The sequence below is a fragment of the Capra hircus genome, chromosome 15 (assembly GCF_001704415.2).
Source record: "Capra hircus breed San Clemente chromosome 15, ASM170441v1, whole genome shotgun sequence".
In the NCBI taxonomy this organism is placed as follows: Eukaryota; Metazoa; Chordata; class Mammalia; order Artiodactyla; family Bovidae; genus Capra; species Capra hircus.
Window position 1 is genome coordinate 34,645,114 of NC_030822.1, and position 72,089 is coordinate 34,717,202.

Below are 72,089 nucleotides of genomic sequence, written 5' to 3' on the forward strand. Positions count from 1 at the left end.
ACAATGCCTTCCCATTCTGTAAGTTTCAATTGCGGCTTGCTGAGACAGTCAGGATCCCTGATTTTTCAAGAGGTAGAAAATCCCTTCTAACACCAGTAGGAACAAAGGCCAAGGGGTCTTTGAGTTCTGCTATCTTAATTTGTATCAGTGTATCACTTAGTAGTATTTCTGCATGACTGTATCAACAAATTCTCACAGCCTCTGCCTGTCTGTGCTCAGAGGCCTGATGATGTGACAGCTGGCAGACTCTCCTCTGTGGTATTCAATGGTCCAGACACAGGGAACTGCTGCACTTACGTCCCTAACCTGCTCATGCTTCTCTTTGAGCCGGCTCTGCCACCCAGAACCAGCTCAGCGGAGAGATCAGGGCAAGAGGAACACCTGCGAAGAATTTCTAGAAGTGACATGTGAGATCTAAATTTAACTTTTAAATTTTTCTTACTTGATTGGTATTCATGATATTAAAAGATGTCAGAGAAGCATGATTTTTTTTAATTTTAATTGGAGGCTAATTACTTTACAATATTGTGGTGGTTTGAGAAACATGATTATAACCACATCATGAGAACCCAAATGGAAGTAAGTTAGAGGAGCCTCTGTGTTTATTCCCCTTCTTCCTTATAGAAAGTCCAGCTATACCCACTGTACTCAGGAACAGAGACACAAGTCAACTCTCCTTCCTCACCAGGACTTCCCCTTTTCTGACCAAATCTTACTTCATCAAGGTTGACTTTAGAGATTATCATCTCTGCTACATATTTCTTTTTCCCTCTCACCGTTAGTCAGTGTTAGACCCTTGTTTTCTGAGCTCATGCATCTCACCTCTGTGAGACCAGTTACTACAAGGTGTCAGAACTGATTTGTTAATTTACTGCTTCAGGTTTTATTATACTAGTATTGCAATGAGTTTATGTTAAATAATAGCAGATGAATGCCTGGGAAATAATACAAAGTACAATTTCACTTTCCAATTCTATTTAGGAAAAAATTACTCTTTTCATACAATATCCATAATTTGTGGTTTTATTGTACTTAAGAGAAACAGTTTCACTGCAATCACAAAAGAAGAAAGTTCTGTCTATAAATTTCCTGTTTGAACTTTTACATAATTATTGTTCGAGTTAACGAATATAGATTATAACCCCTAAGATACTGTGACTTTGTATTCTCATGAGCTCAGATGTCAAATGACTAACTTGTAAGGTGCAAACATTTGAAATATTATCTAAAATACGCAGATGCCACTCATGTTCCCACATCTGTCTCTCTGATTGTGGGTGTGTCCTTGGGTCACTGTTTAGTGAGTGGTGGGGTCATTCTTCACATGTAAAGACTAGTTCCTTCCATGTCTGTCATGCTTCAGCAGCTTTGACATTCAGTTCAGTTCAGTTCAGTCGCTCAGTCGTGTCCCACTCTTTGCGACCCCATGAATCGCAGCACGCCAGGTCTCCCTGTCCATCACCATCTCCCGGAGTCACTCAGACTCACGTCCATTGAGTCAGTGATGCCATCCAGCCATCTCATCCTCTATCGTCCCCTTCTTCTCCTGCCCCCAATCCCTCCCAGCATCAGAGTCTTTTCCAATGAGTCAACTCTTCGCATGTGCTGGCCAAAGTACTGGAGTTTCAGCTTTAGCATCATTCCTTCCAAAGAAATCCCAGGGCTGATCTCCTTCAGAATGGACTGGTTGGATCTCCTTGCAGTCCAAGGGACTCTCAAGAGTCTTTTCCAACACCACAGTTCAAACGCATCAATTCTTTGGCGCTCAGCCTTCTTCACAGTCCAATTATCACATCCATACATGATCACTGGAAAAACCAAAGCCTTGACTAGACAGACCTTAGTTGGCAAAGTAATGTCTCGGCTTTTGAATATGCTATCTAGGTTGGTCTTAACTTTCCTTCCAAGGAGTAAGCGTCTTTTAATTTCATGGCTGCAGTCAGCATCTGCAGTGATTTTGGAGCCCCCCCCAAAATAAAGTCTGACACTGTTTCCACTGTTTCCCCATCTATTTCCCATGAAGTGATGGGACCGGATGCCATGATCTTCGTTTTCTGAATGTTGAGCTTTAGGCCAACTTTTTCACTCTCCTGTTTCACCTTCATCAAGAGGCTTTTAGCTCCTCTTCACTTTCTGCCATAAGGGTGGTGTCATCTGCATATCTGAGGTTATTGATATTTCTCCCGGTGATCTTGATTCCAGCTTGTGTTTCTTCTAGTCCAGCGTTTCTCATGATGTATTCTGCATAGAAGTTAAATAAGCAGGGTGACAATATACAGCCTTGATGTACTCCTTTTCCTATTTGGAACCAGTCTGTTGTTTCATGTCCACTTCTAACTGCTGCTTCCTGACCTGCATACAGATTTCTCAAGAGGCAGGTCAGATGGTCTGGTATTCCCATCTCTCTCAGAATTTTCCACAGTTTTTTATGATCCACACAGGCAAAGGCTTTGGCATAGTCAATAAAGCAGAAAGAGATGTTTTTCTGGAACTCTCTTGCTTTTTCCATGATCCAGCAGATGTTGGCAATTTGATCTCTGGTTCCTCTGCCTTTTCTAAAACCAGCTTGAACATCAGGAAGTTCATGGTTCATGTATTGTTGAAGCCTGGCTTGGAGAATTTTGAGCATTACTTTAGTAGCGTGTGAGATGAGTGCAATTGGGCGGTAGTTTGAGCGTTCTTTGGCATTGCCTTTCTTTGGGATTGGAATGAAAACTGACCTTTTCCAGTCCTGTGGCCACTGCTGAGTTTTCCAAATTTGCTGGCATATTGAGTGCAGCACTTTCACAGCATCATCTTTCAGGATCTGAAATAGCTCCACTGGAATTCCATCACCTCCACTAGCTTTGTTCATAGTGATGTTTTCTAAGGCCCACTTGAATTCACATTCCAGGATGTCTGGCTCTAGATGAGTGATCACACCATCGTGACTCTCTTGGTCATGAAGATCCTTTTTGTGCAGTTCTTTTGTGTATTCTTTCAACCTCTTCTTAATATTTTCTGCTTCTGTTAGGTCCAGACCGTTTCTGTCCTTTATTGAGCCCATGTTTGCATGAAATGTTCCCTTGGTATCTCTAATTTTCTTGAAGAGATCTCTCGTCTTTCCCATTCTGTTCTTTTCCTCTGTTTCTTTGCATTGATCACTGAAGAAGGCTTTCTTATCTCTTCTTGCTATTCTTTGGAACTCTGCATTCAGATGCTCATATCTTTCCTTTTCTCCTTTGCTTTTTGCTTCTCTTCTTTTCACAGCTATTTGTAAGGCCTCCCCAGACGGCCATCTTTTTTTTTTTTTTTTTTCATTTCTTTTCCATGGGAATGGTCTTGATCCCTGTCTCCTGTACAATGTCACGAACCTCATTCCATAGTTCATCAGGCACTCTATCTATCAGATCTAGGCCCTTAAATCTATTTCTCACTTCCACTGTATAATCATAAGGGATTTGATTTAGATCATACCTGAATGGTCTAGCGGTTTTCCCTACTTTCTTCAATTTAAGTCTGAATTTGGCAAGAAGGAGTTCATGATCTGAGCCACAGTCAGCTCCCGGTCTTGTTTTGTTGGCTGTATAGAGCTTCTCCATTTTTGGCTGCAAAGAATATAATCAATCTGATTTCGGTGTTGACCATCTGGTGAAGTCCATGTGTAGAGTCTTCTCTTGTGTTGTTGGAAGAGGGTGTTTGCTATGACCAGTGCATTTTCTTGGCAAAATTCTATTAGTTTTTGCCCTGCTTCATTCCACATTCCAAGGCCAAATTTGCCTGTTACTCCAGGTGTTTCTTGACTTCCTACTTTTGCATTCCAGTCCCCTATAATGAGGAGGACATCTTTTTTGGTGTTAGTTCCACAAGGTCTTGTCGGTCTTCATAGCACCTTTCAACTTCAGCTTCCTCAGCATTACTGCTTGGGGCATAGACTTGGATAACTGTGATATTGAATGGTTTGCCTTGGAGACGAACAGAGATCATTCTGCCTTTTTGAGATTGTATCTAAGTACTGCATTTTGGACTCTTTTGTTGACCATGATGGCTACTCCATTTCTTCTGAGGGATTCCTGCCCACAGTAGTAGATATAATGGTCATCTGAGTTAAATTCACCCATTCCAGTCCATTTTAGTTCACTGATTCCTAGAATGTCGACATTCACTCTTGCCATCTCTTGTTTGACCACTTCCAATTTGCCTTGATTCATGGACCTAACATTCCAGGTTCCTATGCAATATTGCTCTTTACAGCATCAGACCTTTTTTCTATCACCAGTCACATCCACAGCTGGGTATTGTTTTTGCTTTGGTTCCATCCCTTCATTCTTTCTGGAGTTATTTCTCCACTGATCTCCAGCACCTACTGACCTGGGGAGTTCCTTGTTCAGTATCCTATTATTTTGCCTTTTCATACTGCTCATGGTGTTCTCAAGGCAAGAATACTGAAGTGGTTTGCCATTCCCTTCTCCAGTGGACCACATTCTGTCAGACATTTGACATTTTGACCTTAGGGCCTTAGAGTGCTGCAGGTAAAATAAATACTGTGACTATGTGGAAGGATGCATGCTCCGATCCACCCTTCTCTATCAGTTCTTGGTACATTCATCTCAAAATTAGTTGGATCTTGAATGGGATGAGAAATATTTGGAGGTCCCACAACCATGTTTGGATCACAGCTTCAGTAATAAAATGATATAATGATTACCTCTGAATTTGTCATTCATCAGAGCTCCATCTGGACCATAGAATTTGCAGCCAGAGGTAAGCTATACATGACTTCTAGGCTGTTTTTTGTATCTCTACCTTTGTTGTTGTTGTTTAGTCACTGAGTTGTGTCTGACTCTTCGTGACCTAATGGACTGCAGCATTCCAAGCTCATCAGTTCTTTACTAACTTCCAGAGTTTGTTCAAATTCATGTCCATTGAGTCAGTGATGCTATCTAGTCATCTCATCCTCTGCTGCCCTCTTCTCCTTTTGTCTTCAATCTTTCCCAGCATCCGGGTTTTTTCCAGTGAGTTGGCTCTTCATATCAGGTGGCCAAAGTATTGGAGCTTCAGCTTCAGCTTCATCATCAGCCCTTCCAGTGAATATTCAAGGTTGATTTCCTTTAGTATTGACTGGTTTGATTTCCTTGCTGTCTAAGGAAGGTCCAAGGGACTTGCAGTCCAAGAGACTCTCAAGAGTCTTCTCCAGCCCCACAGTTCAAAAGCATAAGTTCTTCGGTGCTCAGCCTTCTTTATGATCCAACTCTCACATCCATACATGACTACTGGCAAAACCATAGCTTTGACTATACCTTTGTCAGCAGACCTTTCTCAGCAAAGTGATGTATCTGCTTTTTAATACACTGTCTAGGTTTGTCATAGTTCATCTTCCAAGGAGCAAGCGTCTTTTAATTTTGTGACTGCAGTCACCATCTGCAGTGATTTTGGAGCCCAAGAAAATGAAATGTGTCACTGTTTCCATTTTTCCCCTATCTATTTGCCATGAAGTGATTGGACAAGATGCCATGATCTTAGTTTTTTCAATGCTGAATTTTAAGCCACTTCTTCCACTCTCCTTTTTAACCCTCATCAAAAGGCTCTTTAGTTCCTCTTCATTTTCTTCCATTAGAGCGGTATCATCTGCATATCTGAGATCATTACTATCTCTCCTAGAAATCTTGATTTCAGTTTGTAATTCATCCAGCTTGGCATTTCACATGATTTACTCTGCATGCAAGTTAAATAAGCAGAGTGACAATATACAGCCTTGACATACTCCTTTCCCAATTTTGAACCAGTCCATTTTTCCATGTTCTAACTGTTGCTTCTTGACCCACAACAGGTTTCTTAGGAGGCAGGTAAGGTGGTCTGGTATTCCCATCTCTTTAAGAATTCTCCACAGCTTGTTGTGATCCACACAGTCAATGGCTTTAGTGTAGTCAGTGAAGCAGTAGTAGATATTTTTCTGGAATTCTCTTGCTTTTTCTATGATCCAATAAATATTGGCAATTTGATCTTTGGTTCTTCTGCCTTTTCTAAACCTGCACATCTGGAAGTACATCTGGAAGTTCTCGAATGATGTACTGCTGAAGCCTAGCTTGAAGGATTTGGAGCATAACCTTGCTAGCATGTGAAATGAATGCAATTGTAAGATAGTTTGAAAATTCTTTGGCATTGTCCTTCTTTGAGATTAGAAGGAAAACTGAGCTTTCCAGTCTTGTGGCCAGTGTTGTATTTTCCAAATTTGTTGACATACTACTGTAGACTTTAACAGCATCATCTTTTAGGATTTTAAATAGCTCAACTGGAATTCCATTACTTCCGCTAGCTTTGTTTGTGGTAATGCTTCCTAAGGCCCACTTAACTTCACATTCCAGGATTTCTGGCTCTAGGTGAGTGACCACACCATCAAGGTTGTCCTGACCCTTTTTGTACAGTTCTTCTGTGTATTTTTGCCACCACTTCTTAATCTCTTTTGCCTCTGTTAGGTCCTTACCATTTCTGTCCTTTATCATGCCCATCTTTGCATGAAATTTTCCCTTGATATCTCCAATTTTCTTGAAGAGATCTCTCATCTTTCCCATTCTATTGTTTTCCTCTACTTTTTTGCCTTTTTTATTAAGGAAGGCCTTCTTATCTCTCCATGTTATTCTCTGGAACTCTGCATTCAGTTGGGTATATCTTTTCCTTTCCTTATTGCTTTTCACTTCTCTTCTTTCCTCAGCTATTTGTAAAGCCTCCTCAGACAACTTCTTTGCCTTCTTGCATTTCTTTTTTTGGGGGTGGTTTTGGCCACTGCCTCCTCTACAATGTTGTGAACTTCTGTCCATAGTTCTTCAGGCACTCTGCCTACCATATGTAATTCCTTGAATCTATTTGTCACTTCCATTGTATAATTATAAGAGATTTTATTTAAGTCATACCCAAATGGCCTAGTGATTTTCCCTGCTTTCTTCCATTTATGTCTGAATTTCACAACAAAAAGATGTTGATCTGAGCCACAGTCAGCTCCATGTCTTGATTTGGCTGATTGTATAGAGCTTCTCCATCTTCAGCTGCAAGAAAATTCAGTTCAGTTCAGTTGCTCAGTCATGTCTGGCTCTTTGTGGCTCCATGGAATGCAGCATGCCAGGATTTCCTGTCCATCACCAACTCCTGGAGCTTACTCAAACTCATGTCCTTCGAATATAATCAATCTGATTTGGGCATTGACGATTTGGTGATGTGAATTTGTAGACTGTCTTTTGTGTTGCTGGAAAAGGATATGTGCTATGACCAGTGCATTCTGTTGACAAATCTTAGTCATTGTCCTGTTTCGTTTTGTACTCCAAAGTCAAACTTGCTTGTTATTCCAGGTATCTTTTGAGTTCCTACTGTTGAATTCCAGTCCCCTGTGATGAACAGAACATCTTTTGGCTGTTAGTTCTAGAAGGTCTTGGAAGTCTTCCTAGAACCAGTAAAACTTCAGTTTCTTCTGCATCTGTGGTGGGGAGCATAGACTTGGATTACTGTGATGTTGAATAGTTTGCCTTGGAAATGAACTGAGATCTTTTTGCCAATTTTGAGATTGCACCCAAGTACTGCATTTTAGACTCTTTTGTTGACTATGAGGGATACTACATTTCTTCTAAGTGATTCTTGCCCACAGTAGTAGGCATAATGGTCATCTGAATTAAATTTCCCCATGCTCTTCCATTTCAGTTCACTGATTCCTAAGGTGGTGATATTCACTCTTGCCTTCTCCTGCTTGACCATGTCCTGTTTCCCTTGATTCATAGACCTAACATTCCAGGTGGCTATGCCATATTGTTCTTTATAGCATCAGACTTTACTTTCACCACTAGACCCATCCACAGCTAAGTGTTGTTTCTTCTTTGGCCCAGCCACTTCATTCTTTCTAGAGCTATTAGTAATTGCCCTCCATTCTTCCCCAGTAGCATATTGGACACCTTCTGACCTGGGGGGCTCATCTTCCAGTGGCATATTTTTTGTTTTTTCATCCTGTTCATGGTCATGGAGTTCTTGTGGCAAGAATACTGGAATAGTTTGCCATTCCCTCCTCCAGTGGACCACATTTTGTCAGAACTCTCCACTATGAGCAGTTGGTCCTATACAGCAACTTATTGTTTCTCTTATATTGGAGAGCTTACATTTACCGTCAAACTTTGGCAACCATTAAGACATGGACTGTCTTTTGAGATTGTCTTTATTTTCCTTTATTGCTTCACAGCCCCATTTTCCTCAAGTCCTTGACAGAACTTTTGAGTCTAGACTATAATTACCGGCCATGTGAATCCAGGTTGAGGAATGAGATTGACTGCACTACCGCTCTGTGATACTCCATCTGACTGACCTCCACCAGTGGTTTCCAATCGGGATCACAAATTCCACCCGCTTAACCTCATAAGGCATAAAATATCAGGTTTGCTAAGCTTAGCTGAAGGTATTAAAAAATACATCACTGAGCATGAGTGTTTCAGGTAAGCTCTCAGAAATGGTCCTTATGGGAGGTATGACATCCCCATCATCTCAGCTTTGTAAGGAGCCAAACTAGATTGGATATATGTGACATTCCCATTGGTGGGATAAACCTAGTGCTACAAAGGACTGATTACCTTTCAAAAGACTGTGAACACCAGCTTCCAGGGACACAAAAGAGACATATTTGTTGATAAGAGTCACAATCCTCTTGTGAAAAATAAGGTGTGTGCTTACCAACTGACATTCAAGGTCTATATAAAGTCTTCCTAGCCCCAATGCACTTTACGTGCAAAGTTGCTTCAGTCATGTCTGACTCTATGTGACCCTATGGACTGTAGCCCACCAGGCTCCTCTGTCCATGGGATTCTCCAGGCAAGAATACTGGAGTGGGTTGCTGCACCCTCCTCTAGGAAATGCACTTTACCTGAGACTAATTTTGCTATCAATAATGTGGTCTTGACTGCTGACCTTCCACTTTGTTGTAGGTTTCCCAGAAAATAAAAGACACGTGCACACACTTAGGAGAGTAGCAGTTCAATATTGTCTTTGCAGGATGGAGTCCAAGACTGATGTTGACCCTGTTCCCACATATCTCATCCAACTCCCAATCTTGCCCTCTTACCTGCTCTTCTCTCTCACTTTTATCTGCTGCCCTGCCTTTCCTTCATTACCCTGTCCCTCCAGCTAAAATCATCTCTCTCCTGAGGAGTTGTGCCTGCATCCTACCTGATCTTCCCAATTTCACACTGTGTCTATCCAACATCTCACAGCCCAAGGGCATAGCTGGTCATGCCCCTACTCTTCTCTGATGGCAAAACATTATAACTTCTCCTGACTCATGGAGATGGGCTCCTAAATGTTACATATTTTAGGAAGTATCATATTTAATGGCACTTCAGCCTCTTGTGATACCAAGTGAAAGTGTTCATCGCTAAGTCATTTCCAACTCTTTGCATCCCCGTGGACTGTAGCCCACTAGGCTCCTCTGTCCATGGAATTCTCCAGGCAGGAATACTGGAGTGGGTTAAGGGATCTTCCCAACCCATGATTGAACTTGGGTCTCTTGCATTGCAGCTGATTCTTTACCAACTGAGCCACCACCAAGATCCTAACAGTTTTCTACCCACCAATCACACAGGCATTTAGTAATCTATGTTAGATGTTATGTCTTCTAGGAACAGAATTGTTTCCTCCATCTAAACATTTTTCCACTTTCTCATTGCATATTTCTTTCTTCTTCCTCAACTTTGAGTTCAACCCTTATGTTTCCTAGTGGAAATATTTGGATAATCCCTATTTACCCCATTATTTAAAATCTAACATGTATGTCTCTATACTAGTATATTTTACACCTGCTCTTTCATAAATATATAGATACATATGAAATATATATATAAACATATGACTAAAGTTTGATTTATTGTTACTTTCCAGGTGAATGTCAAGTGTACAGTGATTTAAGCCCTCTTTTTAGATTCATCTTACTTTGTATAGATATTAGTCCTGTTACCAGCACATAATTCTTCATCAGCAATAATTAGTTGAATGATCTGGCCTAATATTTTGAGGGTGTTTTCCTCAGGACTGATATTCATTTCATCAGTGTTTATATGCTTTTAAATATCTGACTTCTGTGATCCTCTGGATCTATTTATACTAGCTCCTTCCCCACCATCCTCATACAATACATAGTTAGATTTCTATCAATATCTTTGACATATTTTCAGGTCAAGGTGAAATCACTGTTTACATAGTCAAGACTTTGCAGAAGTTCCCAGTTGGTTTCCATATCTTCATTTCCATACTACCCATTGCTCTTAAGTATTAACTAGGTTCATGAAATCTCTTTTCTTTTCTTTTCTTTTCTTTTCTTTTCTTTAACTCAGTGGGGTAAGAGAAAGTTCTCTGTAGGTTCAACTTCATTTTGTGTATTGAAGTTACATGATCATTGTAAGTCATCATCTCCATTTATACATCAGATAAAGAATTTTCTCTTATGTATACAAACACATTGTCATATATTAGTCATGATGCAGTGGGAAATCATTGTGTGTGAAAGTTGCTCAGTCATGTTCTGGTCAGAACATTGGAGTGGGTAGCCATTCCCTTCTCCAAGGGAGTTTCCCAACCCAGGGATCGAACCCAGGTGTCCCATGTTGCAGGTGGATTCTTTACCAGCTGAGCCACTAGGGAAGCCCAAGAATACTGGAGTGGGTAGCCTATCCCTTCTCCAGGGGATCTTCCCTACCTAGGAATTGAATAGGGTGTCTTGCACTGCAGGTGAATTCTTTACCAGCTGAGCTGCCAGGGAAGCCCGGAAATCATTGTAAATGTACAGCAAATGATGGCAATGGTTACAATGTAAGTAATTTTGTTAGAGCAGGTCTTTGTGATGAGAGAATATGTGAGGAGAGAGTTTCAGTTCAGTTCAGTTCAGGTCAGGTCAGTCCCTCAGTTGTGTCTGACTTTGTGACCCCATGGACTGCAGCAGTCCAGGCTTCCCTGTCCATCACCAACTCCTGGAGCTTGCTCAAACTCATGGCCATAGAGTCCGTGATGCTGTCCAACCACCTCATCCTCTGCCATCCCCTTCTCCTCCTGCCTTCAATATTTCCCAGCATCAGAGTCTTTCCCAATCAGTCAGTTCGTCATGTCAGGTGGCCAAAGTATTGGAGCTTCAGCTTCAGCATCAGTCTTTCCAGTGAATATTTAGGACTGACTTCCTTTAGGATGGACTGGTGAGGAGAGAGTTTACCGAAATATCAGAGTCATACTAATATCAATGGCAGCATCCAATGCTGAGAGAAGAGTGGATATAAAAGCCCAAAGGCTTTAAGTATTTTCCACTTTTTGATATTGAGCATGCTTCTTGGGCATGGGAAAGAAAAAGATGGTGGGTCATAAAGTATCTTAGTAGGAAAGGTATTAGGACAACTTTTGTTTAGTAAAATTAAATAGCAAGAATCACTGCACCAGATATAGATGGAATTTGTCACATAATATGAACCATGAACTGATAGTAAAGTGTTTAACATTATTATACAATGATTTTTTGGCCCTGTCACTGGGATCCTTGTTTCTGAATGTTTCTTTTTATATCCTTCAATAACCTGACCTTGGCCTGTATTTGATTTACAAGCAGCAACTAGAGATGGGAATACCAGACCACCTGACCTGCCTCTTGAGAAACCTGTATGCAGGTCAGAAAGCAACAGTTCAAACTCGACATGGAAGAACAGACTGGTTCCAAGTAGGAAAAGGAGTACGTCAAGGCTGTATATTGTCACCCTGCTTATTTAACTTATATGCAGAGTACATCATGAGAAACACTGGGCTGGAAGAAGCACAAGCTGGAATCAAGATTGCCGGGAGAAATATCAAGAACCTCAGATATGCAGATGACACCACCCTTATGGCAGAAAGTGAAGAGGAACTAAAAAGCCTCTTGATGAAAGTGAAAGAGGAGAGTGAAAAAGTTGGCCTAAAGCTCAACATTCAGAAAATGAAGATCATGGCATCTGGTTCCATCACTTCATGGGAAATAGATGGGGAAACAGTGGAAACAGTGTCAGACTTTATCTTTTTGGGCTCCAAAATAACAGCAGATGGTGACTGCAGCCGTGAAATTAAAAGACACTTACTCCTTGGAAGGAAAGTTATGGCCAACTTAGATAGCATATTGAAAAGCAGAGACATTGCTTTGCCAACAAATGTCCATTTAGTCAAGGCTACGGTTTTTCCAGCAGTCATATATGGATGCGAGAGTTGGACTGTGAAGAAAGCTGAGTGCCGAAGAATTGATGCTTTTGAACTGTGGTGTTGGAGAAGACTCTTGAGAGTCCCTTGGACTGCAAGGAGATCCAACCAGTCCATTCTAATGGAGATCAGCCCTGGGTGTTCTTTTGAAGGAATGATGCTAAAGCTGAAACTCCAGTACTTTGGCCACCTCATGAGAAGACTTGACTCATTGGAAAAGACTCATGCTGGGAGGGATTGGGGACAGAAGGAAAAGGGGATAACAGAGGATGAGATGGCTGTATGGCATCACTGACTCGATGGACATGAGTTTGAGTGGACTCTGGGAGATGATGATGGACAGGGAGGCCTGGCATGCTGCAATTCATGGGGTCGCAAAGAGTCAGACACGACTGAGCAACTGAACTGAACTGAACTGAACAAAGTACCATGTATTTCTACTTTTCTTACTCTACTCCAGTTATCTTTCCCAATCATGCAAGGATCTGTATAAGAAAGCCCTCAGAAGTCAGGATAGGTAGGAGCAGGGGAAAAGTTACCATAGCTTCAGGAAAACTGGTGAACCTACAGGAGGAAATGACTTGCCCATTTGCCTGAAGCTTCTGACAGAACCCCTGAGCCTTAACTGTGGTCACACTTTGTGCCAAGCTTGCATCACTGTAAATAACAAGGGGTCCATGATCAGACAAAAGAGAGCGTGTAGCTGCCCTGTGTGTAGAACCAGTCACGAGCTTGGGAACCTGAGGCCTAATTGGCACCTGGCTAACATAAGTAGAGAGGTTCAGAGATTTCAAGGTGAGCCTGGGGTAGCAAAAGAGAAACTCCTGCTCTTCTGTGAGAAAAATGGGAAGGTCATTTGCTGGCTTTGTGAGCTGTTTCAAGTCACCACATATTCCTCATGGAGGAGGTTGTCCAAAAGTACCAGGTAAGAGACCATAACAGAGGGAAGACCAGTAAGAAACTGGTAATTAAGGGGAAATGTCTATTTTGCATTGGAGTTTAATTACCTGGACACCAAGAACCTGAGGCCTATGACCTCTTCTCTTCCTATGCCCACCTTCTGATGTCTGAGAAACATTTCTGTGCATTTCTCCAATTATAACATTATAACTCTATGTGCAGACTCTTAGCCAGAAGTAGATATTCATGTTCCTTGTGTTACTACATGGAGATCTGGTACCTAGGAGAAGCTCTCATTACCCCTTTGAACAGGAGGAATAACTAAGACTCTTGCTGGATTAATGTGTAAGATGTTTCCCTGCTGCAGGATCAGGTTTCTTCTTTTTTTTTTTTTTTTCTTCAAGGCAAAGTTTATTTTTTTTTTTTAATTTTAAAATCTTTAATTCTTACATGCGTTCCCAAACATGAACCCCCCTCCCACCTCCCTCCCCACAACATCTCTCTGGGTCATCCCCATGCACCTGCCCCAAGCAAGCTGCACCCTACGTCAGACATGGACTGGCGATTCAATTCTTACATGACAGTATATATGTTAGAATTCCCATTCTCCCAAATCATCCCACCCTCTCCCTCTCCCTCTGAGTCCAAAAGTCCGTTATACACATCTGTGTCTTTTTTCCTGTCTTGCATACAGGGTCGTCATTGCCATCTTCCTAAATTCCATATATATGTGTTAGTATACTGTATTGGTGTTTTTCTTTCTGGCTTACTTCACTCTGTATAATTGGCTCCAGTTTCATCCATCTCATCAGAACTGATTCAAATGAATTCTTTTTAACGGCTGAGTAATACTCCATTGTGTATAAGGAATCAATCTTCTCTTGGCAAGTATATAGTGACTTTTACTGTTTGAGTCATAAAGAACACATATCCTACCTCAATTTTTTCTTTCCAAATCACAGATTCTAAATGCTGCTCTCAGTTTCTGTAAAGTCTATTCTCCTTGGAAATCAGACTCATTTTTCCTCATTTATGCTCTACAGTGATGTGAGAAAGCCCATAGATTGACTCTAGTGTGATTTTTTTCTCACAGGGGAAACTCCAGGAATCTTTGGAGAGACTAAAGGGGGAACAGCAGAAAGTTGAGATGCTGGAAGATGAAATTCAAGAAGAGATTTCTACCTGGAAGGTGTGAGGAGATGCTTCTTGAAGGAGTTAGACATCTGGGCAAGACTTTGGATTGGTCACAAGGAACTGCCTTTCTCTTTGTTCCCTGATAGCTGTGTCATTTGACTTGTATTTTTCTTTGTCCTTTCCCTGATAGGAATGAGTGCTGAAAAGTGAATATATCACAAATGAACACAGATAGCGGAAGGGAGGTATTCATACAGAGGGACTCTCTTGTGAGGATGATTAGGGAATTGCATATCCATTCCTGTCCTGTCTATTAGTCTTGGGGAGACACCTGGCAATGGCTCTTGGTTCGTCCTCAGTGTCAACTCTTTGGCAGAGGGTGGAGGGAAGGGGTCAGGAGTAATCCAAGGAGGCACAAGTGTCCTGGACAGCTGTGTAATGTCCGAGTCATACCCTCAAGAATTTCATTTGGACTCAAAGTTTACCTCACTAATGCAGACTTGAGGCCATTATTTTGCAATGTGATGGAGAGAAAAAAAAACAGGAAAAGTCATGTTCCCCAAGAAATGTTCCTCCTCCTCTCTCTCTCTCTCTCTCATTCCTGTAGAATCAAATACAGCATGAAAGAGAAAATATTTAGACAGAGTTTAAAAAACTGAGAGAGATCCTGGACAGTGAGGAGCTGAAGTAACTGCAAAACCTGAAGACTGAGGAGGAAGCTGGTCTGGGTAACCTGGCCGACTCTGAGGATAAGCTAGTCCAGCAGAACCAGTTGGTGAGCAATCTCATCTCACATGTGGAGCATCAGTTGCAGAGGTCAACCACTGAGATGATGCAGGTAAGACTGGGGAAGAAGCCTCAGCATCTGAGACATGAGGAAAATGTCCTTCTCTTCTGTGTTGCTGTGTCTTTCTGCTGTTCTCACTAAGGTTGCTTTGGAACCTACAGTCCCCCTTCTCTGCATCTATTTCAGAGGCTGTAAGAATAAGTCAATGCAGGAATAACAAGGGAAATTTTTATTTTTTTTAAGAATAAAATATTCAGTGCAGAGCTTTGTGGAGAGAAGATTCATTGTGTTTGATGGTTTTCTAAAGGCTCCTGTTTGTTATCTGTGAGCTGGTATTAAGCATTTATCAGATCCCTCTACATGTTCCAGCTTTGCCGCAGACAAATTCATTTCAGATATCAAGAGGCTTTTTTTTCTCCTCAAGCTCTTGAGATTTTTTCCCACTTTCTCTGTTTCTGAAGAAAATTTTTGAAAGATTCTTATTTATTCTTTAAGTATTCAATGGAATTCACTAGAGAAATTATCTCACTCTGGTTATTTCTTATTTAAAGTGTTTAAAATGTTTTACTTGTTTTATAATTATTTAGATCTTTTACAATCCTGGAGTCAGTTTTTGCATCTCTTTGTGGGGATTTGTCTATTCTAAGTTGTATGGTTTGTAGGCATAAAATTAGTTACAGTAATTCTTTATTATCCCCTTAATTTCTATAATATTCACAGTAATGTCTCCTCTTTTATGCCTGATTTTGGTTATTTGCTTTTTCACTTTTTTCTTGATCAGTTTAGTTATGCTTTGTTAATTTATTGATTTAAAAAACATAACTGTTTCGCTATTTTGTCTATTTTAAAGCTTTTATGATTTATTTATTTCTACTCTTACATTTACTGTTTTCTCTCTGTGTGTGTAGATATATTTGTCCGTGTGTGTGTGTGAGTGCTAGTTTAATTTACTCTGCTTTCTTAGTTTCTTGAACTGGAAACTTAGATCACTGATTTGAGACCATTTCTTCTGATGTAGTGTTTAATGATATAAGTGCATTTAAGTAATTATATTTTATACATTTTGATTGTTTAGCTTTAATCGTTACTCAATTCAAGTTATTCACAAATTTTCTTTGCAGTTTTCTTTTTTGGTTTGTTTGTTAAACCTTGGATATTTTAAAGTGTGTTGTTAATGACAAAATACTTGGTCATTTTTTAATTTCACTTCTTCTCTGGATTTCAGCTGTAATTCTGTGGTAATCAGAGAAATATGCTTTTCATTAGTTCAAACTTTTAAGTTTATTGACATTTGTTTATGACCTAAGATACTGGATGTTCAGAAAAATTTTTGTTATGAATTTAAAAACAAGATGTGTTCCTCGTTCATTGGGTAATATGGTTGTAGTTGTTACTTAGGTCAGTTTAGTTGATAATATGGTGCATGTCTTGATGGTTTTCCATACAGGCTGTCCTCTCATTATTGAGATTGAACTATTGAAATCTGAAACTGTTACTATGGAATCATGTACTTCTCGTTTTATTTTTGCTTTGAATACTTTGAAGCTCTGCTGTTAGGTGCATTTACATTTATAACTGGTATATTTGTTTAATGTACTGAACTTTTTATCATAACATTTCCCTCTCATTCTCTCATAAGATTTATCTTAAAGTCTATCTTGTCTAATAATATAAATGTTTGACCTGTTTTTTATTACTGCTTGCATGTAATCTCTTTTACCTTTGCCCTTTTGTGCTTTGATTATGTCTCTTATAAGTAGCAGTATTTAAATTTTGCTTGTTATCCAGGTCAACAATTTCTAATTTCAATCGAGGCATTAATATATGACATTTAATGCAATTATTGATATGTTTATATTTAAATTTAGTATTTTGCTGTTTGCCTTCTATTGGGCTACTGTAGTTTTCATTTTTCTGTTTTCTCCTTAATTACCTTCTTTTGTGTTAAACAGATATTTATTGTATAAAATTTTGTTTTCCTATTTTCTCATTGTATTTCTTTAGCTTTTACTTGGTGGGTTGCTCCAGTAATTTCAATATATTTCCTGTCCTATCCTGTTCTACTTCAGAATAATTTCAACTTAGTTTCAGTAAAAATAGAAACTCCTGCAGCATGGCTTCATTTCCTTCCAGCAACTACACAGTGGTGCTTTTAATTTTGGCATCTGATCCTGTAGGCTAAGGGCTGAAGGCATTCAAATATTTTGCTATAACTGGATGAGAACTTCAAGAGTTTAATCAAGAGGTTTATGTTTCTTTCAGAAACTGAGGAAGAAAGTCAATATAGATTGAATAAGTAGAATTAGAGAAAGACACAAATCAGATTCTGAGGACAATATTTGAGTTTCAAATTAAACTAGAATTAAAATTGCAATCTCTCCCACCCCACCCTTTATCCTTTGTCTGTGCTGTGTGTGTGCTAAGTTATGCCGGTTCTTTGGGACCCCATGGATTGTAGCTCGCCAGACTCCTCTGTCCATGAAATTCTCCAGGGAGGAATACTGGAGTGGGTTACCAATTCTTCTCCAGGGGATCTTTGACCCTGGGATTGAACCCTAGCCTTCTGTGTCTCCTACATTGCAGGCAGATTCTTACCACTAATACCACCTGGGATTCTTTCTCTATTCTAGTTTAATTTAATTTTTGTCACATACACAAAATAGCCATAATGAGGAGGGAATTTTTTTTTTCTTTGAGACTGAGATGTTGTCCTAGTTTTTGGTGACAAAGAGGAAATAAATCTGAAGCAAAAGAGATTAAATACAGTGGTACATACCAGTTCAAAGAAATAAAACATTAAATGTGATAAGAAGGTTAGATGGCTAAAAAATAGTAAGGACCTGATTATACAGACTCAGTAGAGGCTAAAGTGCAGGTAAATGCTCTAGTTTTGGGGCAGTGAGTGCATACTGGTAACATTATGAACAAGGAGTAAAAAAGGAGACAGCTTGGTTGATGAATAATGTTACATATTAGACATTCAAAATTACTGATTCCTGTGGCTCATTTACTAATGAATATATTAATATGCATTTAAAAGACAAAGTTGAATAACAATAAAGAATTGGAAACCAACTGCTCATGTGTGTATGCTGAATTTAAGGGAGTGGAAGACATCGCTAATAGGTGGTGTGTAAAATAAGAAGAGAGAGACCTAAAAACACCTACATTAATACATTTGTTTGCTTGTACCCTGAACAAAAGCCATATAAATGACTTGAGGAATATTTGGATTATATTTTCATGTTTGATTCTCCAAAACCTAGTTTAATGCTTGGCCTATGATAGTATATCACTTCAGTTTTGTTGAATAAATGAAAGAACCACGATTTCTTCAAATCATCTCGTGGGTCACCAGAATCCCAGGTCTCTTGTTTTTCCCATAAATATGTCTAATTTCCAGATAACTAGAAGCCTGTTGCTTCCATCAGTGTTGGGGGTGTTTTATCTTTTTTGGAAACTTGACAATATCACATGAGTCTTCTGGAACAACTGGCTTCACTCTTGTTTTTACTTTTTGGCTGTTACATAGAGACCATCTCTATTCCCACAATCAGGACTGATGGGAATGAGAATAAGCTTTGTAAGTGGGGAACCTATTACTTCTTGACTCATGTTTTCTCTTTTCTCACTAGGATGTGAATGCCATCATGAAAAGGTGAGTATGGGAAACCAGAGATGATCATTTTGTACTGAGAACATTACGTAAAGCTACTAGAGTTATCTAATGGTTAATTAAGATAAAACCATGCTCAGGACACAAAAACGGAGCATAGATTTACTTTAAGCTTCTGTTCAGAAATCATGGCTAGATTATGCTATAAACACTGAGAATGGATCAGAAACTATAGTAGAGAAATTTGGTTGTAAGAAGTTTCAGGTCAGTGTCACTGTTAGGAATAAAGCATTGGAGTGTCAAGTCCCCATTACTTCATAAATTTAATTCACATTCTGTGTCACTGTGCAACTCAGGTTCCCATATTTAGTATGTGCTTGACTTATGGAAAGGTCGAATCTCTTTTATCTGCCAAACACCTAGAATTGGAGACAGTTTCTTTATATGTAAATTTTCCCCTGGGTATGGAAGAGATCAGATCCCTCTATAACTTTCTATATGGATTTCCAAAAACAAACATGAATCTTAAGGAATATTTTGCCTTGCTACAAATCATTGATCCATCTTGGTCACATACTCTAGAAGCCAGAATAGAAAGACAGTATCCTTGTCTTTGAATTTGCACACCTACATGGCAGCATCAAGATCTTTACAAACACATAAAATTCTGACCACTCTTCATTTAGTATTCATACTGTCTTCTTTCCCCAGGGTTTGTAATTATTTCCAGCGATCGTGAAATCTTAGGGCATTCTGAGGGCCTTCGTATTAGGGAGTCTCCTTTGAAGACATGAGGACTCTTTAGACAGTGTGTTCTCATACCTAATATATCTCAAACACCCAGGAGCCAGCTTCTGCAAACTCACTTTCTGAAATCTCCCTCAGAACACATATTTATGCAGTTACTTTTCCACAAGTTAAAATTTTTAGGTATGGATGATTTATTTTGATAAATGTATTATTTTGTGTAATTTCATATAATCTAATAGTGATAGGGACTAGTTAATGATTTCATTTTGGAAGGAAGAACCTTTCCTTCTGACAGTCAAGACTGCCAGAGTCCAACTCCAGCAGCCAGGGATTCAACCTGAAGACATGAATGGTGTCGGTGAATGAGACAGCCTCTCATTTTTCTATGGACTGCCTGTTTATTCCAAGTTTAAGATTCTCTTTTATACTTTGACAAAAACATTAGGCCAGAGGTTTGACATTTTCAGTTCCCTCTCTCACACATTTATTATCTCCATAAATCACTGTTGCTCCTCAGAGTTCCTGCTTCAGTGATTCTCTCAGAATCAACTTTATCATCTATTATCTACCTCCTCTAACGTGAGAGTTGGACTGTGAAGAAGGCTGAGCGCTGAAGAATTGATGCTTTTGAACTGTGGTGTTGGAGAAGACTCTTGAGAGTCCCTTGGACTGCAAGGAGATCCAACCAGTCCATTCTGAAGGAGATCAGCCCTGGGATTTCTTTAGAAGGAATGATGCTAAAGCTGAAACTCCAGTACTTTGGCCACCTCATGCGAGGAGTTCACTCATTGGAAAAGACTCTGATGCTGGGAGAGATTGGGGTCAGGAGGAGAAGGGGACGACAGAGGATGAGATGGCTGGATGGCATCACTGACTCCATGGGCATGAGTCTGAGTGAACTCCGGGAGTTGGTGATGGACAGGGAGGCCTGGCGTGCTGCGATTCATGGGGTCGCAAAGAGTCGGACACGACTGAGCGACTGAACTGAACTGAACTGAACGTGTCCTATAGTTAACTTGTGATTACACTGTAACTCATGCTACATTCCTCAGTTTACTACTTATCTTCCTAAGTCCTGTTTGCCCCTAACATCCTGAGCTCACTATCTCTTAAAAAGGCTTCTAGCTATAGTGTCTCTAAAAAATTCCTAACTTCTATAAGCTATAGTAAAATATGCTAACTTTACAACATTCCTTAAATCTTTAACTTCTAACTGTTTTAATTATTTCTAAGCCCTAAATTCAGTAAACTCCTTTGCCATAAACATTCTCCTCGCAAATAGGCTTCAAGCTGCGGCCTATGTGCTCATCCTGGAACACTCTTTTATAAAAGTCCTTGAACAAATGTCGATGATTAACTTGATGAATTATTTTCAGAGCAATGCTGCAGAAGGCTTTGTGCCTTCTCATGCTCCTCTCAAGAACAATAAGCACCTTAATATTCCTTTTCAGTCAACTCAGCTGCGGAGAGGAAAAGACAAGTCAGAATCACAAGGCCTTCCCATGGAAGACAGTGTAACTAAGAAGGTGGCCATGAGCACATTCAGTCATCCACTCTATCCTCTCCCAGGGTGTCCAGGGATGACCATTCTAGTGCACCAAAGGGGTGAAAACCTTGCAAGTTAGTGGTTTTAGAGGGATAAGTAGACGTGTGTGGGTCAATTTTTATTTTCTCCAGAACTTCATTGCGATGAAGCCAAAAACTTTTTCCAAGGAACAAAAGAGAGTTTCAAGCTCCTGATCTGAGAGAGATACTGCGAGCGTTTAATAGTAAGGAGTGCTACCCAACTGAATGTATGCGGTATTCTTGTGATGGAGGGAAAATGGCGAGAAGGCTCCAGTTTCTAGGTGTGGATAGAGTCAGTGAAGTCCAAATACTTTGTGCTGTTGATGTGGTCAAATTTATGGGGAGTGAGCAGGGACTTGGTTCATCCTCTCTTTCACTGGTTTACTATCTAAGCGTAATCCTTACCATAATCTGAAAGAAAGTACATTTCACTGCTGACCCCTTTGCTTATATTTAATATTATGCATTGTTATCATTTCAGAGGTGAGAGATATGCAACACTGCTGGGGTAAGGAGACATTACAGTGTCATCAAGCCACCTATTTTCATCATCTTTTAGAATTTTTTATTTTCTTGTAGATCTCAGTTTAAGCCTCATGTTTTTACTCCCAACACACACAAACATGTTTTTTCACGCAAGTTATTCTATAGATCCCTTTTACAATGTCACAAATCAAATGATATCATAGCCCTCACCTTATCCTGTAATTTTTCTACAGTTCAGGTGACCTTGAATTCTTTCACAAGTAATCCAAATGTTGCCATTTCTGAGGATCGGATGCAAGTGAGATGTGTCTGCAATTTGGAAGCAAGCAATGCATCTCAGAATGTTGACTTTGAAGATTATGGTGCCCTAGGATCCCCAGCGGAGAAGGCAATGGCACCCCACTCCAGTACTCTTGCCTGGAAAATCCCATGGATGGAGGAGCCTGGTAGGCTGCAGTCCATGGGGTCACTAAGAGTCAGACATGACAGAGTGACTTCACTTTCACTTTTCACTTTCATGAATTGGAGAAGGAAATAATAACCCACTCCAGTGTTCTTGCCTGGAGAATCCCAGGGATGAGGGAGCCTGATGGCCTGCCGTCTATGGGGTCGCACAGAGTCGGACACAACTGCAGTGACGCAGCAGCAGCAGCAGCAGCAGCAGCAGCAGCAGCAGCAGCAGCAGCAGGATCCCCAATTATCACATCAGGGAGATGTTACTGGGAGGTAAATGTATCAGAGAAACATACCTGGTCCTGAGGGCCTATGGTAGCAAAAGTTAGTCTATATTTAGTCCAGGTTCAACATATTTTACATGGGACATAGAGGCATATGGTAAAAACTTCCATAAAACTATCAATAACATAACATGTCCACCTAGAATCAGTGAACATTGTCAAAATGTTTACTCGAGATACCAGCCTAAAAATGACTACTAAAAATGGGTTAATTCATGATTCTATATATAATGCTTTTGATGAGTCTTCCTCCTCAGATCCCTTGATTTTAACCCTCTCCCTGAGTGTATCTGCCTGTCGTATTGTAGTTTTCCTAGTCTATAATGCTGGAACTCTTTTATTTCTAAACATCACAGACCATGGCTTCTCATCTATAAATTCTCTTCATCTGTCCCTTATTGGAATTACCCATATTTAAGTCCTCTGAAATGTGATGCCCCCATGACTCTGTGCTCACCAAACTCTTGAACCTTCTCACACTCACTTCTCTGTAGTGTCTCATACTATGGGTACATCTAATACATTGGAGCTTACCTGCACCATTCTTACCTTTTTCCATGCACCCTCTTGTCTTTCCTGTGTGATTGTTCATGATTCATCAATAGGGTTTATGATTTGCCTTTTATCATGTTTATCTTGATATTATGTTTGCATGCAGGGAACATCTTAATTCACCATTTTCAACCCCAAGAGAAATGATAGGTGCCCCCATAAATTACGATTTTATCAAGGGACCACCTCTGCCAAATTTTTACAATCATTTCTTAATAAGTGACTAAAAAGAGAAAGGAAAGCTTTTCAACAATTTTTGATATATTATCAAAGACATACCTAGTATAGGAGTCATTCACTAAAGCATGAGTACTGAGCAGTATCTCACTTTTCTCATTATGCCCCTTATTCGTCCAGCCCCGGTGGATCCAGGGTAATTCGAAGAGGGGATGGAGTTGGCGTCCTAGGAAAAAACTTATTTAATTACAGATATCTAGAGAGATTAGAAACGGATAGCATAGTAGGAAATATTAATGGAGAAAAAGAGGCTGAATAACTTGGTTTATGTGGGATACCAATAAAATTCCAAGACAAGGAATTTGCACCATCTACGTTGGGCCACCGGCGCCACTTGAATATCAGAAGGTGCCCCTCCCTGGGCTCCTTCTCTCCTGGAACTTAAAAGCCGGGGCAAGTAAGTAGACGTGGTGAGCATTCACGCTCCAGATGGGAATTCAGCCAGACAAACGGGGAGCAAGAAAGAAACAACACAGGGGAATCATTCTTTCCAGAAACTGATCCATTTTCTTTATTTTCAGGTTTGCTTATATACCTTTTTTTACACATAGAGACAAATGGAAATTTTTAAGTCACGTAGGGGTCAGCAGCCCTCACCTTTATCAAAATCAGGTGCTTCATATAAATGTATAAAAAAAGGTCTTAGGGGTTTTACATCATCTGGCCATGAGGCCTGCTGACATTTTATGATCCTTTCTTTCTGATAACCAAAAAACTTATTTTTTCCAAGGGTGTTTTTTCTTAAACCAGGCGCCACCCTCTGAAGGTAGCAGATAAAGTTGCATTCCTATAGAGTGGGGATGTAGTGGGTTATAACTAAGAAAGGAATTTATTTAACCTAAGGTTAACATGATTAATCTTAAAGGTTAATAGTTATTTCTCCTATATGCTAGTTATATCCATTATAAGGGCAGGGAATATGGAGATTTACCAGCAAACATCAGCCCAACAAATGAAAACCCTTCACCAATGTTCCCCTTAAGATCTATTTAGTCTTAAGATAGTGATAAAGTTGCATTTTTACATAGCAAGGACACAGTGATTTATAACAAAGTACAGTGATCTATAACAAAAGAGAAAACTCAAAAGTCTAGTATTGCTAACATCAAAAACTACTATATTTCCTTTTCTATATTCCAAATACATTAATATATTCCCAGGTGCCTAAGGATATGGAGGCCTGGCGGCAATCATTGACTCAACAATGAGAAAAGCCTTATGCTAATTAAGATTTTCAAAATACTCCAAACTCTCTGTGCTGTTTATGGTTGACAGGTAGTAAACAATCATGTGCATAGTGGCAGGAGTATGGATAATCCTGTCACACAAGCTAGTCTGCCAGCAGAGAGGTTTGACCTGAGACACCCTTGTCACGCCCAGGAATTTTTATTGACTGGAGCTGCAAGTTTACTCCTTCTCCGAGAGAACCGGTGGGGAACAGCCCCCCATAAAGTCAGAGGTGTAGGTGAAAGCATGAAACAGTAAAATAGGTAGACTCTGGTTTTGGGGGTAGATGCTCGGGAACAGGGGGTTTCCTGAGGCTCGATCCTGCCTTTGCATATGCCGAAGCCTCCTTCCTCATGGCCTTTGCCATGGGCGGAGTTCCTCACGCTGGCTCCCCGCAAGAAAACATCATAAATGATACGTGCTAAGAGTGGAAGTTTTATGCCCAGAGTATCTTATTTCAAGTCCTGTCGCTTCACATATTGGCAGTGTGACCTAGAATACATCACTAATTGCTGCGTTTAGTTTCTGAATGTAATCTTGATAGATATAAAAACTGTACAATACATAAATTATCAAAAGATAAATTATATTAAGTATAAAGCATCTTAAGTGTCTCAACTTAATAATAAATATTTGATCTATTAAATGCTAAAAAATATAACCTGTGTCAGTGTCTCATTAAACAGGTCTCTGCTTTCAGGGACACAAAGATTATTTTTACTGACACCACATTTTTGAGAGCCTAGATCACCATTGTGATGCTGTCAAGACTATTTCAACTCTGCGTGTCATAGAAAAGCATGCGGGCCTATGTGTGTGTCTGTCTGTGTTTGTGGGATTATAGTTATAGTTTTATTATAATTTCAGTATTGCTACATACTTGCTGTTATTAAGTAAACTAGATTCTATGAGATCTAGGATATTATTTCTACCAAAAAAAGTTATATGGAATTTACCTAATTAGTATTGCATATTAAACAATACAATGTTTGTTTCTGTAACTTTTAGCACAAAAGGTAATCTAATATAATGTTTACTCATTTTATTTTTCCTTCTCATTGTAACTGAAATAAGTTATTTTCAGAATATATATTAGCTTATTTTTAACATTATGATCCTTTCTCTGCTTTAGAAACAGAATGCATTGATAAAACAGAACTATGGATGGAGGTTCATGACATTGTACAGGAGGCAGTGATCAAGACCATCCCCAAGAAAAAGAAACACAAAAAGGCAAAATGGTTGCCTGAGGAGGCCTTACAAATAGCTGAGAAAAGAAGAGAAGCAAAAGGCAAAGGAGAAAAGGAAAGATACATCCATTTGAATGCAGAGTTCCAAAGAATAGCAAGGAGGGGTAAGAAAGCCTTCCTCAGTGATCAATGCAAAGAAATAGAGGAAAACAATAGAATGGGAAAGACGAGAGATCTCTTCAAGAAAATTAGAGATACCAAGGGAACACTTCATGCAAATATGGACACATGCAAATAAAGGACAGAAATGGTATGGACCTAACAGAAGCAGAAGATATTAAGAAGAAGTGGCAAGAATACACAGAAGAACTATGCAAAAAAGATCTTCATGACCCAGCTAAACATGGTGGTGTGATTGTTCACCTAAAGCCAAATCCTGGAATGCAAAGTCAAGTGGGCATTAGGAAGTATCACTGTGAACAAAGCTAGTGAAGGTGATAGAATTCCAGTTGAGCTATTTCAAATCCTAAAAGATGATGCTGTTAAAGTGCTGCACTCAAAAAGCCAACAAATTTGGAAAACTCAGCAGTGGCCACAGAATTGGAAAAGATCCGTTTTCATTCCAATCCCAAAGAAAGACAATGCCAAAGAATGTTCAAACTACCACACAATTGCACTCATCTCACACACTAGTAAAGTAATGCTCAAAATTCTCCAAGTCAGGCTTCAACAGTATGTGAATCGTGAATTTCCAGGTGTTCAAGTTGGATTTAAAACAGGCAGAGGAACCAGCGATCAAATTGCCAACATCCATTGGATCATTGAAAAAGCAAGAGAGTTCCAGAAAAACACCTATTTCTGCTTTATTGACTATGCCAAAGCCTTTGACTGTGTGGATCATCACAAAGTGTGGAAAATTCTTAAAGAGATGGGCATACCAGACTGCTGGACCTGCCTACTGAGAAATGTATATGTAGGTCAAAAATCAATAGTTAGAACTGGACATGGAACAATAGACTGGTTCCAAATTGGGAAATGAGTATATCAAGGCTGTATATTGTCACCCTGTTTATTTAACTTATATTCAGAGTACATCATGCGAAATGCCAGGCTGGATGAAGCACAAGCTGGAATCAAGATTGCCGGGAAAAATATCAATAATCTCAGATATGCAGATGATACCACCCTTATGGCAGAAAGTGAAGAAGAACTGAAAATCCTCTTGATGAAAGTGAAACAGGAGAGTGAAAAAGCTGGCTTAAAACTCAACATTCAGAAAATTAAAATCATGGCATCTGGTCCCATCACCTCATGGCAGATAGATGGGGAAACAGTGGAAACAGTGGCTGACTTTATTTTTTGGGACTCCAAAATCACTGCAGATGGTTATTGCAGCCATGAAAGTAAAAGACGGTTACTCTTTGGAAGGAAAGTTATGACCAATCTAGACAGCATATTAAAAAGCAGAGACATTGCTTTGTCAACAAAGCTCTGTCTAGTCAAGGCTATGGTTTTTCCAGTAGTCATGTATGCATGTGAGAGTTGGACTATAAAAAAAGCTGAGCACAGAAGAATTGATGCTTTTGAACTGTGGTGTTGGAGAAAACTCTTGACAGTCCCTTGGACTGCAAAGAGATCAACCCGGTCAATCCTAATGGCAATCAGTCTTGAATATTCATTGGAAGGACCAATGTTGAAGCTGAAACTCCAATATTTTGGCCACTTAATGTGAAGAGCTGACTCATTTGAAAAGACCCTAATGCTGGCAAAGATGAAGGAAAGAGGAGAAGGGGGCAACAGAGGATGAGATGGTTGGATGGAATCACTGACTCGATGGACATGAGTTTGAGTAAGTTTTTGGAATTTTGATGGACCTTGAACTGGCGTGCTGCAGTCCATGGGGTCTCAAAGAGTTGGACACAACTGAGCAACTGACTGAACTGAACTGAGTGTTCAAAATTTTTAAACAGTTCATACAACTCCATATCAGACACACACACACAAACCCGAAAAATAACACTCTTTGGCTCATGTGTTTTGAAATTGCTGTTGATCTGTATCATTATCATTATTACAGTTTGTCTCTCCGAAGAAAAAACACAGAATTATTTCTTCACTGTATTAGTCAGGGTACTTCAGAGAAGTAGAATATGTATCTATATATCTATCTATTTTCATCATAAATATTTATTTGAAAGTGCTTAATTATAAGGAATTGGCTCACATAATTATAGACTTTGAGAAATCCCAGTCCTGTCATCTGCAGACTGGAAATCTATGTAACTCAGTCCAAGTCTGAAGCTTGGGGCCACAGTACAGTCTAGTCTGAAGACCATGGAAAAGCTGCATCTCAGCTCAAGCATGCAGGCAGGAACAGGAAGAGCAAATTCTTCCTTCTTCCACATGTTTGTTCTTTTCAGGTCCCTCAACAAATTGAATGATAATATTCACCCACCCTGGGGAAGGTAGCCTACTGAGTCCACAGATCTAATTCTGTTCGCATCTGGAAATGACACCCACACAGACACACCCAGAAACAATGTCTGACACAAATGACCAGTCAGTGTTAACACACAAAATTAGCCATCAAACTAATTTGCCTGCTTCATTTTATAAGACTCTAAGGATTATATGATAAACAGCATTAGATGCCATTGTCCAACAAATAACCCTCCTACAGTTTCCTCTTTTTTCAACCTATTTAGGAAAAGTCTCATTTTAGCCATATGGCATCCAGCTTCTGAATGTCTGTGTCAATGAACCACCCACTCTGTGATCACCCCTCTGACTGACCACCCTGAGTGATTTCAGATTTGTTGAGCCATTTTCTCCAACGTGACCTAATAAGACAGACTGTCCACATTCACTTACTTCAGCTGGTGGACACAGGCCAGGGGAGAGCCTGCCAGTGTTGCTGCCTCAGGGGAGCCCTCAGTGTGGGTCCTCACTGGGGAAAAGAGGGTACTTTACTCCCTCCTCCTGACAGCTCCTTAATATGGAACAATACATGGTGAGTGTCTGAAATTGCATTGCTTATGAAGCCTGATTTTCCAAACGATTTATTATTTTGAAGAGACTTGAGAACAGCTTCCAGGAGAAAAGCTGAGAAAAGAATAAAATGTACTCCCTGACCCACCAGGCTCAGGAATAAAAGCCTTGTTTCCCCACAGTGTCCTAGGTAGACACCTCTTACTGGTCTATAGTTTCTCTCCTCCTTTCTCACCCATACTCCACCCTCTAGAATTTAGCTTTCATTTTCACTTGTCATCCATTAGAGATCTTAGTGGAAGTCAGGTGCTGGTGTGATGAGTGAATCTGGAACACATCTGCCCATTGCCTGTCTTCACAACTTTTGCATTAAGATGTGAGGGTTGCTGAGTGGTTTGTGGAGGGAAGAGTTTGAAAGACACACAGAAGAAAAAACAAAATCTGCTTGGGTGAGTTTCATTTGTTGTCTGTTCTAAAAGAGGAAATGGCCCAGCCTGCAGGCTTCCTGGTTAGAGTGCTGACTAAAGATCAGTCTGTGGGAGGTAGAGTCTTACAATAAGGGATGTTGGAAGCTTCTGACCAATCTTATTTCTTCAATGTTGACTTTGGAAATTATCATCTCTACTACATATTAGTTGTCACTCTCTCAGCTATAGTCAGTGTTAGAATCTTGTCTTCTGAGCTCACACAGTTCACCTCTGTCAGGCCAAAAACTACAGAATTTTAGAATTGATTTGTTAGTTTGCTGTTTCAGGTTTTAATTTGCTAGTATCACAAGGAGTTTATGGTGTATAATAATAGATGACTGCCTGGGAAATAAAACAAAGCAAAATTTCATTTTCCAAGTAACATATAACAATCCATAATCTGTGGCTTTACCCTACTTAGAGAAACAGTTTTACTGGAATCACAAAAGAAGAAAGTTCTATATATAAATTTACTTCGAGGAATTTTGCATAATTATTTTCTTTTTATGTCCTTTTTACTTATCTATAGCTGTTTCCTCTGAGGTATTTTAACTCTGTGCTCAGATGTGAGAAAAACAACATGTAAGATTCAATCACCTGACACCATGGCAGCCAAGTGGCCTACAGTTTTATCAGGCAAATGCCATCATGTTCCCACATCTATCTCTCTCATTGCATTGGAGCCCTTGGGCCGCTGCTTAGGGAGAAGTCGAGGGGTGGGTTCAGCCTTCGTGTATAAAGACTAGTTCCTTCCATGTCAGTTGTGCCGCATCAACTTTGACGTATTAGCTCTTTGGAGCCCTGAAGGGAATATAAATTCTGCAGCCTCATGGCTGAATGCTTGCTGTGTATCTCCTGTCTCTATATGCTTTTGGTGTATCTCAAAATTGGTTGGATTGAAGAGAAATAGCTGGATGCTCGTTACCATTTGGAACTCAGCTTGAGTTGATAAAATGAACTTGCATTGATATAATGTCCACCTCTGATCTTGTTCTTCATCAGAGTCTGGTTGGGTCATAATCTTTGCAGCCATGGGCAAACTGCATATGGCTTCTGAGCTATTTGGGTATCTGTAGCTTTAACTGGATAGCATTTCTGCTTCACTTTCAGCCTCATTCTTTATTAGGTTTCCTTCATGTAGGATGAACATGGCACAGATGGAATTTCAATAGGCCTCAATTTATCTCTATTCAGCCTTTATGAGTTCCACATCCCTTGGGCAGAGCAAAGGGAAATTTATTAGCTGCTTCATACTGGAGATCTTTCTTTCACCAGCAAACTTTGGCAACCATCGAGATATGGACTATCATCTGAGAAGTTCCCTTTCCTTGTCTGTTGTTTCATAGCCCCATCCGCTTGAAGCCCCCACAGAACATCTGAGACTAGACCATGGCCAGAGAGCCACAGTGATTCCAGGTTGAAGAGCGAGCCTCTCTGTGCTGTCACTTTGTGCTGCCCCCTCTGACTGACCACTAGCAGTGGTTTCAAATCTGGATCACAAATCCCACTTACACAATCTCATAGCACATAAGCTACTGAAAGGTTGCTGCTATGAGCTGAGAATGATGCAGGATTCTTGGCCTCTGGAGGAGAGGAATTCAATCTGGGGCCAGTGATGTGGCTTGATCACTCAGAGCTTTTTGTATAAAAAAGTTTTATTAAAGTATGAAAGAGGGAAAGCTTCTGATATAGACATCAGAAGGGGACAGAAAGAGTGTCCCCTTGATAGTCTTAGAAGGAGTTATATACCGATTAGCAAGCTGCTAATTAGAGAAAGGAAATGCCTCAAAACTGAGAGAGTTTCACCAGACCTCTCACCCACAACATGCACTGTGAGATAGCACTGGCGCAAAATGAGTCATCCTTGGCCATAAAACAAATGACATGAATCTTGAAGAAAGGCAGATTTCCAACAAATGCATAGTTCATTCAGTCAGATCAGTTCAGTTGCTCAGTCATGTCTGACTCTTTGCAACCCCACAGACTGCAGCATGCCAGGCTTCCCTGTCCACCACCAACTCCCAGAGCTTGCTCAAACTCATGTCTATTGAGTCGGTGATGCCATCAAACCATCTCATCCTCTGTCGTCCCCTTCTCCTGCCTTCAATCTTTCCCAGCATCAGGGTCTTTTCCAATGAACACAGATCACTAACATAGCTTAAGAAAGACATTTACATGAGAAAAATGCATTGGTTAGCTCAAGGTTTGAGATAAGGTTAAGTTCAGAGGGAGCCAGGTATCACCATGACCGCACAGGATTAGAAGAGAAAAGAAAAAAAAAAAAAGCCTGCCATTGAAGTTTTATTTCCTCCTGCCACTTGAGGCCCTTTGGCCTTCCTATCAAGGCTATTGATACTCTCACCGGCGAGTTTACTAAGCTTAGCTGGAGGTATCAGGACAGGAGACACAACACTGGGCATAAGTGCCTCAGGTGAGCTCTCAGAGATGATCCTTACAGGAGGTGCATTATCCCCATCATCTCAGCTTTGTAAGGAACCACACTAGATGGATGTGTGTGAACCCACCACAGGTGAGATAAGCCTAGTGAGCTGATTACCTTGTAAAAAGACCGGGAGCACCAGTTTTCAGGTACCTAAAAGAGACATATTTGATGATGACAGTCACAATCTCCTTGTGAATAATGAGCTATATTCTAACCAACTGTGTTTATTTAAGAACTATATAATGCCCTCCTACTCCCAAATGCAGTTTATATCAAACTAATTGTGTTATCCATAATGCATTCTTGAAAGGCTGCAGAACTTCTACTCAATTGTAATCCAATAGGTTTCCCAGAAAACAACACACATATACACTCACACAGACTTAGGAGAATTATAGCCAGTATTATCTTTATAGGAAGAAAGAGCCCAGACCTGATGTTAACCGTTGTTACTACATATCTAATCTAGAACAGCATCCTACCTTTTTATCTCTCACTCTCATATGCTGCCCTGCATTCCCCTCATCACCCTGCTCTCAAACTATCATCATCTCTCTCCTGAGCAGCTGCATCCTACCTGATCTTCCGAATGCCACACTGGATCCATCCAGCACTTCACAGCCCAAGGTCCCACCTGGTCATGCCCCTACTCTTCTCTGATGGGAAAACATTGATAACTTCTCCTGACTTTCGGAGGTGGGTCTGCAAATGTTACGAATTCTAGGAAGTATCATAATTAATGTCACTGCAGCCTCTTGTGATATCAAGGGCCTGGCACTTTTCTGTGCTCCTGTCACACTGGCCTTTTGAAACCTATATACGAGGTTGTGTCTTCATTTCCTACACCTAAAATGTTTATACTCCCTTTCCTCCCATGTTTCCTTCATCTTCCTTGAGTTCAGCCCTTATGTTTTCAAGTTGAAATTCTTGGATAACCCCCTTTTTTTTTTACCCCTATTATTTGATCTCTGATAAACATATATGTCTCTATAGTGGTATCTTTATATATGATCTTTTGTATATATAAGACTGAATTTTTATTTACTACTACTTTCCAGGTGAATATCAAGTTTACAGTGTTCTAAATTATCTTTTTGAACTCATCTTACTGTGTATGGATATTAATCCAGATGCCAGCACGTAATTCTTCATCAACAATAGTTAGTTGAATAATATGACCTAATATTTTGAGATTTTTCTTCTCAAGACTGACATTCATTTCATCTATGTTTATATGTTTTTATATCTCTGACTTCTGTTATTCTATGAGTCTGTTTATACTAACTCCCTCCTCACCATCATACACATACTTCTTTTAGACTCCTATCAATGCTCCTAAGAATATTTCTGGGCCAAAGGGAAATCAATATGTACACACTCAAGACTTTGTAGAACTATCCAGCTGGTTTGGATTTCTTCATTTCCACACACCCCTTCACATTGCCTCTGAAGGAGTGCCGTCAATATATTAGGGTCAACCCATTCAGTGTATTAAAGATGCATGATCTTTGTAAGTCACTGGCTCTATTTACTCATCTGATGAAGGATTTGCTCTAATCATATGTATAAACACATTGTAATATACTATGTCATAATAATATGGGAAATCATTGCAAATGTCCAGCAATTAATGGCAGTGGTTATACATAAATACTTTAGTTAGAGCAGTTCTTTGTGATGAAAGAACATCAGGAAAGAGTTTACCAAAGCATAAGAGAGAGTCATACTGATATCAGGGGAAGCATTTCATATTGAGAGAAGAGTGGATATAAAATCCCAAAGACACTAAGTGATCTCAGCCTTTCGATACTGAAGATACTTCTTGGGCATGGGAAAGAAAAATCAGGTTGAATGGTGTGTCATACAAGTATCTTAGTAAGAAAGGCTTCAGGTCATACTTTTGTGGCTGCTGCTGCTGCTAAGTCACTGCAGTCGTGTCTGGCTCTGTGCGACCCCATAGGTGGCAGCCCACCAGGCTTCCCCATCCCTGGGATTCTCCAAGCAAGAACACTGAAGTGAGTTGCCATTTCTTTCTCCAATGCATAAAAGTAAAAAGTGAAAGTGAAGTCGCTCAGTCATGTCCAATTCTTAGCGACCCTATGGAATGCAGCCTACCAGGCTCCTCTGTCCATGGGCCCACTCCTGTGGAGTGGGGTACCATTGCCTTCTCCTATACTTTTGTTAAGTAACATTAAATAATAAGAATCATTAAATTTACTGAGCTGATAGTAAAGCATTAAATTATGAAATGTCCTTTTGACTTGGTAACCAAGATCCTTGTTTCTCCACGTTTTCTTTTCTGTCCTTCAATAATTTGACCTTGGCCTGTACTTGATTTATAAGCAATTAGTACCATGTTTTTCTACCTTTCTTATTCTGTTCCTTTTTATCCTTTCCAATCCTGTAGCAATCTGTGAGCAAGAGAACACACGGAAGTCAGGACAAGTAGGAGAAAGTGAGCAGGTGCTATGGCTTCAGAAAAATTGGTGAACCTACAGGAGGAGGTGACCTGCCCCATTTGCCTGGAGCTTCTAACAGAGCCCCTGAGCCTTGACTGTGGCCACAGTTTCTGCCAAATCTGCATTACTACAAACAGCAAGGAGTCTGTGACTGGACAAAAGGGGCGAGAAAGTGCCCTGTGTGCAGAATGAAGTATAAATCTGGGAAACTGAGGCCTAATTGGCACCTGGCCAACATAGTGCAGAGGGTCAGGGAGGTCAAACTGAGCCTGCAGGAGCAAGAGAAACATCTCTGTGCTCACCATGGAGAGAAACTCCTGCTCTTCTGTGAAGAGGATGGGAAGGTCATTTGCTGGCTTTGTGAGCGGTCCCAGGAGCACCGTGGTCACCCTACATTTCTCATGGAGGAGGTCGCCCAGGAGTACCAGGTAAGAGACCACAATGGAGAGAAAACAGGGCAGAAAATTATAGTTGATGAGAACTGTCTACTTTACATTGGACTTTACATTGTAAAGTCCATTACATTGGACTTTAATTACCTAATCACCATGAACCTGGGGCCTGTGATTTTTTTTCTTCCTATGCTCACCTTCTGATGTCTGAAGGACATAAATGTGCATTTTTACAATTACAAAGTAATAACTCTATACACAGACTCTTAGCCTAGAAGTATACATCCATGTACCTTGTGCCAATACATAGAGATTCATGCCCAAGAGAAGCTTTCCTTAATTCTTTGAACAGGAGAGGTAACTAGGACACCGGGTGGATTGAAATGTAAGCTATTTCCTTGTTGCAGGATCAGGTTTCTTCTTAAACAACCAGTCTTCTCTAGGTGAGGAGATGATGACTTTTCTCTCTTCAGTCTTACAGAACACCTTCCCCACCTCAGGTCTTCTTTCAAACAATAGAGTCTAATTGCTGTTCTCAGTTCCTGTAAAGCATATTCTCTTTGGAAATCAGGCTCATTTCTCCTCCATTTATCCTCTACAGTGATGTTAGGAAAATCCATAGCTTGACTGTGATGTGATTCTTTTCTCAACAGAAAAAACTCCAGACAGCTCTGGAGAGGCTGAAGCAGGAGCAGCAGGAAGCTGAGGAGTTGGAGTCTGACTTCAGAGAAGAGATTGCTGCCTGGAAGGTAGGAGAAGACACTTCCTGAAGGAGTTAGACAGATATCTGGGCAGGACCTTAGGCTGATCACAAGGAGCTACCTTCCTATTTGTTCCCAGACAGTTAAGTCATTTGAATAGTCCTTTTCTTCATTGTTTCCCTGATAAGAGTGGGTGCTGAAAAGTGGACATAAAGCAAATGAACATAGATATTGGAAGGAAGGTATTCTTTTAGAGGGAGTCTCTGGTGGGGATGACTAAGGAATTTCATGTTCCATTCTTGACATATTCATTACCCTTTGACTTTTCTGAAAAAGACATCTGACAATGGCCCATGGTTCTGTCCTCAGTGTTCACTTTTTTGGCAGAGCTTGGTTGGTGGGGGTCAGAAGCAATGCAGGGAAGCATGAGAATTCTGAATAGATGTGTGAAGGCTGGAATCTTTTTGGCTCTTGGTTGTTCTTAACAATGCAGACTTGGAGGCGTTATTTTGAAATGTGATAGGAAAAAAAAAAAAAAGCAAATTCAGCTTTTCCCAAAATTGTTTTCTTCCTCTCTCTCTTTCTCTCATTACTGAAGAATCAAACACGACATGAGAGACAAAATGTCCAGGCAGAGTTTGAAAAACTGAGAGCAATCCTGGACAGTGAGGAGACGAAGGAACTACAAAAGCTGAAGGTTGAGGAGACAACCACTCTGTGTACCATGGCAAACGCTGAGAATGAGCTGGCCCAGCAGAGCCAGTTGGTGAGAAATCTCATCTCAGAAATAGAGCATCGTCTGCGGGGATCAACAATGCAGATGCTGCAGGTAAGAGTTGGGAAGAAGCCCGAGCATCTGAGACACAAGAGAAATGAAGCAAAGTGTCCATTGCTTTCAAGTTGCGGTGCTCCTTCTGGTGCTGTCACTCCCCCGCGTCCTTCACTCCTTGAAACTATAAGTTTGTTCTCTAAGTCTGTGAGTCTGCTTCTGTTGTGTAAATAAGTTCATTTGTATCTTTTTGAAAAGATTCTTCATGTAAATGATACCTATAATATACACTATATTATATGTCTGACTTCACTCAGTATGACCATCTCTACTTCCATCCATGTTGCTGCAAATAGCCTTGTTTCATTCTTTTTAATGGCTAACATTGCATTGCACATATGTATCACATCTTTATTCATTCCTTGGTTAATGGACATTTAAGTTGTTACCATGTCTTGACTATTGTAAATAGCACTGCAGTGAATGTTGGGGTATGTATCCTTTCAGATAATGTTTTTCTCCAGGCATATACCTAGGAGTGGCCTTGCAGGATAATGCTGCTGTGTGACCCCAGAGACCGCAGCCCACGAGGCTCCCCTGTCCCTGGGATTCTCCAGGCAAGAATACTGGAGTGGGTTGCCATTTTCTTCTCCAGTGCATGAAAGTGAATAATGAAAGTGAAGTCATTCAGTTATGTCCGACTCGTAGCGACCCCATGGACTGCAGCCTACCAGGCTCCTCCATCTATGGGATTTTCCAGGCAAGAGTACTGGAGTGGGTTGCCTTGGATCATATGGTAGCTCTATTTTCAGTTTCTTAAGGAACCTTTATTGGCTTCACCTATTTACATTCCCATCAACTGTGCAGAAGGGTTCCCTTCTCTCCACTCAGTCTCCAACATTTATTGTTTGTGGGTTTTTAGATACTGGCCGTTCCAACTGGTGTGAGGTGATTTGCGTTTCTCTAATAATTTTGATTTGCATTTCTCTAATAATTAGTGATGTTGAACATCTTTTCAAATACCTCTTGGCTATCTGTATGTCTTCTTTGGAGAAATGTCTATTAGGTCTTCTGCCTGTTTTTTGATTTGGTTATTTGTCTTGATGATATTAAGCCACATGGAGACAAATCCCATATAATTCACGTCATTTGCAAATATTTTCTTCCAATCTGTAGCTTGTCTTTTCATTCTATTTAAAACTATTGAATTTGATTCGGTCCCATTTGTTTATTTTTGTTTTTATTTCCTGTACTCTGGGAGATAGATCCAAAAAACATATTGCTGTGATTTTTGCCAGAGAGTGTTCTGCCGACGTTTTCCTCTAAGTGTTTTATAGTGTTTCATCTCATATGTACATCCTTAGTACATTTTGAGTTTTTTTGTGTGTGTGGTGTTAAGAAGTGTTTTAATTTCATTTTTACATGTAGTTGTCCAGTTTTCCCAGTTTGGTGGTTTCCCTTCCTCTGCAATTTTTGGAACAGCTTCAGAAGAATTGTTGATGACTTTTCCCCATGATAGAATTCACATGTGAGCACATCCGGTCCTGGACTTCTGTGCATTGGATTTTTTCAGTCGCAGCTTCAATTTCAATACTTGTGACTGGTCTGCTCATCTTTTCTATTTCTTTCTGGTTAAGCCTTGGGAGATATCTTTCTAAGAATTCATCCACTTCTTTGAGGTGGTCCATTCTGTTGGCATGCAGTTCCCGTAGTAATCTCTTATGATTCTTTGTATTTCTATGGTATCAGTTGTAACTTCCTTGGTGGCTCAGACGGTAAAGGGTCTGCCTACAATGTGGGAGACCCAGGTTAAATTCCTGGATTGGGAAGATCCTCTGGAGAAGGAAATGACATCTCACTTCAGTACTCTTGCCTGGAAAATCCCATGGACGGAGGAGCGTGGTAGGCTACACTCCGTGGGGTCCCAAAGAGTCGGACACAACTGAGTGACTTCACTTTCACTTTCAGTTGTAACTTCTCCTTTTTTTATTTCTAATTTTATTTATTTGAATCCTTTCCCTTTTTTTCTTGATGTGTCTGGCTAAAGGTTTATCAATTTTGTTTATCTTCTCAAAGAACCAGCTTTTAGTTTTATTGATCTTTGTTATTGTTTTCTTTGCCTCTACTTCATTTATTTCTGCTCTGACCTTTACGATTTCTTTCCTTTTACTAACTTGAGGTTTTGTTTGTTCTTCTTTCTCTAGTTTCTTTAAGCATCAGGTTATGTTGTACATTTGAGAATTTTCTTGTTTCTTGATGTACGATTGAATTGCTATAAACTTCTTTCTTAGAACTTCTTTTGCTGAATCCTGTAGGTTTTGGATCATTACTGTGCTTTTATTTTCATTAGTCTCTGGGTACTTTTTTATTTCCTCTTTGATTTCTTCAGTGGTCCCATTGGTTGTTTAGTAGCATATTGCTTAACCTCCACAGACATTTTTTTTTGCATTTTTTTCTTATAGTTTATTTTTTTAATATAAATTTATTTATTTTAGTTGGAGGCTAATTACTTTACAATATTGTATTTTTTTGCCTCCTTATAGTTTATTTCTAATCTCATAGCATTGTGGTTGGAAAAGATGCTTGATATGATTTCAATTTTCTTGAATTTACTGAGGCTCTCTTTGTGGCACAGTATGTGATCAATCCTGAAGAATGTTTCATGTGCACTTGAGAAGAAGGTGTATTTTGCTGTTTTGGATAGAATGCTCTATAAATATCAATTAAGTCCATCTGGCCTAATGTGAGATTTAAAACCTGTGTTTCCTTATTGATTTTCTGCCTGAATGATCTGTCCATTGATGAAAGAGGGGTGTTAAAGTCCCCTGATGTTATTGTGTTAATTGTCAGTTTCTCCCTTTTTGGCTATTAGTATTTGCCTTATATATTGAGATGTTCCTATGTTGGGTCAATATATTTTAAAAATTGTAATATCAACTTCTTGGATTGATCCCTTGATCATTATGTAGTGTCTTCATACATCTCTTATAACAATATTTATTTTAACTTCTATTTTGTCTAACATGAGTATTACTACTACAGCCTTTTTTTTTTTTTTAATTTCCACTTCCATGGAATACCTTTTTCCACAAACTGAGAGGTTCCAGATATAGTAGCTGGGTTTAGAAAAGGCAGAGGAACCAGAAATCAAATTTCCAACATTCATTGGATTATAGAGAAAATGATGGAATTCCAGAAAAACATTTACTTCTGCTTCATTGACTGTGCTAAAGCCTTTGGCTCTGTGGATCACAACAAACTTTGAAAAAATCTTTAATTATATGGAATACCAGACCACCTTACCTACCTCCTGAGAAACCTGTATGCAAGTCAAGAAGCAATAGTTAGGACCAGGCATGGAAAAACAGACTGGTTCAAAAATGGGAACGGAGTACATCAAGGCTGTATATTATCACCCTGCTTATTCAACTTACATGCAGAGTACATCATGCAAAATGCTGGTCTGTATCACTCACAAGCTAAAATCAAGATTGCAGAGAGAAATATCAACAATCTCAGATTTGCAGATGATGCCACTCTAAAGCAGAAAGTGAAGGGGAACTAAAGATCCTCTTGATGAAGGTGAAAGAGGAGAGTGAAAAAGTTGGCTTGAAACTCAACATTCAAAAAACTAAGATCATCACAGCCACCTCATCATCACTTCATGGCAAATAAAAGCAGAAAAAATGGAAGCAATAACAGATTGCATTTTCATGGGCTCCAAAATCATTGTGGACAGTGACTGCAGTCATGAAATTAAAAGATACGTATTCCTTGGAAAGAAAGCTATGACAAACTCAGGCAGTGTATTAAAAAACAGAGACATCACTTTGCCAACAAAAGTCCATAAGGTCAAAGCTATGGTTTTTCCAGTTCAGTTCAGTTCAGTTCAGTCGCTCAGTCGCGTCCGACTCTTTGTGACCCCATGAATCGCAACACGCCGGACCTCCCTGTTCATCCATCTCCCGGAGTTCACTCAGACTCACATCCATCGAGTCCGTGATGTCATCCAGCCATCTCATCCTCGGTCGTCTCCTTCTCCTCCTGCCCCCAATCCCTCCCAGCATCAGAGTTTTTTCCAATGAGTCAAGTTTTCTCATGAGGTGGCCAAAGTACTGGAGTTTCAGCTTTAGCATCATTCCTTCCAAAGAAATCCCAGGGCTGATCTCCTTTAGAATGGACTGGTTGGATTTCCTTGCAGTAGTCATGTACAAATGCGAGAGTTGGACCATAAAGAAGACTGAGTGCTGAGGAATTGATGCTTTTGAATTGTGGTGCTGGAGAAGACTCTTGAGAGTCCCTCGGACTGCAAGGAGATCAAACCAGTCAGTCATATAGGAAATCAACCCTGAATATTCATTGGAAAGACTGATGCTGGAGCTCCAATATTTTGGCCACTTGATACAAAGAGCCAACTCATTGGGAAAGACCCCGATGCTGGGAAAGATTGAAGGCAAAATGAGAAGGGGAGTGGCAGAGGATGAGATTGTTAGGTAACATCCTTGACTTGGTGGACATGAATTTGAGCAAACTCTGGGACATTGTGGAGGACAAAGGAGCTTGGTGTGCTGTAGTCCATGGGGTCCCAAAGAGTCAGACATCATTTAGCAACTGAATATCAACAACAATCTTTTTCCATCCCCTCGTTTTCAATCTGTATGCGTCCCTAGATTTAAAGTGAGTTTCTTGTAGACAGCATACATATGGGTCTTTTTTTGTATCCATTCAGCCAGGTTATTCCTTTTGTTTGGAGAGTTTAATCCATTTACATTTAAGGTAATTATTGATATGCAAGTTCCCATGGCCATTTTCTTAATTGGTTTTGTTTTTGTAGGTCTTTTTTCTTCCCTTTCTCTCTTACTCGCTTCTTCTGTGGCTTGATGAACACTTTAGTGTGTTTGGCTTGCTTTTTCTTTTTTGTGTACACATCTATTATAGTTTTGGCATTTGCTGTTGTAGAGACATTTTCATACAGCAGTATATATACTTACAAGACTTTTCAGATTGCTGATCTCTTGCCTGCCTAGACAAGTTCCTTTAGCATTTGTTGCAAAGCTGGTCTGGTGATGCTAAATTCCCTTAGCTTCTGCTTTTCTGTGAAGCTCTTTATATCTCTGGCAAATCTGAATGAGATCCTTGCTGGGTAGAGTGTTTTTGGTTGCAAATATATTATGCTACTTCCTACTAGCCTGCAGAGTTTCTGTTGAAAACTCAGTTGATAGCATTATGGGAATTGCCTCATATGCTATTTGTCATTTTTCTATTGTTGCTTTTAATATTTTTTCTTGCTTTTAATTTTTGTCACTTTGATTACTATGTGCCTTGGCATGTTCCTCTTTGTGTTTATCCTGCCTGGGACTCTCTGCTTCCTGGACTTGCGTGGCAGTTTCCTTTCCCATGTTAGGGAACTTTTTAGCAATTATCTCTTCAAATATTTTCTCAAATCCTTTATTTTTCTCTTCTCTATCTGGGACCCTTAAAAAGCGAACATTTGTGCATTTAATGTTGCCCCAAAAGTCATTTTTTGTTGTTGCTGTATTTCTTTATTCTGTTCTGCAGCAGTGATTTCCACCACCCTGTCTTCCAGGTTGCTTATTCAATCTTCTGCCTCAGTTATTCTGCTATTGATTCCTTTTAGTATAGCTGTCATTTCAGATACTGTATTATTCACCCTTGTTTGTTTTTTAGTTCTTCTAGATCTTTGTTGAACATTTCTTGCACCTTCATCCTTGCCTCCATTCCTTTTCCAAGATCCTGGATCATCTTTGCTATCATTATTCCAAATTCTTTTTCTAGAGGTTGCCTATCTCCATGTCACATAGCTCTTTCTCTTCGGTTTTCTCTTGTTCCTTCATCTGGGACATATTCTTCTGTTGTTTTACTTTTTGTTTTTCTAACTACCTCTGATTGTTGTTTCCATTCTATAGGCTGATGGATTATAGTCTTGCTTTTGCTGTCTGTCTTCTGGTGGATGAAGTTATCTAAGTGCTTTGTGCAAGCTTTCTTATGGGAGAGACTGGTGTGTGTGGAACTGAGTCTCATCCCTCTTGTGATCAGGGCTAGGGATAATGGTGGCCCCCAGGAGAGCTCACTCCAATGAGTGCCAGTGTCTTTGCCACAATGAAAAGCCATCCCATGCTTCTGCAGGAGGCCTAGCAAGTAGACCTCACCCAATCTCTTATGGGGTCACTACTTTTCTCCCTTTAGTCCTGGTGCATACAAGACCTTGTACGTACACTCCAAGAGTGGAATTTCCGATTCCCTCAGTCCTGTGGAATTTCTGTGATGAGACTCCTTTGGCTTTCAAAGTCAGATTCTCTGGTGACTCCTCCATTGCTGGACCCCAAGGCTGGGAAGCCTGACTTGGGCTCAGAATTTTCTCTCCTGTAGGCTAACTTCTGTAGTTTTTTTTTTTTTCCCCCCAGTTTGTAGTTTGCTCACCTGTTGTGTATCAGATTTGATTTCGTTGCAATAGCACCCCTCCTCCCGTCTCACTGTTTTCTCTTTTGTCTTTGAATGTAGAGTATCTTTTCTGGTAGGTTCCAGCATATTTTTTTATCAATGGCTGTTCAGTGGTTGTGATTCGGATGGTCTCTCAAGAATGGGGTGAGTACACATCCTTCTACTCCACCATCTTGAGACCAATCTCCTAGAAATAGTTTCTTGGGCCCATATATTGTTTTTTTTTATTTGTATGTGTGTATATATTTGTGCACATGTGTGCAGGGGGAGCTGCTGATTCAATTTACTATTCCTTTCTTGAAGTGAAAATTTAGACCACTGATTTGAGACAAGCTCTTTTGATATAGTGTTTAATGGCAAACTGCATTTAATTAATTAATTGTATTTCATACATTTTGATTATTTAATGTTTGTTTTCTTTCAGTTTGACTTATTCTCAAATTTCCTTTTCAGTTTTTTTTTTAATTTTCTTTTTAAAATTTTGATTCTGTGTTAAACCTAGGGTATTTTAAAGTGTGTTGTAAATGAGAAAATGCTTGGTGATTTCTGAGTTTCACTTCTCTGAGGATTTCAAATTTAATCTTGCCAAAATCAAAGAACACACATCTTTAGTATTTTAAACTTTCGTGTTTATTGTTACTTTTTATGGCCTAAAAAATTGTATATCTAGAAAAATTTTTACTATGAATTTTAAAAGATTATGTGTTTCTCATTTATAGGGTAAAATGGGCTGCAGACATCAGTTAGGTCTAGTTGGTTGGTAGCATTGTTCATGTCTTCTGTAAATTTGAATGTTTCCATATAAGCTGTTCTTTCATTAATGAGAGTGAGTTATTAACATCTGCAACTGTTATTATTGAATTGTGTGTTTTTCCTTTTGGTTTTGCTTTGAGTATTTTGAAGCTCTGCTGTTAGGCACATACACATTTATAACTGTTGTATTTTTTTGATAAACTGAATCTTTTATAATTATAAAATCACCCTCATGTCTTTTCATAATACATCTTAAAGTATATTTTGTTTAATATTAGCATAAATATTTGACCTTTTTTTTTACTACTGCTTGCATGGTATATATTTTTCTATCCTTTTACATTTGCCCTTTTTGTGCCTTGACTGTGTCTCATGTAAATAGCAATAGGTGAATTTTGCTTTTTATACAGGTTGACAATCTCTGATTTCAATTGCTGCATTAATACATGAAATTTAAAGCAATTACTAATATGCTTATATTTAAATTTGCTCTTTTGCCATTTGCTTTCTATTACTATATGGATATTGTAAGTTTCATTCTTTTCATTCTCTTTAGCTAGTTTGTTTTGTCTTAAACATATATTTCTAGTATAAAATTTTAGGTCTGACTGTATTTTTTCAGTTTTTTTCCTAATGGTTGGTGTAATATATACAATATGTTTCCTGCCTGATATGATCTACTTCAGACTGATACTAACCTAAACTGTTTCATTACCTTCCAGCAACAACACAAAAATATTTTCTCTTTAATGTGGGTAACTGCATTCAAACATTGTTATAACTGGGAGAAAAAACTCTCTTTTCTTCTAGAGTTTATATCAGGAGGTTTGTGTTTCCTTCATAAACCGGGAAAATAAGTCTGTAGGGGTTGAATAAATAGAATTAAAGAAAGACACAGACCAGATTCTGAGAATAATGTTTGAGCTTCAGAATTAAACTATGATTAAAGTTGCAACTGCCACCCTAATTACTTATTCTTTCTCTACTTATTGTAGTTTTATTTGATTTCTTTGTCATATACACAAAAGAGCACTAATACAAAGGTGTTTTTTTTTTTTTTTTTGGAAACTCAGCTATTCTAGTTTTTGGTGACATGGAAATAAATCTTTAGTAAAAGAGATCAAATAAAGTGGCAGATTCCTGTTCAAACAAATAAAACAGTAAAAGTGATGATTAAGACAATTAGATGGCTAAAAACTGTTAAGGACCTGGACTGAACAGACTCAGCAGAGACTAAATTGCAGATAAATGCACGAGTACTTGAACAGTAAGTGTATATTGATAGCATTATGAAAATGGGGTACAAGAGAGAAGACAATTTGGTTGGTGAATAATAAGTTACATATTAGACATCCTACATTATTGATTTCTGTAGCTTATTTACTACTGAATAAATTAATATAAGAGACAAAGTTGAGTGAAAAAGAAAGAGTTGGAAATCAACTGCACATATACAGATGCTGACTTTAGGGAATAGACGAGATCACTAAAAGACAGATTATAAAATGAGAAAAGAGTAAAGTTTTTCAGATTTTTCCTGAAAAGCTTATATTGATATATATGTTTGCTTGTACTCTCAACAAAAGCCATCTACGTAGCTTGGAATATTAAGATTATGATTTCATTTCTGATTCTCCAAAGCTTGGTTTAATGCTTGCTGTACAATAGTGTCACTTCACAGTCCAGTTGAATAAATGAAAGAACAATGAATTATTCAGATCACCTCATGGGGAACCAGAATTACAGATCTCTTGTTTTTGCCATAAATATGTCTCATCTCCAGACACTAGAAGCCTCATACTTCCACAAGGGTTGAAGCTTTTTTACATTTTTGGAAACCTGACAACATCACATGAATCTCCTGGAATTATGGGGCCTCACTTTTGTCTTTACTTTTTGGCTCTTATATTGAGATCATCTCTATTCCCACAACCAGGGGTTGATGGGGATGTGAATAAGCTTTGTATGTGGGGGAACCTATACTTCTTGACTCATGTTTTCTCTTTTCTCACTAGGATGTAAATGACATCTTGAAAAGGTATGTGTGACAGACCAGAGATGGTCCATTCATGCTGTGAAAATGAAAGAAAAACCCTAGACATAGCTGGTGACCAGTTAGAATAAAACAATGTTCAGGGCTGAAAAAATGGGGTATAGATTTACCTTAAATTTTTATTCACAAATCATGGCTAGGTCGTTCTATAAATACTGAGAGTGAAGAAGATTTTTCTACAGTAGGGAATTTTGCTTGTGGAAAGTTGCAGAGTTAGGGTGAATAGTAATATTAGGTTAAGGAATTGCACTGTCAGACTCCACAAATATTTCATTCACATTATGTCACTATGCAACTCAGGTTCCCATATTTAGTTATGCTTCTCAGGGGAGGTTTGAGTCTTCTTTATCTGCCAAGTACCCAGAACTAGAAACAACTTCTTTGTATTTGAATTTCTTCCCTGGGTATGTTAGAACAGGTCCTTGTATATCTTTCTGTTTAGATTTCCAAAAGCACATGTGGGCCTTAAGCTAGAATTGAAGTCAGCACCTTTGTGTCTGAATTTGCACTCCTACATGATAGCCTCAAGCTGTTTACAAACACGTGAAAATCAGGTCACTATTAGTTTAGTATTCATAATGGCTTTTTCTTCAAGGTTATTTGTCTCTGGAGAACCTGAAATCTCAGCATATTCTCCTTATCAAGAAACAGCCTTTGAAGATTTGAGGATTCTAGACAGTATTCTCATTCTTGATTTATCTAGAGCACCCAGGAGCCAGATCCTGTCACCTCAACTTTCTGACATTTTCTTGGAAATACATATCTATGTAGTGACTTTTCCACAAACTGATTTTTTTGAGATACCAAATATTTATCTTGTTAAATTCATTATTTCATACAATTTCCTATGTGTGTGCATGCTAAGCCACTTCAGTCGTGTCCAAATCTTTGAAACCCCATGGGCTGTAGCCCACCAGGCTCCTCTGTCCATGGGATTCTCCAGGCAAGAATACTGGAGTGGGTTGCCATGCCCTTCTCCAGGGGATCTTCCTGACCCAGAGATCAAACCCAGGTCTCTTATGTCTCCTGCATTGGCAGGAGGGTTCTTTACCACTGTTCCCACCTGGGTATCCCATAATTTCATATGATTTCTAGGAAATAGAGAGGGAGAGGTCAATGACTTCATTATAGAAGAAAGAGACTGTCTTTCTGAGAGGTCAAGACCATCCCAAGTCACACAGAAGGTAACTGAAAAGATGGACATGAGCAGCAATTCTTCTGTCTCCAAGTTCATGCATCCATTCTCTACCTCCCCAAGGTCTGCAGGGAAGACTGTTCAAGTGCATCAATGGGGTGAAAATTTTGAGTCTGTGGTTTTAGAGGGATAGATAGTGAGAGATGTGGACATCAATTTTTGTCATCCCTAGGAGTAAGACTTTGACTCTGAAGAAGCCAAACCCGATTCCCAAGGAACAGAGAACTGTGTTTCGAGCTCCTGATCTGAGAGACATACTGCGAGAGTTTAGTGGTGAGGAGTGCTACCCAAGTGGGTGTCTTTGGGTTTTCTGTGATGGAGGGAAAATGGAGAGGAGGCTCCAGCTTCTTGATGTGGATAGAGACAACAAAACCCAGATACTATGTGCTTATGATGTGGTCATTTTATGGTGAGTGACAAGAGATGTGGTTTTATCCTATCTTTCACCAGTTCGCTACCTCACCAGAGCCCTTCCCCTAATTTGAAAGAAAATAGATTATAGGACTGAATCTTTTGCTTATATTTAATATTGTGGATTTTTAACATTTCAGGGCTGAGAGATATGCAACGCTACTGGGGTAAGGACATTTTCATCAAACCACCCTTTCTCATCATCTTTTCGAAATTTTCATTGTCTAGTAGACCTCATGTTTTAACATCCATTTTCCCTCCCAATATATACAAATGTATTATCTTTCCACTAAAGTTATTCTCAATAGAGTTTTCAAAATGTCTGAAATAAAACTACATCACGGCCCTCACATAACCCTCTCATTTTTCAACAGTTGACGTGACCGTGAGTCATACAACGGGTAATCGAAATATTGCCATTTCTGCTGATCGAAAACAAGTGATATATGTGTACAAAGACCAAAGAAATAATCGACATTGGGAAGAAGTTGATTACGATTGTGGTGTCCTGGGATCCCCAGTTATCACATCAGGGAGACATTACTGGGAGGTAGACGTGTCAGAAAAACGTGCCTGGATCCTGGGCGTGTATGGTGAAAAAGCTGATGGAAATCATCAAAATGTTTACTCGACATACCAACCTAGAAATGGCTACTGGGTCATAGGGTTAAGCTATGATTCTGTATATAATGCTTTTGATGAGTCTTCCTCCTCATATCCCATGATCTTAACCCTCTCCCTGAGTGTTCCTCCTCGTCGTATTGGGATTTTCCTAGACTATAGTGCTGGCACACTCTTATTTCTCAATGTCACAAACCATGGATTTCTCATTTATAAATTCTCTTCATGTTCCTTTCCTCAAAACACATTTCCGTATTTCAATCCTATGACCTGTAAAGTCCCCATGAATCTGTGCTCGCCAAGCTTTTGAACCTTCTCACATCCAGCTCTCTGTAGTGCCTCTTACTATGAGTGGATCTAACACATCTGAGCTTATCTGCACCATTCTTACCTTTTTTCCTTACTGCCTCCCCTTTCTTCCATTAGAATGTCCTTCATTCATCAATAGGGTTTACAGTTTGCATTGTGTCATATTTTCCACAATATCATGTTTGCATTAGGAGAAAATCTGAATTTACCATTTTTCCTCCACCAAGGGAAAATGACTGATTCCCCATAAAGAAAGACTAGTATCAAGGCAGCACTTCTGACAAATTTTCACAATCTCATTTCCTCTGCCACTGACTAAGATGAGGAAGAAAAGCTTCTCAATAACTGTTGCATATTATTGAGGACCTGTTGTAGGAGTCATTCATAAACAGATGCATCTTAAACAGTGTCACTGTTTAACTATCATGTTTCTTATTCATCAAGAAATTAAGTAGACAATATATCTCATATGTACTAAGAGTGTAAGTTTTGTGTCCAGAGTGTCTTGAGTTCAACTCCTTTCTCTTCATATTATTAGCAGCATAACCTAGAATAACATCCCTAAAATCTGTCTTTATTTTCTTAAAGTAATCTTGATTTAAAAAGCTGCACCATACATAAGATCATTGTCAGAAGATAAATGCTATCACATAGAAAGCACCTAAGTGTCTCAACTTAATAATAAATACTTTATCTATTAATTAATGAAAAATATAAGTTTTATCTCAGTGTCTCATTCAACAGATTTGGGTCTTCAGGGACACAAGGGTTCTTTCTACTAATATCTAAATTTTCATATCCTAGGTACCTCTTTGTTGCTGTTAAGACCACTCTAGCTTTTCTGTCATAGAAAAGCACATACATATGTGTGTGTGATCACAGTTAAAATTTTATTATGATTTTGGTGTTGCTACATTCAGGCTTTTATGAAGCAAACTAAATTATATGGGATCCAGTTCCTCACTTACAAAAAGATTATACAGAATTTACATAATTACTATTGTGAACATGAAATCATAAAATCTTTGTAATAAGTTCTGTAACTCCTAGGACAAAAGTGGCAGTAAAACATGTCATATATTCATTCTGATTCCCTCTCACTGTAACTGAAATAAATCATTTTCAGAATACATGCTGCTTTATTTTCAACATTATTACCCCTCCAGTTTTAAGAAATACAATAAATTAATTAAAGAATGACATTTGCTTTAAATTTTGCCTAATGGTAAAATGTTTATGTGTAGCTGCTTTATTTTTTTTTAAAGTTCTGCACTAATCCTTTTTCCTTGAAATTGGATTTTAATTTGGGCTCTGTTTCCCCAGCTTTGTTTCCCTGGTGGCTCAGCTGATAAAAATCCCGCCTGCAATGTGGGAGACCTGGATTTGATCCCTGGGTTGGGAAGATCCCCTGAAGAAGGGAAAGGCTACCCACTCCAGTATTCTGGCCTAGAGAATTCCATGGACTATATAGTCCATGGGGTTACAGAGTTGGACGCAACTGAACAACTTTCACTTTCCCTTTCCCCAGCTTTACAAAGCTATCATTTATCGTGATACATTAGGACTCAGAAGTGTAATTGTAGAATTTCTTAACAATGGCGTAGGTAGGTGTTTTGTGTGCCCTGGTCAACTTTAGTTTTACAGTGAGACATAAGTTGTCAGGAATGAAGAAAAAAGTGTTATCTTCCTTTAGTGAGATAAGAGGGGAATTATTTCTGCAGGGGATGTTCATTCAGGGTTTGGTGGGATCCCCAAGTCTTTTCAAATTTTTAATCCCAATTCAGCCTCCAATGGAGTTGAAGTTTAAAAACAAATGCCAAAGTGGATCAAGTGTACCTGCTCTCATTTCTGCTAGTTCCCCCAAATTCCCAGCTTCTTTAACTTTGGACAATCTTGAATTCACAAGGGATTCTAATGAGAATTTTTTTTTTTTTTTTTTCAGTTTCTGCCTCTCTGGTGTGTATGCATACATCCACATCTTAAAACTCATCCTTGGAAACAGGGGGAAACTGGTCTTTTAAATTTATCCTTTGCCTTCCTTTCATCCCATTGCTACAATGAGTGATGCTCTGATACACTAGGAAAAATCTATACTCTTGAATTATTGACAAATCACTCTCCAGGGTCATTGATAACTGTTCGCTTACTGGGAGCCCAATCTTTCAGTTCAGGATGAAGCAACTAGTTAAAAGAGAATGAAGACCTGAATTTTTGTATTTAAAAAGAAAAGATCTGCACCCTGAGGGGCATTCACTTTCTAGTAGTGGCTCCTGGCCCCAGAAATAAAGCCCTCTGCTGAAGGTATATAACATTGATAAGTAGCTTCCAGTCAGATACTCTCTTCTCAGAGAAAGGACAAAGTAGGTGTCCTGGAACTTCTTCAGTAATTGGTGCTCAGAAAACAGGACAGTTACATGTGAGAAAATGAGAATTAAACATTATCTCACACAAAATTTTTGTTCTTTGCAGTAGCAGTGTTAGTCGCTCAGTCGTGTCCACCTCTTTGCAACCTCACGAACCATAGCCCGCCAGGCTCCTCTGTCCATGGGATTCTCCAGGCAAGAATACTGGAGTGGATTGCCATTCCCTTCTCCAGAGGATCTTCCTGACCCAGGGATCGAACCCAGGTGTCCTGCTTTGTAGGCAGATTCTTTACCATCTGAGCTACAGGGAAGATTTTTGTTCTTTGCAGGCCCTCAACAGATTGGATGATGTCCACCCACACTGGGAAAAGCAAACTACTTTACCAAGAACACATCCAATTCTAATCTCATCTGGAGACAACACCCACACAGACACACCCAGAAAGAATGCCTAATCTGGTCACCCAGTGACCAGTCAAGTTAACACATAAAATTAACCATCTCACTAATTTTTTTAATTCATTTTTATCATGTTGAAATTATAGGAATTCTATGTTACATAGTATTAGATGACATTGTGCAACAAATGATACTTCATACACTTTCATCTTCTTAGTCTATATGAAAAGTGTCATTTTGGCTATATTGCACCCAACTTCTGAAAGTCAGCATCAGTGAACTCCCACTCTGTGATCACCCCTCTGACTGACCACCTCCGTGATTTCAGATTTGTTGGGCCGTTTCCTCTAACACGACCTAATAGGACAGACTGTCCACATTCACTTACTTCAGCTGGTGGACACAGGCCAGGGGAGAGCCTGCCAGTGTTGCTGCCTCAAGGGAGCCCTCAGTGTGGGTTCTCACTGGGGAAAAGAGGGTACTTTACTCCCTCCTCTTGATAGCACATTTGTAAGGAAATGAGGCAAGGTGGGTCTGTGAAATTACATTGCTCAGGAAGCCTAGTTTTCCAAACGATGGGTTAGTTTGGAGAAACATGACAGCAGTTTCCAGGAGAAGAGCTGAGTCCAGTTCAGTTCAGTCGCTCAGTCGTGTCTGACTCTCTGCAACCCCATGAATCGCAGCACGCCAGGCCTCCCTGCCCATCACCAGCTCCCGGAGTTCACTCAGGCTTGCGTCCATCGAGTCAGTGATGCCATCCAGCCATCTCATCCTCTGTCGGCCCCTTCTTCTCCTGCCTCCAATCCCTCCCAGCATCAAAGTCTTTTCCAATGAGTCAACTCTTCACATGAGGTGGCCCAAGTACTGGAGTTTCAGCTTTAGCATCATTCCTTCCAAAGAAATCCCAGGGTTGATCTCCTTCAGAATGGACTGGTTGGATCTCCTTGCAGTCCAAGGGACTCTCAAGAGTCTTCTCCAACACCACAGTTCAAAAGCATCAATTCTTCAGTGCTCAGCCTCACTGACTCAGCAAACTCAGGCACAAAAGCCTTGTCACTTCCCAAAAGCTCTATGTGGATACCTCTTATTGGTCTATAATTTCTCTTCTCCTTTCCTGTCCAAACCCCACCCCCTGGAATTTAACTTTCATTTCCCCTCATCTTCTACTTCGGATCATCATAGTAGAGGTCAGGTCCCTGGTGAAATGAGTGGATCCTGAACACTCCTGCCCAGGGCCTGTCTTCACCCTTCTCCGAGGAATCACAACTTCTCCATTAGGATGTGAGGCTAGCCGGCTGGTTTCTAGAGGGCAGAGTCTGAGAGACAGAGAAGAAAAAAATGAAATCTGCTTAAGTGAGTTTAATTAGATGTCTGGAAGCTGTTTAAAGGGGGTAATGGCCTAGCCTGCAGGCTTCCTGCTGAGAGTGCTGACTGAAGAGCAGTCTCAGGGAGGGGAAGTCTTAGGAAAAGCGGGTTTGGAAGAAGAGAAAGGCTTGGTTTGTTCCTTGGAGGGACTATTTGTTTCTCAAGACTAAAATCTACCCGCAACTCCTTCCCATTCTGTTAAGTTTCAATTGCAACTTGCTGAGGTCAGTCAGGATCCCTCATTTTTCAAGAAGTAGAAAATCCCTTCTATTAACAAGAACAAAGGCCAAGGGCTCTTGAGTCCTATTATTTTCATTTCATTCAGGGTATCACTGTAGTATTTCTGCATGATCGTATCAATAAATTCTCATTCCTTAGGCCTGTCTATGCTCAGGAGCTTGGTGATGTGACAGCTGGCAGGCTCTCCTCTGTGGTATTCGCTGGGCCAGACATGGAACTACTGCACTTCCTTACATCCCTATGCTGCTCAAGCTTCTCTATGAGCTGGATCTGCCACTCAGAACCAGCTCAGCTGAGAGATCAGGAGCAAGATGAGCACCTGGGAAAAATGTCTAAAAGTGATGTCTGGAAGCATCTAACTTCTAGTAACAGGGACATCTAACTTTCCCTTTTAAAATCTACTTACTTGATTGGTGTTCATGATATAAAAAGATGTCAGAGAAGCATTATTATATCCACATCACTAGACCCTAAAGGGAAATAAGTTAGTGCAGCCTCCGCATTTATTTCCCTTCCTCCTTATAGAATGTCCAGCTGTACCCACTGTACTCAGGCACAGAATGTGAAATTGGAAAGTGCCAGTCACTCAGTCAAGTCCAGTTCTTTGCGATTCTATGGACTGTAGCCCACCAGGCTCCTCTGTCCATGGAATTCTTCAGGCAAGAATACTAGAGTGTGTTGCCATTCCCTTCTCAAGGGATCTTCCCGACCCAGTGACTCAAGTACAGACACAAGTCAAATCTCTTTCCTCACCAGGAGTTCCCCCTTTCTGATCAAATCTTTCTTCATCAGTGCTGACTTTGGAGATTATCATCTCTGCTACATATTCCTCATTCCTTCTCAACCATAGTTGGTTTTAGACCTTTGTCTTCTGAGCTCATACAGTTCACCTCTGTCAGGACAGTTACTCTAGGGTCTTAGAACTGAGTTGTTAGTTTACTGCTTTGGGTTTTATTTTACCAGCATTGCAAGGAATTTATATTAAATAATAGTAGATGACTACCTTGGAAATAAACAAAGCACAATTTCACTTTACAGTTCTATTTAAGAAGAAAGACTCTTTCCATACAATATCCATAATTTGTGGTTTTATCGCACTTAGTGGAAACAGTTTTACTGCAATCACAAAAGAAGAAAATTCTGTCTATAAATTTCCTATTTGAACTTTATATGTGTACACTTGTATACACACATAACCAAAACCAAAACAGTCGAAAAAGAAATTAAGAAAGTAGAAGAGATTGATCTGGTGAGCAAAGGAAAGCAAAAATGATATCAACCAGTTAAAAACAAAACTAAAACCTAAGCTGGAAAACAAAACTAAAGCAATATGACAGCTGGGGAATAAAGCAATGAAAGCAAAACAGACTAATAAATATGGTGAGAAAAAGAGAGAAAAGGAAGAAAAGAAAGAAAGAAATGAAAAGTTAAATAGAAGTAGGTAAAGAAGATTTATACGTACTAAAGAATAACTACAACAGGAAAAGAATAAGAAAAGCAAGCAAAATATATATGTAGAAAAATAATAATAATAAATTTTTTTAATTAAAAAAAATGGGGGGAAAAAACCTTCACAACTGCAAAAGGCCAATGTAGAGGCAGACAAAATAAAGGAAATGAGAAGCTTGATTAATAACAACAAAAATTCTCCAAAGTTTAAATAGATTTAATAGCATTAATAAAATCAACAACTACAGCAACAGAGGGAAAATAAGGAAAAGAGAAAAAAAAAATCCAGAAACAATGACAGAACAAGTTAAAATATAAGAATAATAAACGTTTTTCTTGGATGTTATCTGTTAGCGTCTTTTCCCTCACTGTCATAGTCCACCTCACCTCCCTAGAATGCCCTCCAATACTGGGCTAGTCTCTAGACCTGTTTCTAATCTGGCCCTACTCCTGCATTTTCTTGTCTCTAATGTCTGCATCGGCCTGTGCTAGCGCATTTTCTTTTGCAGGACCTCTCGTTGTCCTTATATATATCCCGTAGACACAAAGTCTGACTAGTTGATCACGTGAATTTAATCTGCAGCTTTTACCACTTGTGGGAAGGTTCTGGGTTCTCTTCCTTAGCCACACTACCCCTGGATTTCAACGGTGGTTTTATCTGCACCTCTGCCTGTGAGTGGTCTATAGGGCTTTGCTCCTGAGGCTGCTCTGGAGGACTTGGGTTTGCCCCAGGGAGGACCTGGTATGGGGGCAGTGCAGCTGCTTGGATCGCAGGGGCCCTGGCAGTACTGGGTACTAAGAGGAACCAGTGGCTAGGACAACAGGGAATAAGGGGCCCTTAGAGTTTTTCCTAGCCTCTAGCTGCTCTGTCCAAGTGGGGCTCATTCGAGGGGGTGGCACAGGAGCTTGGACCCATGGCGATGCTGGATACATAGAGGTGCCAGTGGCAACTGTCACAGAAGATATGGTGCTATTAGGGTTTTGCCGAGTTCCTCTTTCCACGGAGTTCTTCAGGCAAGAACACTGGAGTGAGCTGCCATTCCCTTCTCCAGGGGATCTTCCTGAACCGGGGATCAAACCCAGGTCTCCTGCAATACAGGCAGATTCTTTACTATCTGAGCCACCAGGGAGGCCCACAACTTGCTTCTGGCAGCTCTGTCCCAGTGAGGATTGAGCATGGAGATGACACAGCTGCTTGGCTCGTGGGAACTCTGGTGGTGTCAAGTGCTCAGGGTCATCAACTGCCTCAGCCGCAAGAGCTACAGTCCTATTAAGAGTCTTCTCCTAGCCTCTAAGAGGAGTCACTCAGTCGTGTCCTGCTCTTTGCGATCCCATGGACTGTAGCCTATCAGGTTCCTCCATCCATGGAATTTTCCAGGCAAGAGTACTGGAGTGGGTTGGTTTTCCCTTCTCCAGAGTATCTTCCTGACCCAGGGATTGAACCCATATCTCCCACATTGCAGGCAGACACTTTACTGTCTGAGCCACCAGGGAAGCCTCTGGGAGCTGGCAATTAGAGGGCCTCTTTGATTAGGCCTTCTCTGTTGCCTGACCCATTCAGTCATTTACAGGACTCCCCCCTGCTCCAGTTGGGGTCCTTCCCTGTTTCTTGGGACCTCCGGGACTTACAGGACCCTCCCCCACTCTGGAGGCCTTCTCTGTTTCTCAGCACATCAAGCACTTAAAGGGCCACCCTGGCTGGAGTCCTTCTCTGCTGCTTGGTGCATCAGGCACTTGCAGGGCCAGTCTCTCTGGGGTCTTTGTCTCTGTCTCTGGACAGGGTCCCCGCTGTCCAGTGATGATGCGTGGGGAGAGAGAGGCTATGGAGATGGCTCTGTCTCCTGTGTGTGACTCAGCAGTATCACCCTGACTCCATGTTTGCTTGGCTTTCCTTCACAAACATTTCCCACTGCATCTCCTCCCACAATCCCCTTGGGCTGTCTCCCTGCAGTCAACAGCAAAGCTTGCCCTGGGATTGCTCTCCAAGCTCTGTGCTCCAGCTCCCAGTTGCTGCACTTTCTAGGGGACTTCTGTCCCTGTCCGGAGTATATATGGCTGCAGCAAGGGTTGTCTGTGTGATTATCATTCCATTCAGACTGCGACAGACCAGCTGCTTCACTTTCAACAGCCTCAAATGCTTCACCTCTACCCGAAACAGTTGTCCCGATGTGTGGATCTGACCCCTGCTTCAGTTCCTCCACCCTCCAGGGGTAAATCCAGTCCTACTCTCCTCTTTTCCACCCTTCTTCCTTTGTCCTCTTGAGTTTTGCATGGTTTTACATATACTTTTCTGCTGGTCAGGTATTCCTGTCCATTCTTAGCTGGTGTTCTGCACGATCTTCTGTGTCTGGAGGCGTATTCCTGATGTATCCACGGAGACAGATGTGCTTCACATCCACCTACTCCTCTGTCATCTTGGATCTAAGTCCTCTTTTTACATTCATCTTACTTCATATAGATATTAGCCCTACTACCAGCACACAATTCATCAATGATAATTAGTTTAATGACCTGGACTAATATTTTGGGATGTTTTTTCTCAAGACTGACATTCATTTTATCTATGTTTATATGTTTTTAGATATCAGACTTCTATAATTCAATGAATCTTTTTAGGCCAAGGTGAAATCACTATTTATATAGACAGAACCTAGCAGAGTTCACTCATTGCTCTGAGTGTTAATCGGATCCGTGAAGTTTCTTTCCTTCACTCAGTGGGATAGGAGACAGGTCTCTGAAGGAGGACCCCTAACATATTAAGTTCAGCCTCATTCTGTAAACTGAATACACATGATCTTTGTAAGTCATTGTCTCCATTTATACATTAGATGAAGGGTTTCCTCTTATACATACAAACACATTGTCATATATGAGGTCATGATGATATGGGAAATCATTGTCAGTGCATAGCAAATGATGGCATGGTTACACTGTAAATACTTTAGATAGAGCAGGTCTTTATGATGAGAGACTATGTCAGAAGACAGTTTACTGAACTATAAGAGAGAGTCATATGGATGTCAGTGGCAGCATCCGGTGCTGAGAGAAGAGTGGATCTAAAAGCCCCATGGCTCTAAGTGGTTTCAGTCTTTTGATACTGAGACTGCTTCCTGGGCACTGGAAAGAAAAAGCAGGATGGATGGTGCATCATATAAGTATCTTAGTAGAAAAAGTATCAAGGCAACTTTTCTTTGGTAAAATTTAAATAGCAAGAATCACTGCACAGATAAGGATGGAATTTGATATGATATGAATCAAGAACTGATAGTAAAGTGCTTAAAATTATGATGAAATGTCATTTTGATCAGGTCCCTTGTTTCCCTCATTTTCCCTTTCCCGTTTCTCTATAATTTCTTTTAGGTCCTCCATATTTCTTGGCCTGTATAACATTTATAAGCAATTATGATCATGCACTCTACCTTTCTTAATCTGCCCCTTTTATCTTTCCCAATAATGCAAATATCTGTGAACAAGAGAATGCTCAGAATTCAGGACAGGTAGGAGGAGGGGACAAGTTGCCATGGCTTCAGGAAAATCAGTGAACCTACAGGAGAAGTTGACCTGCCCCATTTTCCTGGAGCTTCTGACAGAACCCTGAGCCATGACTGTGGCCACAGCTTCTGTCAAGCCTGCAACACTGCAAACAACAATGAGTCCATGATTGGCCTAGACGGGGAGAGCAGGTGCCCTGTATTCAGAATCAAGTATGAACCTGGGAACCTGCAGCCTCATTGGCACCTGGCCAGCATAGTGGAGTGGCTCAGGAAGGCCAAGGTGAACCTGGAGGAGCAAGAGAGAAATCTATCTGTGCCATGGAGAGAAAGTCCTGCTCTTCTGTGAGGAGGATGACAGTCATTTGCTGGCTTTGCAAGCGGTCTCAGGAACACCATGGTCACCATACATTCCTCATGGAGGAGGTTGCCCAGAAGTGCCAGGTAAGAGATCAGAATGGAGGAAACACAAGGCAGAAATGGTACTTGAGGGGAAATGTCTACTTTGCACTGGACTTTGATAACTTGTTCACCATGAACCTGAGGCTTGTGATCTCTTTTCTCCATATGCTCAGTTTCTGATGTCTGAGGGACATTTCAGTGCATTCCTCCAATCATAAAGTAATAACCCTACACACGGCTCAGACAGTAAAGAATCTGCCTGCGATGCAGGAAACTGGATTCCCTCCCTGTGTTGGGAAGATCCTCTGGAGAAGGGATTGGCTACCCTCTTCAGTATTCTTGCCTGGAGAATTCCATGGACAGAGAAGCCTGGCAGGCTATAGTCCATTGGGTTGCAAAGAGTCCGACATGTCAGAGAGTGACCAACACTTGGACACTTCGACCCTACACACAGACACTTAGCCAGAAGTAGACATTCATGTACCTTGCGCTAATAGGTGGAGATCTGATGTTCAAGAGAACATTATTCCTTTGAACATGAGGGTAACTAGGACACTAGGTGGAAGAGATAGAAATTGTTTCCTTGCTATAGGATCAGGTTTGTCCGAGAACAAAGAGAACCAGTCTTCTCTTGGCAAGTGTATGGTGACTTCTATTGCTTGAGTTGTAAAGAACACATACCCTATCTGATTTTTTTCCCCCAAAGTCACGGATTCTAATTGCTGTTCTCAGTTCTGTAAAGTCTATTCACTTTGGAAAACATCTTCATTTGTCTACCATTTATTTTCTACATTGATGTTGAGAAAACCATAGCTTGACTCTGATGGGATTCTTTATTCACAGTGGAAACTCCAGGAATTTTTGAAGAGGCTGAGGAGGGAGCAGGAGGAAGCTCAGAAGCTGAAGGCTCAAGTCAGAGGAGAGATGAATACTTGGAAGGTAGGAGGAGGCACTTCCTGAAGGAGTTAGATATCTGAGCAGGACCTTGGGTTGATCACAAGGAGCTGCCTTCTTCTTTGTTCCATGACAATTAGTCACTTAGCTAGTCCTCTTCTTCACCATTTCCATGATAGGAGTGGGTGCTGAATAGGGAATATATCACAAAAGAATACAGATATTGGGAGGGAGATGTTCACAGAGAGGGACTTTCTGGTGAGGATAACTGGTGAATTTCACATTCCATTCCTGCCATGTTTATTAGCCTTTAACTCTTCTTGGAATCCATTTGGCAATGTCTCATGGTTCTGTCCTCAGTGCTCAACTTTTTGGCAGAGGAAGGAGGGAGGGGGTCCGGAGTAATGCAGGGAGGCATGACTATCCTGGACAGATGTGTGATGGCCAAGCTATACTCATGAGGATCTCCTTTTAGCTGAGGGTTAGCCTCGGTAATGCAGACTTGAGGCCATTAATGTGAAATGTGCTGGTGGTAGCGGTTTAGTCGCTAAGTCGTGTCTGACTCTTGAGACCCTATGGACTGTGTAGCCTGCCAGGCTCATCTGTCCATGGGATTCTCCAGGCAAGAATACTGGAGTGGGGTGGCATTTCCTTCTCCAGGGGATCTTCCTGACCCAGGAATCGTATCCGGGTCTCCTGCATTGCAGGCTGATTCTTTACCAACTGAGCTACTAGGGAAACCCTTGAAAAGTGCCAGAGAGAAAAAAAAAAAACAGGAAAAATCCGTTTCCTCAAGCATTGCTTTCCTCATCCTCTCTCTCTCATCCCTAAAGAATGAAATACAACATGAGAGAGAAAATATCCAGGCAGATTTTTAAAACCTGAGAGAGATCCTGAACAGTGAGGAGTTGAAGGAACGGCAAAACCTGAAGACTGAGGAGGAGGTTGGTCTATATAACCTGGCTGACTCTGAGAACGAGCTGGTCCAGCAGAGCCAGTTGGTGAGAGACTCATCTCAGATGTGGAGCATCATTTTCAGGAACCAAAGAACGAGATGCTGCAGGTAAAACTGAGGAGGAGGCCCTGCACTTGAGACCTGAGAAAAATGAAGACAACATTCCATCTCTTCTGTGTGGCTGTGCTCTTTCTGGTGTTGTCACTGAGGTTGCTTTGTGCCCTGCAGCCCCCTACCCTCATAGCCCCATTGGTAAAGGATCCTCCTGCAGTGCACAAGAACCTGGTTCACTTTCTGGGTCGGGAAGATCTGCTGCAGAAGGGATAGGGTACCCACTCCAGTATTCTTGGGCTTCCCTTGTGGCTCAGCTGGTAAAGAATCTGCCTGCAATGCAAGAGTCCTGGGTTCAATCCCTGGGTCGGGAAGATCCCCTGGAGAAGGGAAAGGCTACTCACTCCAGCATTCTGGCCTGGAGAATTCCATTGACTGTGTGTGTAGCCCATGGGTTTGCAAAGAGTCAGACATGACTGAGTGACTTTCACTCTTACTCTCATGCAGCTCAGGTTCCCATATTTCATAGATGCTTGACTTATGGGAAAGTAGAATCTTCTTTACCTGCCAGAGACCTAGAATTGGAGACAATTCCCTTACATTTTAATTTTCCCCTGAGTATAGAAGAGAGCTTGTATCTTTTTGTATAGATTTGCAGAAACAGACTTTATTTTAAAGAATATTTTTGCCTTGCTGCAAATCATTGATCCATTTGGTCACATACTCAAGAAGTCAGAATGGAAAGACAGCATCATTGTGTTTGTATTTGCACACCTAAATGTCAGCGTTAAGATCTTTACAAGCACATGAAATTCAGACCACTCTTCATTTAGTATTCATAATGTCATCTTTTCCTGGGGTTTGTAATTATTCCCAGGTATCATGAAATCTCAGGGTATTTTGACACCCACCCTTTTGGGGAGTAGCCTTTGAACGCATGGGGACTCTTGACACACACTAATATGTCTCAAACACCCAGGTTCTACAAACCTGAGTGGAGTTTTATGCCTGGAGTATCTTATTTCAAGAAGTGTCTTCACATATTAGCAGTGTGACCTAGAATAACATCCTTAACTGCTGTGTTTATTTTACTAATGTAATCATGATATAAAAACTGTGCCATACATAATATTATTGTCAGATGATACATGATATTTTCTCCTTGGAAAGACTCTGATGCTGGGAAAGATTGAGGGCGGGAGGAGAAGGGGACGACAGAGGATGAGATGGCTGGATGTCATCACTGACTCGATGGATATGAGTTTGAGCAAACTCCGGGAGATGCTGAAAGTCAGGGAAGCCTGGTATGCTGCAGTCCATAGAATCGTAGAGTCAGACATGATTGAGCAACTTAACAACAAAATGATACTAAGCGAGAAGCATCTAAGTGTCTCAATAACAAGTATTTGACCTATTGAATACACAAAATACCAAAAAATACAACCTGTCAGTGTCTCATTAAACAGGTTTGTGCTTTCAGGGACACAAGGATTCCTTTCACTGATGAATCATTTTCCAGATCCTAGATCACCTTTGTGCTGCTTTGAGATTGCAATGAAAACTGACATTTTCCAGTCCAGTGGCCACTGCTGAGTTTTCCAAATTTGCTGGCATATTGCGTGCTGCACATTCACAGCATCATCTTTCAGGATTTGAAATAGCACAACTGGAATTCCATCACCTCCACTAGCTTTGTTCATACGATGCTTTCTAAGGCCCACTTGACTTCACATTCCAGGATGTCTGGCTCTAGGTAAGTGATCGTACCATCATGATTATTTTGGTCATGAAGCTCTTTTTTGTACAGTTCTTCTGTGTTCTTGCTACCTCTTCTTAATATCTTCTGCTTCTGTTAGGTCCATACCATTTCTGTGCTTTATCAAGCCCATCTGTGCATGAAATGTTCCCTTGGTATCTCTAATTTTCTTGAAGAGATCTCTAGTCTTTTCCATTCTGCTGTTTTCCTCTATTTCTTTCCATTGATCACTGAGGAAGGCTTTCTTATCTCTTCTTGCTATTCTTTGGAACTCTGCAGACCACCTGACTTGCCTCTTGAAAAACCTATATGCAGGTCAGGAAACAACAGTTAGAACTGGATGTGGAACAACAGACTGGTTCCAAATAGGAAAAGGAGTACGTCAAGGCCGTATATTGTCACCCTGCTTATTGCAGAGTACATCATGAGAAACGCCGAGCTGGAAGAAGCACAAGCTGGAATCAAGATTGCCAGGAGAAATATCAATAATCTCAGATATGCAGATGACACTACCCTTATGGCAGAAAGTGAAGAGGAACTGAAAAGCCTCTTGATGAAAGTGAAAAAGGAGAGTGAAAAAGTTGGCTTAAAACTCAACATTCAGAAAATGAAGATCATGGCATCTGGTCTCATCACTTCATGGGAAATAGATGGGGAAACAATGGAAACAGTGTCAGACTTTATTTTTTGGGCTACAAAATCACTGCAGATGGTGACTGGAGCCATGAAATTAAAAGACACTTACTCCTTGGAAGGAAAGTTATGACCAACTTAGATAGCATATTTTAAAGGCAGAGACATTACTTTGTCAACAAGGGTCTATCTACTCAAGGCTATGGTTTTCCCAGTGGTCAGGTATGGATATGAAAAATGTACTGTGAAGAAAGCTGAGCGCTGAAGAATTGACGCTTTTGAACTGTGGTGTTGGAGAAGACTCTTGAGGGTCCCTTGGACTGCTAGGAGATCCAACCAGTCCATTGTGAAGGAGATCAGCCCTGGGTTTTCTTTGGAAGGAATGATGCTAAAGTTGAAACTCCAGTACTTTGGCCACCTCATGCGAAGAGTTGACTCATTGGAAAAGACTTTGATGCTGGGAGGGATTGAGGGCCAGAGGAGAAGGAGACGACAGAGGATAAGATGGCTGGATGGCATCACTGACTCAATGGGCATGAGTCTGAGTGAATTCCGGGAGTTGGTGATGGACAGGGAGGCCTGGCGTGCTATGATTCATGGGGTTGCAGAGAGTCGGACACAACTGAGCAACTGAACTGAACTGAACTGAACTGAACTGAACTGCTCCTATTAAGTAAACAGATTCTTTACCAACTGAGCCACTAGAGAAGCCCTACTAAGTAAACTAGATTCTGTGAGATCCAGGATCTTATTTGTGAAATATATATATACAGAATTTACCTAGTTATCATTATGTGTATTAAATAATACAACATTTGTAATAACTTCTGTAACTTCTAGCTCAAAAGTGGTACTCTATATAATGTGTATTCATTTTCTGCTTCCCTCTCACTGTGACTAAAATAAGTCATTTTCAGAATAGATATTAGACTATATTCAACATGATAACCCTCTCTAGGTTTTAGAAACAGCATACATTGATGAAAGAATTACAATTTTATTTAAATCTTACCTAATTATAAAATACATGTTTCTGGATAGTGCATTTTATTTTTTCAAAATATTGTACAATAATTCTATTTCTTTGAATTCAAATTTCAATTTAGACTCTGTTTGCCCCAAAGTTACCATTCACAGTGATACATTAAGACTCAGAAGTATAATTGTGAGATTTCTTAACACTGATTTAGGTAGGTATTTTTGTGTCCTGGTCAGCCTTACTTTTTTAATGAGTTAAAAGTTCTCAGGAATGAAGGAAAAAGTATATCTTTCTTCAGTGAGATAAGAGGGGAATCACTTCTGAACTGGATGTTCATTCAGGGCTTGGTGGGATCCTCATGTCTTTTGGAATTTTTAATCCCTATGAAGTCAAAATTATTTTTTTTAAGTGGATCCAGTTTATTATCTCTTATCCATACTCGTCCCTAAGAATTCTCAATTTTCTACCTTTGGATGAACTTTGACTTGACAAGGGTTTCCAAAGAGGAATTTTTCCAGTTTTTGTGTCTGTGTGTGTATGCACACATCTGTGTCTTAGCACTCACCCTTGGAAACAAGGGAAAATTGGTCTTTTAAATACTTCCTTTGATCTCTGCCTTCCTATCTTCCCAATGCTACAATGACTGGCATTCTGACTCACTAGGAAAATTCTGTACTCTTGAATTTTTGACAAATGACTCTCTAGGGCCACTGATGCTGTTTCATTTACTGGAATGCTCAGTTCTCCAGTTCAGGAGGAAGTACCTAGTTAGGAGAAACTGAGGAGATGGATTTTTGTATACAACAGAAAAGATCTGCGCACAGAAGGGCATTCCCTTTTAAACAGGACTCCTGGGTTTCCCTGGTAGCTTGGCTGGTAAAGAATCCACCTGCAATGCAGGAGACCTTGGTTTAATTGGGAAGATCCCCCAGAGAATGGAATGGCTACCCACTCCAGTATTCTGGCTGGAGAATCCCATGGACAGAGAAGCCTGGCAGGCTACAGTCCATGAGGTTGCAAAGAGTCAGCCATGAATGAGTGACTTTCACTGGCATGAGAAGTGAAGCCCTTTCCCAAAAAGAATATGACACTTATAAGTCTTTCCCAGTCACATGTTCTTTTCTTGGTTAAAGACTGAAGAAGGTGCCCTGGAAGCTCCTCAGTCACTGGTGCTGGGAAAACTGTGGAACTGCACACATGAGAATGAGAACCGTACATTTCCTCTCACCATATACAAAGGCAAACTCAAGATAGATTAAAGGCCTAAATGTAAGCCCTGAAACCACAAAGCTCATAGACGAGAACATAATTAGACACTGTTTCACATAAATCATGGCAATATGTTTTTGAATTTATATCCAAAGGCAAAGGAATAAAAGCAGAAGTAAACAAATAAGACTGAATTAAAAGCATTCACACAGTGAAAGAAACATTTGACAAAATTAGATATACTGAATGGGAGAAAATTTGCAACTGAGATGAATAATACTGGGTTAATACCCGAAATTTTAAACAGTTCATACAACTCAATATCAAAAACAAACAAACAAACACAAAATATCACTGTTTGGCTCATGTCTGGAAATTGCTGCTTATCGGTGTCATTATCTTTATTATAGTTCACCTCTGCCAAGAAAAAACACAGAATTCTTTCCTTAGTGTATTATTCAAGGTACTTCAGAGAAACAGAATATCTATTTATATATCTATTTTCATCGTGAATATTTATTTGAAGATTCTTTAATGTAAGATATTGGCTCACATAATTACAGACCCTGAGAAATTCCAGTCCTGCCGTCTGCAACCTGGAAATCTATGTAACTCAGTCCAAGTCCAAAGCTTGGGGCCACAGTACAGTCTAGTCTAAACGCGGTAGAAGAGTGCATCTCAGCTCAAGTAGCCAGACAGGAGCAGGAAGAACAAATTCTTCCTTCTTCCACAAGTTTGTTCTTTCCAGATCCCGCAACAAATTGAATGATGATGCTCACCCACCCTGGAAAAAGCAAACTACTTTACTGAGTCCACAGATCTAATTCTAATCTCATCTGGAAACGACACCCACACAGACACATCTAGAAACAGTCTGACACAAATGACCAGTTGGTGTTAACACACAAAATAAATTTTACAGCTTCATTATATAAGATCCGAAGGATTATATGTTAAACAGTAGTACTCTTGCCTGGAAAATCCCATGGACGGAGGAGCCTGGTGGGCTGCAGTCCATGGGGTTGGGAAGAGTTGGACATGACTGAGGAACTTCACTTTCACTTTTCATTTTCCTGCATTGGAGAAGGAAATGGCAACCCACTCCAGTGTTCTTGCCTGGAGAGTCCCAGGGACAGAGGAGCCTGGTAGGCTACCGTCCATGGGGTCGCACAGAGTCTGACATGACTGAAGTGACTTAGCAGCAGATGTCATTGCTCAACAAATAACCCTCCTACAGTTTACTCTTCCTCAACCTATTTAGTAAAAGTGTCATTTTGCAACATAGCATCTAGCTTCTGAATGTCAGCATCAGTGAATGACCACTCTGTGATCACCTCTCTAACTGACCACCTGAGTGATTTCAGATTTGTTGAGCCATTTCCTCTAACATGACCTAATAGGACAGACTGGTCAGATTCACTACTTCAGATGGTGAACAGGCCAGTAAAGAGCAAGCCAATGCTGCTGCCTCAAGGGAGTCCTCAGTGTGGGTCTTCACTGGGATAAAGAGGGTACTTTACTCCTGCATCTGACAGCTCTTTAGTAAGGAAACAAGACAAGGTGGGTGTGTGACATTGCATTGCTTAGGAAGCCTAAGTTTTCCAAAGGTCTGATTATTTTGAAGAGACTTGAGAATAGCTTCTCGGAGAAGAGCTAAGAATAAAAAGCACTCACTGACTCACCAAGCACAGGCACAAAAGCCTCGTTAGTTTCCAGAGGCCCTATGTGGCTGCCTCTTACTGGCCTTATAGTTTCTCTCCTCCTTTCCTAGCCAAACTCCACCCACTAGAATTTAACTTTCAGTTTCCTTCAGGCTCTTGGTGAGGCGAGTGAATCCTGAGCACATATGTTCAAGACATGTGTTTACTCTTCTCCAAGGAATGACAACGTCTCCATTCATATCTGAGAATAACTAAGTGGTTTGTGGAGGGCAGAATTTGAAAGATACACAAGAAAAAACGGAATCTGCTTAGGTGAGTTTTATGTGTTGTCTGTAAGCTGTAGCCCTGGGATTTCTTTGGAAGGAATGATGCTAAAGCTGAAACTCCAGTACTTTGGCCACCTTATGCGAAGAGTTGACTCATTGAAAAGACTTTGATGCTGGGAGGGATTGGGGGCAGGAGGAGAGGGGGACGACAGAGAATGAGATGGCTGGATGGGCATCACTGACTCGATGGACGTGAATCTGAGTGAACTCCAGGAGTTGGTGATGGACAGGGAGGCTTGGCGTGCTGCGATTCACGGGGTTGCAAAGAGTCAGACATGACTGAGCGATTGAACTGAACTAAACTTAAGCTGTTCTAAATGGGGGAAAGGTTCAGCTTGCAGGCTTCCTGGTTAGACTGCTGGCTGAAAATCAGTCTGGTAGAGAGAAAGTCTTAAGAGAAAGGGGGTTGGAAGAAAAGAAAGACTTTGTTTGTTCCTTGGAGGGACTGTATTTCTATAGGCTGAATCTACCCACAGAGGCTTTGAATTCTGTAAGTACGAATCAAACATACTGTGAACAGCCAGAATCTTTGGTCTTTCAGAGTTAGACCGTCCCTTTCCTCAATAACAGGTCAAAGGCTGAAAGGTCTTCCAGTCCTGATATTTTCATTTCTATCAGTGTAGAAATACAGTATTTCTGGATGGCTGTATAGATCATTTCTCATTCCCCAGGTTTTCCTGTGCTCAGGAATCAGATGCTGTGACATTTGGCAGGCTCTGCAGCCTCTCATGAATTCTCTTGTCCAGACACAGGGAAATGCTGCACTTCCTTACATTCCCTAACCTGTTCATGCTTCTCCTTCAGTGGGATGTGCCACCCAGAAGCAGCTCAGCTGAGAGATTGGGGCAAGGAGAACACATGGGAAAAACTTCCAGAAGTGCCATCTGGAAGCATCTAATGTCTAGTAACAGTGACATCTAACTTTAAGTTTTAAAGACTTGTTACTTGATTGTTACTAAGGATAGCAAAAGATGTTAGAGAAGTATTCTTATACCACATCATGAGACTTATGAGGGAAGTTAAGTCAGAGGAATCACATATTTATCTACCTTCCTCTTTCTTATAAGGGTACAGCTGTACCCACTGTGCTCAAGCCACAGAAACAGAAGTCAAATCTTTCTTCTCACCATGACCTCTTCTCTGTTGACCAAATCTTATTTGGACATTATCACCCCTGCTACACATTCCTTGTCGCCCTCTCAGCCACAGAAGATGTTAGAAACAGCTTCTGAATTTGCAGTGAACCTGTCACGGTCATTACTACATGATTTTCAAATAGATTTGTTACTTTACTGCTTCAGGTTTTATTTTGCAAGTGTTGTGAGTAGTTTACACTATATAATAGTAGAAAACTGCCTGGCGCATAAAACAAGGCACAATTTCACTTTCCAATTTGATTCTCAAAAATGATGGTTTCCCATGCAACATCAGGAACTTGTGGCTCTCTCACATTAAGAGAAACAGCTTTGCTGCAGTCACAGAAGAAAGTTCTGCTTATAAATTTCCTGTTTGGACTTTTACATAATTATTGTAGTTTTATGTCCTTTTTTGTTGATCTGTAGTTGGTACCTCTGAGATACTATGAGTTTGTATTCTGGTGAGCTCAAATGTCAGATGACCAACCTGCAAGGTGCAATCACCTGAAGGTTTTATCAGGCAGAGGTGACTCATGTTCCCACATCTGTCTTCCTGCTTGTCGGGGGAAGGTTGGGTCACTGTTTAGGTAGTGGTGGGGTATCATACGTCATATGTGAGAACTAGTTTCTTCTGTGTCTGTGGTGATCGCTGCTTTGACATTAGCTCTTATCTCTGCAGAGAAAGTAAATCTGCCTCCCCATGTCTGAATGCATCTTCTGATCCTCCCTTCTCGATAGGTTCTTGATGCAGCTGAGCATTGGTTGGATCTTGAATGCATTGAAATATAACTGGAGGTCCCTCACCAGATTTGAATAATAGTTTTAGTCATTGATTTGAGTCATGTTGACCTCTGATTTTATTAATCAGAGAGTCATCTGGGGTACTTGATCTTTGCAGCCAGGGGCAAAGTACATATTTTCAGTATCTGTAACATTAGCTGGATTATATTTCTGGTTCACTTTCAGCCTCATCTTTTTTATATATAATCATTGGAGGCTAATTACTTTACAATTTTGTGGTGGATTTTGCCATACATCAATATAAATCAGCCACGGATGCATGTGTTCACCCCACTTTTGAACCCCCCTCCCACCTGCCTCCCTACCCCAGAGGGATGTCTGTCTTATGTATAGAGTCGTTAATGTCTTTCTAAATTCCATATACATGTCTTAATATACTGTATTGGTGTTTCTCATTCTGACTTACTTCATTCTGTATATTAGGCTCCAGTTTCCGCCACCTCATTAGAACCGACTGAAATGCATTCTTTTTTATACCTGAGTAATATTCCATTGTGTAATTGTATCACAACTTCCTTATCCACTCGTCTGCCAGTGGACTTCTAGGTTGCTTCCATGTCCTAGCTATTGTAAACAGTGCTGCAATGAACACTGGGGTACATTTGTTTCTTTCCATTCTGGTTTCCGTGGTGTGTATGCCCAGCAGTGGGATTGCTGGTTCGTATGGCAGTTCTATTTCCAGCTTTTTAAGGAATCTCCACACTGTTCTCCGTAGTGGTTATACTAGTTTGCATTTCCACCAACCATGTAAGAGGGTTCCCTTTTACACCCTCTCCAGCATTTATGGTTCGTAGACTTTTTAATTCAGCCTCATCTTTATCAGGATCCTTCATGTAGGATGAACATGGCACAGCTGGAGAGTTTCAGTAAGTCTCAGTTTAACTCTGTGCAGGCTGTATAGCTTTCATCGCCTTGTTCCTGGTGAACAGAGACTCATTAGCTGTCTCACACTGGAGATCTTTCTTTTGTCATCAAACTTTGGCAACCATTCAGAGAGGAATATCATTTGAGAACTTCCTTTTCTTGTTTGTTGCTTCATAGTCCCCTTTGCCTGGAACCTCTGATAGACCCTCTGAGTTTAGACTATGGCCACAGAGCCATAGTGAGCCCGGGCTGAGGAATGAGCATCTCTGGGCTACCACTCTGCGATAGCCCCACCGACTGACCACAAGCAGTGGTTTCCAATCTGAACCACCAATCCTACCCATACAACCTCATAATATATAAACTGCCAGGTGGGCTAAGCTTAGCTGGGAGTTACAGGACAGGAGACATAGCTTTGGGCACAGCTGCTTTAGTTGAGCTCTCAGAGATGTTCCGTACAGGAGGGACATTATCCCTGTCAGCTCAGCTTTGAAAGGAACCATACTAGATGGATGGATGTGAACCCACCACAGGTGAGATAACTTTAGTTCTGTAAAGATCTGAATCCATTGTAAATGACCATGAGCACAACTTCTAGGGACCTAAAACAGACATATCTGACAGAAGACTCACAATTCCCTTGTGAAAAATGAGATGTATCTTCATCAATCATCATTTAAATTCCATGCAAAGTCTTTCTAGCCCAAATGCATTTCATACATCAGGTTAGTCTTGCTGTCAACAATGTGGTCATGAAAGGCTGCTGACTTTCCACTTTGTTGTAATTCAATAGGTTTCCCAGAAACACAAAGCACATGCAACAATAACAGCAGCAACAACAACAACAACAAAAACCTTAGAAAAAAATAAGGGCAATCTGATCTTTACAGGAAGAAAATGTTCAGGACTGATATTAATGCTTTTTCCCACATATCTAATTCAGCTCCCAGTTCTGTCCTTTTACCTCCTCTCATCTCTCACTCTCACCTGCTGCTCAGAATTTCCTTCATCATCTTGTCCCTCAAGCTATCGCCATCTCTCCCCTGAGCAGCTGAGCCTGCATCCGACCTGATCTTCCCAATTCCACACTGGGTCCATTCAACATCTCACACCCCAAGGCACAGCTTGTCATGCCCTTACTCTTCTCTGATGGGAAAACATTGATAGCTCTTCCTGACTCTCAGAAATGGGTCCCCAAATGTTACATAATTTGGGAAGTGTCATATTTAATGTCACTGTAGCCTCTTGTAATACAAGACTAGCAGTCTTCTGTATACAGCCACATTGGCCTTTTAAAACTCATACAAGATGATATGTCTTCCAGAAACAGATCATTTCCTTCACCTAATACATACTTTTTCTCTTTCTCTTTTCATGTCTCCTTCATCTTCTTAGTTTTCAGTTCAATCCTTGTGTTTTAATTTGGAAGTTTTGGATAATTCCATCTTTCCCCCAAGTCTTTGATTTCTGAACAACACATATGTCTCTCTAGTAGTGTTTTCTCTATCTCTTTATATATATATGCAAGTGTTAGTTGCTCACTTGTGTCTGACTCTTTGCATCCCCATGGACTGTAACCTGCCTAGCTTCTCTGACCATGGAATTCTTCAGGCAAGAATGGGCTGCCATTCTCTTCTCCAGGGGATCTTCCTGGCCCAGGGATTGAAACTGGGTCTCCTGCATTGATCATAGACTCTTAACCATCTGAGACACTAGGGAAGCCTGGGATATGTATGTATATATATATATATAAAACTGAATTTTAATATGCTATTACTTTCCAAGTGACTAGTAAGCCCATTCATTCTAGTTTAAACACTCTATTTCCACTTTCTATGTATGGATATTAGTCCAATTGACAATACACAATTTTTTTGGCAATCATAATTAGTTGAATGATCTTGCCTAATATTTTGAGAATTTTTTTCTCAAAAGCAACATTAATTTCATCTGTGTTTCTATTTTTTTATGTATCTGACTCATGTGATCCTATGAATCTATTTGCACCATCTCACACCTCACCATCCTCATACTTTCATGTTATTAATCTCCTATCAATGTCCTTGGTTGGCACATTTCTGGACCAAAATGAAATCAATATTTACACACTTGAGACTACCCAAGACCTCTTAGCTGGGCTAGGTCTCCTTACTTCTACACCCTCAGTGCCTTGGTTTAATTGGGTCCATGAAGTCACCTCTGTTTGTCTTTGACTAACTCACTGGGTTAAGAGACCTGTCAAGGAGGACCCTGAATTCCCATTCTGTGTATTGATGATATATGCTTTTTGTAGGTCACTATCTTTATTTTCACATCTGATAAAGGAATTTTTTTTACTATCTACACAAAACTATTGTCATATATTATGGCACGATAATAAGGGAAATCATTGTAAATATTCAACACATGGTGGTAAGAGTTACCATATAATAAGTCATCAGAAGGGCCTATGTGATAAAAGAACATGTAAAGAAAGAGTGACCTGAAGTATGAGAGAGTCATACTCCAGTCAGAATGGATATCATTTAAAAGGCTACCAATAATAAATGCTGGGGAGGGTGTAGAGGAAAAGGAATCCTTCTAGACTCTTGGTGGGAGTGTAAAGTTTTGCAGCCACTATGGAAAAAATTATGGAGGATTTTAAAACAAATAAAATAGCATTACAGTATAATCCCACTCCTAGACATATATCCAGATTAAATTCTAATTCAGAAAGATGCATGCACCACCCCAGTACTCATTGTAGCACTATTTACAATAGCCAAGCCATGGAAGCAACCTACATGTCCATCAACAGATAAATAAAGGATACATACAATGGAATACTAGTCATAAAAAGGATGAAATAATGTCATTTGCAGCAACATGGATGGACCTGGAAATTATTATATCCAGTGAAGTAAGACAGAAAGAGAAAGAGAAATATTGTGATATCACCTATATTTAGAATCTTAAAAGAAAGATACAAATAAATTGATTTACAAAACAGAAATAGACTCATAGACATAGTAAACAAACTTATGGTTACCAAAGTGAATGGGTAACGGAAACAAATTAGGAGTTTGGTATTAACATATACAATCTACTACACTTAAAATGGGTAAAAAAGGGTTTTCTATATAGCACAGGTAAGTATACTCAATATCTTATAATAAATTTTAATGGGAAAAGAATATGAGAAAGAATATATACACATATATCTGTATATATATATCTGTTTGTGTGTGTGTATATATATATATATATACATACACATATACATATGCATGCACGCCCAGTCTCTCAGTTGTGTCCGATTCTTTCAGACTCCATGGACTCTCCTGTCAGGATCCTCTGGCCATGGGATTTTCTAGGTGAGAATGCTGGAGTAGGCTGCCATTTCCTATCCCAGAAATGTTCCTGACCCAGAGATCAAACCCATATCTCCTGCACTGGAGGCAGACTCTTTACCACTGTGCCACCTGGAAAGCCCTACACACACACATACACACACATGCACACACACACACACAGACATGCACGTGTATGTGTGTGCACCCTTAGTCATTTGAGTTGTGTCCGACTCTTTGAGACCCTTTGGACTATAGCCCTCCAACTTTCTCTGTCTATGGGATTCTCCAGACAAGAATAATGGCATGGGTTGCCATGCCCTATTCCAGAGAATCTTCCCAACCCAGGGACTGAACTCAGAAGCCTATATTTATAT

The 72,089-nt window shown here is 40.2% G+C and overlaps 2 protein-coding genes and 2 pseudogenes across 2 annotated transcripts in view; all 4 read left to right on the forward strand.

The window, feature by feature from the left end:
• Positions 12,634–15,166, forward strand: LOC102176543 (annotated as a pseudogene).
• On the forward strand, positions 28,665–48,539 carry LOC102170165 (tripartite motif-containing protein 5). Its single transcript, XM_005689800.3, is given in 9 exon segments — positions 28,665–28,823; positions 33,692–33,909; positions 33,912–34,171; positions 34,789–34,884; positions 35,435–35,665; positions 44,836–44,858; positions 46,241–46,341; positions 46,620–46,646; positions 46,854–48,539. Coding segments are annotated over 8 exon segments (1,452 nt in total). The 5' UTR covers positions 28,665–28,823; positions 33,692–33,752; the 3' UTR covers positions 47,411–48,539.
• Positions 56,282–63,645, forward strand: LOC106502899 (annotated as a pseudogene).
• LOC102169889 (tripartite motif-containing protein 5) overlaps positions 65,402–72,089 on the forward strand; it is an 18,611-nt gene continuing 11,923 nt past the window's right edge. The window contains exon 1 of the mRNA XM_018059444.1: positions 65,402–65,568. The gene's annotated coding sequence lies outside the window, so the exon portion shown is untranslated. The remainder of the gene's footprint in view (positions 65,569–72,089) is intronic.